This window comes from Diadema antillarum, unplaced genomic scaffold (assembly GCF_040938485.1).
Source record: "Diadema antillarum isolate AM-2024a unplaced genomic scaffold, OU_Dant_1.0 scf00000151, whole genome shotgun sequence".
Lineage (NCBI taxonomy): Eukaryota > Metazoa > Echinodermata > Echinoidea > Diadematoida > Diadematidae > Diadema > Diadema antillarum.
In genome coordinates, this window is record NW_027271040.1 from 2,908,720 (window position 1) to 2,980,808 (window position 72,089).

A 72,089-nucleotide genomic window follows, 5' to 3' on the forward strand; every position below is an offset into this window, starting at 1 on the left:
ATATCATGTCATTAGACAATGTCTACATTAGCCCGACCAGACGCTGTTAATACGCTGTGCAAATAACTGGGCTGTGTATAGTTATGTCTACATATAAACTCTTATCAGTTCTAGTATGATATTAGTATGACTATCAATTAAACAGGGCTATGCCTAACAGTTAGTGTAGAGTCTGTGCACTGTGTTATTAATCAAGATAGGGGCGCAGTGCCACATCTTCATGATTTTGAAGAAAACAAAGTGCATGATTGCCCTAGACTGCACGTATAAGGTTAGTTAGAACCATGATAAATCATGGCTAATGGCTATCAATTGGTCGAATTTTAAAGTCCAATTGCTGGGCCCTGAGTTGAATTGGGAAGTAATTGATGAATTTATGCGTTTTCAGATTTTGGAATGTGTTCGAGAACTGCATCAATCAAGATTAGGCATAGAAACTACTAGACCTCTAACGTTTTCTGTGTATACGTTACTGTAGCCTTTGATGCGAGGCAGAGGTGACTGTCTATTGGCTAACCGTTCCTCTAACTGACACAAAATGCTGGGGGGGGGGGGGGGTTGTTATGTCTTATTTTGTTTTGTTTTTTGCTTCCAGGAAAAAAAAAAGCATTCATTAAATTGTAACTGGTACGGGTACCGTAGAAATGGAAACTTGGCTAATTTCATTGGCAGTCATGTGTAGAGGTAGACCAATAAATCTGCCTCTTGTCGGGTAGCCTCTTGTTAACTGTATTTATGCAGTCGCTAATGCAGTCGACCGTATTACAGACTGTACAGATACAATTAGGCTACCGAACAAGAGACAAATTTATCGGTCTAACAAGTTAGTGTAAATACACACAGCCCCGTCCTGTACACAAGAGGTATAATATTTCTAACAAGTATAGGTCTAACTAATTTGTTAGGTTTTTCTAATTTGTTGTGAATGCATGATATTTATAATGGATAGGCATGCATTAATATTCATGGGTAAGCAGCTAAGAAGATAACAAAGGCAAGAAAGGATTGGTAGAAATATAATTAATTTCCGAAGTCCAGATACATGTAGATTATATACATAGCTCTTTATGAGCTAAAATTTTGGTTTAACTTAATAATTCAAACTATATCAGTACATTTGTAGGTAGGGATCTATTTTTATGACTATTTTTAATTTGGACCATTGTTCAGTGAATAGTGTAGGAGTAGACCCTCTACGAAACTAGTGATTCTCTAGTTTGTTAAAAATACTGCCGTCTCACTCAGGATAAGATAAAGTGGAAGAAATTAATGAATATTAGGAGTTGATTATGCTTTTGAAATTCCCATTTTGGAATTTAAGTCTGACTCTACGCATGGCTTCAGGCCATGCGTAGAGTTACGCAGGACTTGGTGGGACTTACGCATGACTTAAGCTTTGTGAAACAGGATTCAAAGTCCTGCGTAAATTTACGCAGGACTTAGGGATTTACGCAGGGTTTGGGGATTTACGCATGAGTTAAGTCAAACTTAAATCTTTGTGAAACACCCCCCAGCACACAGATCAATGCCAATGGCACAAAACGAGTGGCTGGCTGGATACAGCAGCTAGCTTGCCGGCTACACGCGAGTACACACGAGATACGCCTACTACTACGTACTAGATCTATAGTAGGCCCTACTTGTAGCAAATTGTACACTTAGAGGAGACTCGAGATCTAAATGGTAGCAATACTACTACCTAGTACTACCTGTACTAATACGTTAGTCTAGATAAGCTTTACGATGAAAATAACCTGAAGACTAGACCAAGAACTCAATGTAGGACTAATAGAGGGTAGAGCCCGAGGTCGATTTGGCATAGATAGACTAACTGTTAGATCGAGAACCTAGATCGATCGTAGGACTAACGTTAGGACTAGTTAGTAGGAGTAGGGTCCTACTAACGTTAGAACCTATTCGAATATCGAGTAGCTAGAATACATTATTGTAACGTTAGGACTAACGTTAGATCTATTAAAAGTTAGGTTAGTGTGGTACGGTAGGTAAAATCTAACGTTACTTCTAATATAGAGACAGGGTTGATGGTAGATCTAGATCTATTTCTAAATTTTAGAATGGTTTCCATTTTTATTAACTGACAATAAAAGAAAGTGGTTTAAGTGTACAGCCCCTTAAGAGAAAAACTTTTATGCAATTTCCTACCTCAAAGTCCTGGTTTGATCAATTGCCAGTCCATTCCGAATTCACGATTCAATCGACATAAAAAGCCATGTCCCATCCAGCGCACACAGCAACCGTGCCGCCGGCCGGCGCGGCGCGATGGATCTGCTGGTACTGAGCATTCAAAGCTAGCTAGCCAAGAATATAATAGCGCTACGCTATACGCTTACCATGTATCCTGTGATGTGCGTCGCACACGTACACAAACTGTACAGTATATATATGCACAGTGCTTCACGAGTCGTCGCAAGCAAAAATACAGCATGCCCTTATTCGACATAAATACCCGTAAAAACTATTCAAAATCCAAGAAAGTCACGCTCATGTGGCAGATACACTGCCAATAATAAATTTAAGTGGATTTGTGGAGAGAAAAGTACTCAGAGAGGGAGAATTTCTTCTTCCATAGAGGGCACCATGGTGGCTTGACCCAAGACTATTTCGGGTTTAATTTAAACCCGAAATAGACTTGGGTTTAACTAAACCTCGCTAGCAGAATACAAAATTAAACCTCGGGTTTAGCTAAACCATAGGTGAGTCTAAAATGGGTTTTAACCTTGGTCTACAGTAGAATACGGGCCCAAGAGTCTACTTTTTTTTTTTGCTAGCTAATTTAAAAAAAAAAATTAAATCAAACAACTTATACCGACTATGAGCGAATGGGTAGATGACATACGGCTTTAGCCAAAGCTTGAATTTCAAGGTAAATATCGGTACGATCCGTGAATGTGTGTGGACTATTTCCTTGGCCAGCGATGACTTGGGTACTCGCGTGTATAAGCCCCGTAGATTCACATTTGTGGAAGAGAATAAAAACCGCTGGGGAGAATTATTGCTAGGCGCAGGCAGACGTCTTGCTAATAAGCCTAGGCTGTTGACAAGTTAACTGATATAATTAAATACAAATAATGAATAAGAATCTTGAGCTAGATATGGCGCAATAAATTGCAAGCTATCAGTTGACTTAACCTAATATTAGGGCAGGCTAGGCTTTAGATTTACTCGGGGGTGTCGGGCCAGCAGGGTACAATCTGTCGAACATTAGATCTTGTCTAGAAATCTAGGCAAGAGTCCAGACTAGATCTAGACCTATTGACTTCTAGAACCCGCTTACACGACGGTTGTCGATAACTTCAGCCAAGCCTAACTAAGCAAACCAAACGGAATATAAATCTAGGCGTTTCTGATAGGCCGTATATGCCTAAACTTACGAAACAACTACGTCGCCTGATGTCTACAACCAAAACTTCTACTGTTTTAGGTCTAAGTAACCTTGCATAACATCACGCTAACGCCTAGTATCATTATCTACAAAAGTGATTTTTAATTTAAATCATACTTTCTTAGTATGATTATGAAACGGATGTTTGCCACCATCCATGGTTTAATATTTATAACTTTAAATCACTTTATCAAAAGTCAAATTCAGAGTTCCAGGCCAAAATTGAATACTAGGCCTATGGTTAATTTAGTGCTGAACATTGAAGAAGTGCAAACAATATAAGAATTTAACGCATCTTGAAACATTTATTTAGCTGTAGTGTAGGCTGTAAAATGTTTGTCATAATGTAATAAAGTCTAGCCACGAAGTGTTTTCTAACTTTAGCAAGGAGGACACCAAGGATTTGTAAAAATAAATAAATCAGTGAATTATCAAATTCTTTGATCTTTGGTCTAAACTTGTCTTCTAAGATGAACAACATATCTTACGAATATGCAGTGATGACCTAATTAAATAGAGAATCTAGTAGACATAGTTTGTTTCGAAATCTGTGCATTTTTATACCGTTGTATTTCACTTAATTGTCTTTAATTTTGCCTTAATTTATCATGCGTCAGCGGTGTCTGAATTTCTCACACACTGCCTTGCAGCTTCCATTTCCATTTTTTCTGTTTTGTGCACCCAACAACTGCACAATGTGTTTTCCTGATCCTTCCTTTGAAGCTTTCATGAGATCAATATGTCTGAATCACTCAATTTGTCGAAAAGAAAAGCATTAAAAGCCGCTGAATGACTTTTCCCACAGTGAGTAAACAATCACAATATTAGCGCGGCGGTCGCCGGCCGCTGCGCAGCGGCCAGGCCCGGCTAACTATGCGCGATGGGTACGCTAGGCTGCTGAGCTGCAAGTGTGCAACTCGCTGGGTAGCTAGGTCGCTGGAAGCCCCCGTTGGCCCCCAGTTATGGCGACCGTTATAGCGCCGCAAGCGGCGGTAGGTGAATAGGTCATCGAAATTGAATCGGTCTATACGTACTGTAATTTGCTGTGGCCAGCTATATCTAGGACGCACAACGAGCAACCCATGAGAAGCTAGCGGGTTGATGTAGTAATACAGCAAATTTCTATACATTTATTTCGTAATTTCAATGGCAATGATATTAATGAAAACGTGTTTTCTAGTACTGAATATTTGATGACTTTATAGGAGAGTCAGTAAAAACAACAAAAACAATTTAGAACGCACAAGACAGGCCGTATCATTGCCCAAAGGACGACGGTTGTGACATTGTGCCATTGCTACGTCGGTGGTTGACCACGTTTAATAGCGAGGACAGCGGCTGGATATACTGTTTGGAGGCCGATATGTAGCAGTAATATTGATTATGACATTATGTTGTTAAAGATTTGCATACATGTGTAAATGAAGGTGCATAAACTAATGACAGTGGTATATCACACATGTGTGAACGTGCAGCACAAAACCAACAAAATAGTCGCACGACCTGATTTTCCGTGAGGACTCAAAACAGGTGTTAAGCGAACACCTTGTCAGTTTTTACTTGTTTTCTTCTTCTTCTTCTTTCTAAAAGAGCATCTTTGTATTATTTTTTACAAAGTTTTGAATCAAAAAATGGATAGGAAATTATCTTTTCTGCTTTTCTTTCTTTTTAGAACACTTTGCTTCGGTCTGGCGTAGGCTTTATCAGATTTACAGATTCCGGTCATTAGAAACCTTTCAAACACTTTTTCACTTCCAACTCTATTAAATCTTGAAAGGATGATGCTGTTGCGTAGGAAGTTAGTATCGGTCATGAATAGAATGACCTGTACTTTATGATATGCAAATTTTCAGTTTAGTTTAATAATCCTTTCACATTGTGGCCGCCATGGAGTTCTATATTCCATTGTTGTTGCTTTTTTTTTTCATTAATTGCGGAAACCACATCAGGGTGAAATTAAAATACACTTGACTAGAATCTAAACTTCAACGCCTCTTTTTTAAGTAAACATTTTGCCAGAGTGTGAGCTTCTTTCCATTATTTTGGTGGATTTCAAAAGCTAATTTGTATAGAAGTACATGTCATTTTAAATCTTAGAATCCGCCCTTTTAAACTAAAAATCCATGATTGGTGGTTTTGTGATGCATGGTCACAAATTGTCATAGGCTTATCTTTACTTTGTGTACATAATTGTCCGCAGTCAATAATCATAAAGATATATCAAAGTATTGTACAAATGACAATGGTAGTGAGAAAATATAAATAAATGTATGACAACTTGACAGCAACACATTATACAGTATATACACATTCGTAAAAATAGATGCTTCTATGCATGATCACAGTATGATCATAAATATATTATACGTTTATTATACCTACATGCACTTGTACACATAATACTTGTATCATACCGGCGCGCAGTGGTATACATGTATGATATCACGCATTGCAAACAAGAAACGATAACGCAACACTCATCCAGAAATAAAGGATTGCACATCTCATGCAACAAGCTACATTAAATGAGAAAAGTTTCATGTTATAAGTGTCACTTACAATGTATATACTTTCCCATGTGTGTGCAAGTGTGTGTGTGTTTGCGTGCATGTGTGTGTATGTGTGTGTGTGTGTGCGCGCGTGTGTGGTTTGTGTTTATTCATAGGTCTGCGTGTGGAAGAAAAGTGTGCATGTGAATATATATTTTTTTCTTATGATACTAGAGGTAATTCCCACCACCCCGACACACAGAGAGAGACATTTAGCTATACAGAACAGTCAGTATGTGCATAGCAGTCGTTGGTCGGTTTTCAAATTTCAAATGTGTATGAAATGACCTTTTCTAAGCACTTCGACGTCCACACTCAATTACGATAGCAACATTTATATCAACTGTTAAAGGTCTTGTTTACATTTGGGAACAGTGATTTAAAAAATGTTCAAGATATGAGATTTAATGCATACTATGTGTAGGTCTGTTGTACCACAAAACATCCTATCATATGAAATTTCCCGATAATGCCTAGAATATAAAGAGATATCTGTATTTTTCTAAATAAACCGTAACTGAAGACGGTTTAGTCTGGAAACATTGTTATTATAACTATTGTTCACATTTTGTGTATTTAACAAAACTCAACATTGATTATATCAACTTTATTTTTTTTAATTCTTAAAGATCCTGTTCACCTTTGGGAGTAGTGATTATTTTTTTGAAATGTTCAAGATATCACATTTGATGCAAATGTGTAGCTCTGTGGTATCACAAAACATCCCACCATGTAAGTATGTGTATTTTTTTTTATTTGCAATAAAGCCTGAAATAAAAGGAGATATCAGTATTTATTCCCAATAAACCATAACTGCAGACAGTTTAGTCTGGAAACATTTTTATCATAACTATTGTTCATATTTTGTTTTCTTTAACTATACTTAACATTGTTTATACGGATTCAAATTTTGCAGTGGTTGTTTCTATCCCTATCAAACTCATATTCTTGAACTATTTTAAAGCACTAATGCTGGGTTTTGTTTCATCTGCAAATGGTAAATTATGCCTATAACAGAAATTTAAAGAACATTCTAAATGTGGATTTAATAAACATACTCAATTACAGGAACTGTATTTCCATTAAGGATCAATTCATTTTCGAAAAAAAAAAACAAGAAATGCTAAGGAAGCTATACTTTCCAAAGGAACACACGATACTTATGTTTTGATAGTACTTGCTTAGATTTCCAGTTCATGATTATCGTTTTCTTTTTACTCTGTTACCAAGGTCTACATTGTTTTGCACAGTTATTCATAAATTGTGAAATGACCCTAAGTTGATACGCTGGGATCCCAGTGCTTCACAAGTACCACCAAATCTTACTCTTCAGCTTTTCATAATATGCGTTTCTGAGCTTAAATCTCCATTGCTATGTAGCATTGCAGTGAAAATATACCGTATGCAATTACGTTGTTTAATAACGGTAAACAAGTCTCTGTTTGATTTAAATCAGTGCATGTACAACAGGATGCGAATTGATTTTATTTTAGTTAGTGCCTGAACGTGTTTCCTTCCAGAATCGAACTGCGTATAATTATGAAGGAATGACAATTAGCTCAGAGGTGATCGATGTGGAAGACTAAGTGTTGAATGAACTGTATGGTACGTGTGGATTATTGATGATAATAATGTAATTCTCTCGTTGCAATATATTCACATGAAATGATTCATGATTGAAAACTTTAATTTTATGTACATGATAGAACAGTACAAAATGAAATATCTCAACACAGGAAGAACAATTATCATTCCTAATCCAAACTGGTTCTCAAACTTGATGCTACAAATCCACACTAACAGCTCATAGAGTAAATTGTGTAATTATAACTATGTGGGTACTCAGCGTCAGGTTTTAATTTGTTTCAACAATGATCTACTATAATTTCTCCTCTTTTCTCATACGACCAATGCAACACCCAACTTCATTCTCATTGGGGGAAAATGGTATTTCTAGTATCTTCAATAACAGATATATATGATATACTTAGATTTTTTATGTGTTTGTGTGTGCCCAACACTTAGAAAAAAATGAAATGTATAAAAAGGAATGCCTTCTTCGTGTCATTTGTGAACAAAATATTGGCTGAAGTCTTGGTGTTTACCTTTATCTATAAGGTCAAGCTTAAACTTTTTGACATATTAAGAACAGAAAGTATCACTTGTATACACAAACGTTTTAATCTGGAAAACCACAATAGATAAATCATGTTCGATTTATTTTAAACCTATTTATTGATCCTCTTCTCACTTTATAAGACACATATTATTCATTCGTATAAAACAGACAAAACAAAAACCACTTTCAATTCTATGGATTATGTAAGATCTTACTATTATTTTCGGCAAAGAAAATAGTATCACTTGAAGGAAACGGGACGAATGCCTTGAAACATATCCTTTAAGACCGCACTGGATGGATGCAGTACACACACAGACACTCACGCATAGGTTCCAGTACATAAATCAAACATGTGATGCACGGCACTTAGAATTGTATTCATTTTTTTTTTGCTAAAGAAAAAAAAAGTTATTTGAACATTCCCTCCTTAGTATCCAAATCACAGTTTCCCTCATATATGTATATATATATATATATATATATATATATATACATGTATATATATATATATACATATATGTATATGAAATGAAATGAAATGAAATTCTTATTTATCAAATAAACATCGTCAACATAGTCACAACAGTCAATAGTTGATGTACAGCTTATGTATGTATGCATACACTATGACATCTGTGTCATACTGTGAAGTAGTCCTTAGGTCTCAAGATCACTGATAAGGCATTGAAAAAACATTGTCAAAACCTTAAGGGGAATACAAAAAAAAAAATGTGTGGTACGTTTTCACCTATCACGCCGAAAAGTATGCTCCTAAAATCCTCTTTATAGATTTTTTCAAAACAAAGAATAAAGGGGGTATCTCAATGAGTGCCGAATTTTTGCGAGCGTAGCGAATTCAAGGAAATTTCAGGGTCCGTTAACAGTTGTAACTAATATTCGTAAACAATTGCAATCAAATTCGCAAACAGTTTTCATTGCCGCAAGCAATTTTTCTTGTCGCAAATTTCGTAAACAATTGCTATCAAATTCGCAGTTTTCATTGACAGTGTCTCAATGAGCGGCGAATATTTTCGAGCGTAGGGATTTCTGGGGATCTTTATGTTTTGTTAGCGTTCGTTAACAGTTGCAATCAAATTCGTCAACACCTGCAATGAAATTCGCAAACAGTTTTTATTGTCGTGCACAGTTGTTTTTCTTTCGCAAAGAAATTCGGAACATGTTCAAAGTTTTGTAGACGAGCCAGTAGCAGCAGGATTATGTAGTGTTATCATTCGACTTGGTCAACAGAGGACTGTTGGCGCAGTTATAACGGCGCTCACCACCTTGAGATTAAAAACTTCAGCCCCGTCATCTTTTATATGCAAATCAAGTTTTTTCTTTTCAAACAAAAAAATGTTTATTCCTGTATCTTAGAAAATTGGCGCTCTATCGTCTTCATATCTGGCAAATGTTTAGAGCATATCAAATAAGACATTGCCGTGAAACATAATCATTTTTCATATCACTAGACGCCCTTACGACTTTGCAAATTTGAGTGAAAGGACAAATTTTTGTGTTGACGCCTCTTTAGATACCTTACGTGACTTCTCGCTCTCATAATTTACACTTTGGTATTCTATGTTATTCTCAATGGCATTCAACTTGGTTTTTTTTATGTCATATCACATGACCGTGTCCAACTAGAAGCAGGTCATTTATCCTTGGTCAATTTTCTTTCAACTGTTGATACGCCCTCGGTCACGTCTAACGTAATCCCTAACGTAACCCCTAACCATGGACCTACTAACGAATGGACTTTCAACGAAACCTACCACTTTGAAGTACGAGATCCGCCGCCACCTGACTATGCACATCTCTATAGGCGTTTTCACATCAGCCCGATAAAAATCCAAGCTCAAGATATTTTTCGTGATTGCGAATTAACGCGCTATTTCATTTCTTATTCACATCAGCCCGAAGAGAATTAGCCCGAAATTTTTTCGAGCTAATTCGACAGCTGAGCATGTGCGAACAGCATCAGTAATGTGTGCACTTTCAAAAATTTCTCATGCTTTGTGTGCAGTTTGCATCGATCGATCGGGTCACACACGCTAGGCATGATGGAATGCATCGCGCTAATTTCTTGAGGCGTTTTCACATTATCAAATAGCGCGCTAGTTCGCCAATTATCCCGCTATTTCAGAAATTTCCCGAGTGTGACTCGAGAAATTTTCTCGACCAGAGCGATACAATTAGCGCGCTAATTTGTGTTCACATTATCAAATAGCGCGCTATTTCGAAACATCGGGCTGATGTGAAAACGCCTACTGTGGTGTTTTCAAGGAAGATGTTCACAGCGGCTTCATGAGAAGGGAAAAAACTGGACAGAGTTTGCGTGAAGAGTCTGGCCAAGTACTCTCCGCATGTCGGACGGGATATGATGAAATCGAGGAAACTTAAATAACCACTTGAAAATTCAAATTCATGAATCAGTTGCAATGAAAACATCTCGACGGAAGAAATTCATGAATTTGAATAACAAAGCAGTACCCGCTGCATGCTATAAGAATTAGAACCAACACTTGCTTTCGGGTGAAAGCTTGGTGGTCTAGTGGAGATGAAACCTGTCCGGTGATCAGGAGGTCGTAGGTTCGAATCCTGCTCGAATATGTACGCCCATGATCTTTTATCATGGCTACTACTAAAACACTGATCAATTCAGTGCTTATTTACGTCGATGTAGGGCAATTTGTCAATCAGTTGCACTTGAAAATTGTCCTTTATTCAATATTGCTTAGCGACATGTGTCTTGCAACTGAAGGGTAAATCTTGCATTAATGACATGATGAATGCACGCTGGTAGAATTAACACTTAATAGAATTGGGAGGGGGAAAAGGCAACAAAAAAGCAACACTGTGCGCAATATCAACAGGGCAAAATGCCACATGACAGTCCCAACGTGATGCCAAATTGAGTTCACAGAAACGAACCAATTCCACTGAAGAGATAAAAAACATGGTAATTCCTGTAATTGTTGTACTTTGAATATAATGTCTAGTGTTTTACAGATATGCTGTCGGCAAGGACACGCAGAGTAACAGCCATTGGCTGAGCAAGTTCCTTTTACTACCGTGTTGAAGAAAAATGAAAAGGCATAATAAATGCACCTTGCACAATTACGGGAATAGTATTTTCCATCCTTTTTTTTCTTTATTTTTCCTCTTTCTGCTATTAGGATGTGCGGTCTGCTGTATTTTTCTCTTCAAGTATATTTTTTATATGATTTTGATGAGCCGTCGTTGATAACAAATTGTTAATTTCAAGTAATATGTTTCTGTTTCAGTAATGCTGAAAAATAATGATCAATTATTTTTTTTTTTTTGTGGGAGGGGGTATTAAAATGTTTAAAAATTCAGAAATAAAGCAACACTAATCCAAACCAAAAGTAACATGACACGTATGCATTACCCAGTCTTATACGTCCAATCGTAAAGACGTACAAAAGGAAAGAAATTTCGCATTTACACGTCTATAAGCAGACAGCTGAGGGAGCACATAAAAGTAAAGCTTGTTTTTAAGAAGGGTTTTAAGCTAAACAGCAATTGAGATGCATCATTTATTGCGGGCACAACAAAAGGAATACCGTTGAAGTCACTATACAGGGTTTGCCAGATGTCTTTGGCCATGTCACGTTCAGTGCAGCGTAAAAACTCTTCTTGATTACTTCAAAGGATCAATGCCATTTTTGCCTGTTTACCTTTTTTCCTTTTTTTTTTCTTGAGGATTTGCATGTAGGCCTTCCGCTCCGACCGTCCTAGGGCAGTAACGAACACAACTTAACACATATAAACAATGATTAGGCTGCTGAAAACAAACGAATGAAAATACAATGCAAATAGATATGTGGTATCATGGCGTGTGGAAGGAGTCATTAATATGGCACGTTTGAGTTCCGTTCATCTTTAATCATGAAACCCAACGTTTTGTGTTCTTAACAAGGAAGTGTTTTCAATCTAACTAGTGTTGAAAAACCGAAAGCATGTGAAAATAATAATGATAAAGTAATATAAGGAGATAGTTAGTCATAACACGTCTGAAAAGAAAGCATTACTGTTCTCAAATATCAAAAAAGAAAAACCCCGCGGATATGAAACTAACATTATAGAGAAACTGCAATGGCTTTGATAAGGACTGGATAAATGAGTAAAACCGTTAAGTTGGTGCTAGGAAACGTTATTCAACAACTTGTCAGATTTCGCAGGGAGTGATTCCCTCAATGCGATCTGGTGATTGTTCCTTTTTCTACAGCGCAAGAACTAGCCTGTTTTGCAGAGCTACGATTACTTACTATCCAAAAGCCTCCACGCATGCCTTCACCGAGCGTGATTCAAACTGACATTGTCTTGCGTCGAAGAGAGATATCCTGAATTTAAAGTCAGAAGCGTTTTTGAAAAAAAAATAGAAATGGTACAGCTTTGAGCGCAGACGAAAGAATGGCTGCACTGGCGTGGATGTTTGCTGGTTTCATATGTTCTTATCTCTCCCCTGCTTTCTCGACAGATACGCGTGGGTACAATTTCCATCGTTGATAGTATTATTACTTTTTATCTCTATCATTCGTACTTTGATGTTCGTTGCTATAATCGTTATTGCTATTGCTATCATGCTCTATAATTTATAGTCGGAAGTATAAGAAGGGGTAAGGACACTTTTTTTTTTCAAAATAGATGTTTTCCATATTTCCTCTTAGGATTAACATTGTTCTACCATTGTTTTACCTAAATCTTATGAGTATTTTGATTATGTTATTCGGCGCCTTGAAATGATATATAATTCATTGCAATTGGATGTTCCTATGTCGCATAGGAATAGATAATGTACAATAAACATATGTAGAAAACTTCTTGTGAGAAAGGAAACGATCTAAGTAATGGGCATTCTATAAGTGCCCTGAGTCATTCCTTTATTTCAATCGTGCGGAACACAAAAGGGATTTAGCTGTCAATGGTAACCATTATGGAGAGCTCATTTATTTTTACGTGGATTTTCCTTGCTTCTGAACAATAGTATGTTCATCATTCTGTCAGAATATTGAAGCCACTGCAGATTCCCTTTTGTGCTGCTTTCTTTTGCATTCTTTCATCAACCTATAAGATTTGAAGAACGGAAAAATAAAACAGTAAAAGATCTGTCAAACGTCTGACAACAGATCTATACCTTGTATGATATTGTATTCAATCATAGGATTTAGATTAAGAAAAATGTATGTCACGAGGCAAGTACAGGTCTTAATGAGATGATTTGACCTTTTTAGGGCTACTAGAAGATCCAACCGTTACGGTTGTTTATGGACTTTCTGATGCAGTGAAACATATAACTGAAGAGCGCCTTATCTCGTTATCTATTTGTTTATTTATTCGTTACATTCTGCAGTTATATCTCTGAACTGCTCGGACAAGGCTAGAGAGCGTGAGCTGTCGTGTGATGAAAACTGCGTCACCACGGGTGTTGGCTGGGTTGTACAGGGACCCGCTGGACGGCGAATCCTCACAGGAATTGGCTCTATCTCTAGCAGATTGATAGGAATTCAGGTATCAGATGAAATAGCGAATAAAACGTCTGACATCCTCATTGTAAGTCACCTGCAGCCTTCACCCGTTCTATCACTGGCTCATCTGACAAAGCTAAATCTACGGGATATATACATACCCGGTGCACTTCAAACTGACCGCGAAGTGTTATGAGGGTGAGTATTAATTGTCTTTGTTTATATGACCTGGCTTATAAGTGAATCCTTGTTATCATTAAATCGTGAATCACAAAGTCAACGAAAAGTTCACTCCTTGATTTTGCGCGAGGACTCAAAATATAGGTAAAACGGGTGAACATAGTCAATCCTGACTTTTGTTGTCAAAGTTTCTGAAAGAGCAATATTCTTCTTCTACATTGCTTCAAACTTTGGTATACTAAAACGAATGGGAAACTGTGCTTTAAGACTTTTTTTTCTAGAGCACTTTTTCTTTGTCCGATAGTGTGATTGGATATGTCTTAGAGGCCCCTTTTCATATCGTAAAAATCCTTCTCACACTCTTCACTTTAAACTCTAGAATCTTTTGAAAGGATAATGCTATACTGCTTTGAAAGTTAGTGTTGGTAATGAATGGAATGCAAGAGGGTCCTCAATTTCAGCTTAATCTGATTTTCCCGATTCATTGCACAGCTTACGCACCTTGGTAAGATTAAGCCTTAGAATCAAATTAAGAACTTGGTTCAAAGCTGTGAAGTATTTTGCATGATGATTTCCATTCTTGAGTAATTAAGTAAACAAGGATTAGAGTAAAAACGTAATTTATATCTGCCTGGCTCTGCGTTTTATTTCACGTGTTAAAAAGTGTTGCTCAGTCGTCATTACGGTATGTTGCCTGTTGTGCGCGTGTTAATTTTCCCATTTTAATAATGGTCTCGACAAAGGTGATAATCAGTAACAGTAGAAAAGGATTTTAGGAAGTTGGTCTTTATGTTTGAAGCACATCGTTCAGAGAAAACAAATGAATTCGTAATGTAAGATCCTCAGGCCACCTTTTGTGAATGTTTGATTTTGTTTTATTTGCAAACTTCGATCGAACTGAATAGTACAATATGAACGCAGCCAAGGTTATATAGATGAGCCTTGAAACATAAAACTGATTATTACAGTATATGTGACCCTGCAACACAAAACCAACAAAAAGTCGCCAGACTTGGATTTTTAGTTAACCCGATCCATACTGAATTCTGAAATCTTCATAGACTTAATATACAAGCCACCAGGTTCCCGTATGAAACGGGTTAAGGGCAGATTCTAAAAGAGCAGATTCTAAGCTTTAAAATGGTGCATAACTCAATTCAAATGGATTCTCCTAACCCATATAAATATTGGCAAGAAAGCCCACTCTCTGGAAAAGTTTAAAACTGAGAAAAGAGGCTCTGAAGTACAGGGTCTATTCAAGCGCTTAATCTTTATTGAGCCGTGCTACCTGTGCCATGAATGAGTGTTGATGACGTTTGCTCCCGTCAGCAAAATATAATAGTAGGACCTAAGCGAAGTAGGCCTATAGTTTTATGTACTATTATGTTGGAATGTGTAATTTCAACACTGAAGGTGTTGAAATTTCATACACCTTTGAATTGTCATGATTGTATGTCCAAGTACCGAGCTTGCCTTTTCCTCTTTGAATAATTTCATAATCGTTAGTACATCCGTGTAATGTGAGAATTATAGTAACATCAGTTGGAAAACAGCGGCGCATCCCTTCTGCTCTCCATCTTCGAATAACTATTGTTATCTGTACGATCTTGATATCTATTGGGTTCACTTGAGCAAGTCTATGAATTGCACATGGTCAGATTTCATCGTCTATTGCCCCAACGTCAAAGTCTAATGTCAAAAGGCGGCGATCAAATGTCGGCATAGTAAAGTTTAATTGGCTGAAGAGGATCTTCTCTTTCCCTTTTTCGGGGTAGGGATGGGGAAACCATTAAGATTCCTGCAAGGATTGAAATTTATAGCGCATGGCATTGTTATCTCCTTAAAGTAACCAGTCCTTTCAACCATACTTTGAAATTCCGAGTACATTATGCTCAAGGAAAAGACTCTGATGGTAGGATGCCCGCTCAGTTATATATACTAGATGTACAGATGAATGCTATACACAATCTGCAAATTGTTATGAATTCCAAGATATCTGAGTTGACAAGAGAATTGAGCAGACTTCTAGTTTTGAAATGACATATAACTCAATACAAAAGGTTTTTTTCTAACTTATCTTGATAATGGAAAGTAGGCATACCTTCTGTAAAAGTGTTTTACTGAAAAAAAAGACTATTTGAAATTCAAGGTCTATTAGGTGCTTAATCGCACCCATAAGAAGTGCTAGCTCTGTGCAATGAATGTGACAAAGAACAGGATACGAATCTCTATATCAAACCATATGAAGGGATTATCAAATTAGGCAAAAATGTGCATACTTATTCAGTATAACCTATCCATTTATACTTGTAAGTGCAATAGCGGCATACTTTTAAAAGTAATTATACAGCTGTAGTTAAAAGTGAAGAATGCACAGAGAAATTCTACTGCTCATAATCGGTAAATCAGAGAAAGCCTACGTCAGTGTTCTTGAAAAAGAGCAAAAAAAAGAGAGAGATTATATATATTATCCTAAACTCGGTGTAGCTATATAAAAGAGGCTTTATTCTTTCAGAAAAAAAAAAAGAATTCACTAGGTTGACCTATTTCGCCTGTTTTGAGTCATCACGTAAACGTCGGTTGTGCTACATTTTGTTAGCTTTGTGATGCACGGTCACAACGAAGTCTTGAGAATCTCTGTTCCTGGTTTTCTAGATATGTTAATGATAATCTATTCTGAAATCTTGAGGACTCAAGAAGTAACGAACTGTAGTGAACATTAACAAACCTTCAGAGTAATGAGCTTTATTTACTTCTGGGATGAACGAACGTTCGGAGTAATGAATTGTAACCATTTTAATCTTGGATGCATTGGTAACTCTTGTTGATCCCGTTTCCCTACTAAATTCACACTTTTCTTTACTTCACTCTTTTACATAGAACAAAATATAACTTTAAAAAGTCAGTATATTTTAATTCCATGATTGTCAAGGGCATAAAGAGAAACCAATTACACTTGCATTGTTGATAATTTGACAAATGTGCACCTGGTAATCTTTTTTTTGTTGCTACAGCTTTGATATCGTTTTTATTTCATCAATCATTAGAAGATGTATACTTACCTTAAAACATACTGCCATTTGACAGTCTGTGCCAGCAAAACATAATTGAAAAATGGTGTCACTTTCGTCACAAGAATTCATTACATATTTATTTCGAGGTGAGGATCAACGGAAGTTATTTGAGCGGAATTGAACATAAAGCCTTCTCATCAATCTCACATTACATAGCCAGAAATAAAGGCTAAGGCAAATTTAGAATGAGGAAAAAGGTTGTTTGAGACAACATCAAAAAAGTAACAGCAAATTTGGCAAGTGGAACATTGTTCCATCATTGGACAGCAATGTTCACCGGAATGTCTCGTTGGTCATATTTATGATTCATTCGACATTGTCGTCAAGCATTTATCATAATATTGCAATAGATAAGTTGACAAGATGCTGCATGCGTAATCCACGGGACTTATCACTTTTAAGGGTAACAGTTATCAAGTGTCTCAATCTAAATGTGGATTGTGGTAATAGTAACGATTCTATTATCTCCGAGTTTTCTAAAATTATTAGAGTTTTGCGTCACTGTATTCTCTGGTGAGTATCTCCACTTAATCATCTCAAAAGGAACCTTGTAAACATCAAAGCTTTAGATACTAAGTACTCTTACGGTATTTTGCAATAATGTTACTTACCGGATATACAATCGCGTCATCATAACCTTATATAAAGTGAAAAAAAAATACATGTTTGTTTGCTTTTTTTTTTCAACGTAATGCAAGACGGAGTTGTATACAAATATGCCACAATGCCTGTGCCTGTGCCTGTGCCTTTTGAAGTGTTGCAGCGGGATACATCCGCTCACCCGCCGGGCTGCATGGACGATATCAGTTGTTTGTTTCATTATTTTCTAAAGTTTTTTGGGTCGTTTCGATATTGACGATGTATTGCTTGAGTTTGCGATCGAACCATATCTTTCACTTGTGTTAGGACAATGACCCCAAATCCCAAATCTCGTAAGATTGATCATTCTCAGTGATGACTCCTAGTAACGTGACGAGTCACATCAATAAAGACAAACCAAGCGCTTCATGGTAAATATAAATTTCCCCTGCTACCTTCGCAGCAGAATTTATATTGTTACGAATTTAGTACGTCCTTATCTTTTCCTCGGGCCGGCCATCTTTTTAAGCAATGCTTATAATGGCGGCCCTCTGCATAATCGTTTCTTAACTATAAATGTTATTCTTATCACTGCTGCATAGACATGCATACTGTATATTAAATTTCTTTCATATCGTTGTTTATGCAAGTCAAAAGACTGTGTTAAATTTACTTTACATATGTCCTACATGTTCATGATTATGTACTTTTATATGTATCGTGGTTTATGCAAGTCAAACGACTTTGCGTTGAATTTACTTTGTATATTTCCTGCATTTTCATGATTATGTAACTCATGCATATTGATTTGCAGAAAATAAAGTATCTATCAAACAAAACAAATGTGTGTTATATTCCTCATAATTCACTTTCCAGGAATACCCTCTGTGAGGCTGGTTGACGGGCCCTCTCCGCTGGAAGGTTTAGTTGTCCTCGATTCAGACGGATATGTCTGCTACAATGGGTTTAATACTATAGCTGCTAATTTAGTCTGCCGAGAGCTCGGATTCCCAGCGGCAGAGAAGTATTCGGCTCAGATTTTGCCCAGTACAGCAATACAGAACAGAGCACAACTGTCATGTCCACCTCAAGGTACATTTTGTTTTTAATGCGAGTTAATATCAATGAAAAGGAACCAATATGAGTGCATACAAAATGTATAAGATAACGACAAAGACGCAAAAGAAGCAATAATAACAATTTCAAAGTATTGTTTGTGGTCTTGTAACACAAAACAAGACAACATCAGGTCTGTCGCATTTTGTTATCAAAACAAAACTGACTTTGCTGTTATCTTTCTATAGGTGACTATCATTTTGCTTGTAAAATACACACACAAAAAAGAGTTAATTAACCATTATAGTGATAAACATAACACATTTGAAAAAAAACCAACATGAAATTGGAGGAAAGTGGGCAGATAATGCAGAAGGTGCATTTGCATATCAAGATAGGTTTCAAATTTGAGAACAATTGTCAGACATATCGATATATATTTTTTTTTCAATTTCAATAGTTTATTTATTTGTAATATTTGTCATATTTGAAGTATTTTTTGTTTCGAAAATTGTTCCAAGTGCATTACCAAGTTTATAACTTTATTCCATGGCATCAATGTGTAGTTTCCTATAGGGTTCAACGTTTGAGGGATTGTCCAACATCTACCACTGGTTGTTCCACGAACATGACTGTTCGACTTAAATGTCGAGGTGAGGCTAATACTGTCACTTAAAGATAAAAGGTAATAATAATAATCGTATACAATGTATATAGTGTTAATTAGATTGTTTAGTAGACAACCCAGGTTTTTTCACATTACTCCAGTTCCTAACATATTAATCGGTTACCAATATGTGAGTTAAACTTAAGATTCTCTTATTGAACTGGAAAGCTGGTAATGGATGTGCTCCCCAGTACTTAGTTAACTTAATTTCTGAATAGGTCCTCATTAGAAATATCCTATCTCGTGGGAGTGGCAGTGAAAATATATGGCATCTGCTCCTGTCTTGTAGAATTTGATGGTTTCGATACGGTGCATATTCCAAACAGCTTTTAAAACATTTTTTTTCTTGTGATTAATGGTGATTAATTTTTGAAACATATAACATCAATTTGTTAATTTGTTGTGTTGATTTATTATGATATGTGATAACCTTTTACGCCTCGGGATAGTAAAACTAGAGTGATGAGGCTTTATCAAGTGTTTGGTATAATATATATATAGTATATATATATATATATATATGTATATATACATATATATATATATATATATATATATCAGATATCAGTCTGTAGTTGCCGCGGTCAATCGATATTGTCGAGCCCTGTATTTGTATATATATATATATATATATATATATATATATATATACAAATACAGGGCTCGACAATATCGATTGACCGCGGCAACTAAAGACTGATATCAGGCCACCAACTCTATTTTTGGTGGTTTGATCGGGCAACTAAGTTTCAAAACCGATTGTTACTTTTGCTTTTATTTCTGGCAACTAAAATCTCAGATTTAAAGATGTTATTGGCTCGAACGGGTCATCAAAAAGCTGTGTCGAGGCCGTTGATACATGCACACTTTCTTCAAATGAATTTTTGTTCGTCTTTATGATTATTTCGTTCGAAATTTCATCGCATAGATACAAATAAAAATTGGCCTTTAGCTGTGTAAGAGCAAGTTTATGAATATATGTTTATACACGTACTTGTATTTGTATGTACTTATAGATATGATTATGAATCAATATACAATTCTATGTTAATATATATATATATATATATATATATATATCATAGTATATGATATATGCAATAATTCATACATACTGGTATAAACATGATAATTTCACATAATATATTTATGCATAATAGTGTTTGACCAAAAAAAAAAAATCATTTGTGGTTACATTGGTAACCATCATTATATCCTTCTTCAACATAGAGCCTGGATTTCTTGGATGCTACGAAGGCAATCAGCAATCATTCTCGCTTCTGTCTGCAAAGGGATTTGACGTTCATTCTGTTGAGGAGTGTACATCTACCTGCAGAGGGGAACCAAGACACAAGGATGTTGCTCTGCTGTACAAGGGAAGTGAGACAAAATGGAAGTGTGTATGTTTACAATCAACAGGGCTTGCCGGCTTGATTACTGGTGCAAATTCTTCCCACGAGTGGACATGTCCCAGCCAGGAAGAACTTGGATCTGGTCATCTTGTCTATAATTTATATAATAGTGAGTGCGAGAAGCAAAAATTCAGAGAATTCAGAAAATTCAGACAATAATTCTGACATTCTGAAATTCTACCTCAATTAAAAATCATATATCACGGATGAGGATGTAATGACCCCGACCCACAAAAGTGACTGATCAAGTAACAAAGATCAAAGAATATAAGTTTATACAAAATGAGATTAGAATGGATATCGTCATGGGTTTGTTTGAATGCATTAATTGTGTTGAACAAAGATAGGTTTAAAAACTCATTTAAAGCTTCTATGAACAACGTAATAATATCAAAGTCATGGTTGCCTTTCAATTTTCTGCTAGGTTTTCACTTTCCACTTTTTTTTTAAATTTTACATACGTCACCGGAGGCCGATGAAGATAATTTGAGAAGCTTTGTTAAGGACACGTTTTATATTTCAAATATGTATTTACAATTTGAATTTGATAGGTAGAGAAATAGTAATGCAACAGAGAGACACAAAATTCGATTTTAAAATACAAAACTGATTTTGTTGGTTTTGTGAGAGAAGATCACATTCCATGTTGATTCTCATGACATAGATAGTAATGAGATAAATTCGGTAATTTTTCACATCTTCGTTTATAACACTTACTCAGAGATACCTTTCTTCCACTACGATGGCAAGAAGGAAAAATCTGTTCAGCAATGTGAACAAAGCTTAAGATGAAATGGTACGACATGCACGTCTTGTGTTGTGGTGAAACGGTTTGAATGTCTGTGAAATCTTGTGCGTTACATATGGTTGGATACCAAAAAGTAGGCAACATCGCGGGGTTTTTTTTTCGGCATTAATTCTTAATTTCGATTGATCATTGTTAGATACGAGCAGGATACATTCCTACTGCCTTTCTTTTTTCACATAGTTTCTGTCGGGGTTTGTAATCAACCCGGCCATGTGATGAATGGTCACTGGAACTCAAATGTTACGAGCTATGGATCCGAGATAACTCTCACCTGTGGAGAAGGTTACGTCATCAATGGCAGCGCTACGCTGCAGTGTGTGGAACAACTTGGCTGGTCGACTTACTTCCCGGAATGGAATGCGTCGATGCCGTCATGCCAAGCAGTCGAAATCGGAACAACAGGTCCGTAGTAGAAATAAGAGTAACCTCTCTGTATCTGACAGATATAATGGCGGGATCACCAAAACATGGTGTATTTGAATAGTTTTCTCACCGTGCAGTAAGGGTGTATTGGAATATTAATTAACTTTTCGTTTGTGCTGCAAGAAAGTATACATTAGGGTTGAAAAATAGCAATACAGTCAGTACAATATAGCTAGCAGCAGACTTTACAATTTTTAGGAATTCAATGTGTTCAATCAGTAAGCAACATTTTCAGGATACATTGATGGCCCCCTCTAAATCAAGTTCTGGCATTTTTCTTACTTCTGGCTGGTTAATATGTATGTTTATGGACCTGACACACCCTACTCCACAGACTGTAACTTGGCTACAACAACTGAGGGACATTATTTAGCTGCTGCTGCCTCATAAGCAAGAAGAAGAGTTTATGCCCAGACATATGGATGAGTCATTTTTCAAAACTTTTCAGGATTGTGCATTTCGGTTTTGGGTAGAAAGTGTTCCTGATATTATCTTTGAACGAGTTTTCAAAACCAAGATGAGTATCTCTTCTTTCAGTAATGCACAATATCTCCCCCCCCCCCCCAAAAAAAAAAAACAAACAAACAAACAGACAAACAAACATATATATATATATATATATATATATATATATGTTGATAAGGTAGTCCACGTGTTGGCAAGATAAAAAGATAAGTAACAAAGCTGCAACAAAGTTCATGCTGTATTCACCAACGGTTTATTTCTTCACACAAATTTTCGAGCGTCTCGCCGCCCTTTCTCAACACTTGAGAAAGGGCGGCGAGACGCTCGAAAATTTGTGTGAAGAAATAAACCGTTGGTGAATACAGCATGAACTTTGTTGCAGCTTTGTTACTTATATATATATATATATATATATACAGTGTACAATATAAATTGTAATAAAAAAACAGGAACCAAAAGAAAACCAATACAGTAGTATTTTTCGGATTTTGTTACGTCGGTCAAGTATGTCTATACCTATGGTGTCACAAGTACCAATAAGGTAATGGCAGTTGAACACCGTAAAACCTGAATTCTACATTACCACTATGTCTTTTGCGTATCAAATATTCTAACTACTTGAAAAATTTGCTATTCAGTCATTGTTATACCTCATGGTTCATTTCAGTCGAGCTCCAGGGAACACTCTCCTAAACCATTCTACCAGACGTAGATACATAGTATACAATCTTCTCAATCTTCCAAATCTTTGAATCATTTCTACCTATCAGTTCTTGATTACATTGAGTATTGATAACATTACTGCACATCGAAGGAGATGTCATATTCATTTACGTATACACATGTATATGGATTTGACTGCAAAATTGGTTAAGCGCCATATCTAAACATATTTAGTTCATCATTATATAGAGCAAATGATATTTATATATATTTTGCTTTGCTCAGCTGAATACATCACTTCTTTTATAGCAAGGAATATCTTGAAGTCATGATGATTAAAAATATCCTATATTTCCGCCTCATTTTCTTTGTTTTTTAACAGCTGTAATCGCAAATATCTTAAATTGACAAGAATGGAGTAAACTGATTATGCGATCAAACTCTTCAAATATATATGTATATATATATATATATATATATACATATATATCTATATACAGATATATAAACATATATGCATTATCCAAACATAAGTTGTATTTTGCCTGTGTGTATGTATATCTTTATATGTTAATAATCATTTATCATTTATCAGTTTTGTTGAATGTTTGCCTTCTATGTAATGCCTGATTTATTCTGTGTTATGTTTTGTTGGAAATAAATTGAAATGGATTGAAATCAATATATTATATATATATATATATATATATATATATATATATATATATAAATGTTACAAGATTTACCAGATTACATCGTTACATGAATTCCAGTTTTACCCTTTGTGGATACTTCTTTCTCTTTTTTTCATCTTTATATATATATATATATATATATATATATATATATATAATTTTTATACATATTATGTATATATATACATATATATAGCAATAATAAAGTCACAACAGAGGAATGCAGGGAATGCATTGATAGCCAATCTTGATTTAATGAATAATCCGAATTTTCGAGGAACCTTCCTCTTCTTCAGGGATGACAGTGCGAATATTCACAATGATTATTAAGAGTGAGGTGTTACTACCCTGCTAGCGCGCGCAATAAGTGTAACCAAAACAAAAAAATAATAGATAATAACAACAAACGCATGTTGTGCGCTTATGAGTGTCATACTACACGTCATAATAGATAAGACGTCACACTAGGATTGCGCGCGCTGCACAAAAAGATCATGAGACAATAATAGCAATAATAGAAACGTCATAAAGGCAATGAAGTTAACATGATACAATGAAGGTGCCAATGGATTTTCACAGTGATATGTCAATATCCCACCAGCGCGCGTAGTCTCAGTGTAACCAAAACAAAGGATAACAAATAATAACAATAAACGCATGCTGAGTTGCGTGAATATATGAGTGCCATACTGTGCGTTATAACAGAGAAGACGTCACACTGAGATGGCACGAGCTGCACAAAGGAGACAATAATTATGAGCGATAATAGAAACGTCATAATGGCAATGAAGTGATACAATCTGTCAAGTGCTTGTACGCATTATATACAGAGGAGAGACGAGAGAGCAAAAAGTAGGAAAGGAGGGAATAAGGAGAGAAGAAAGACACAAGAAAAAATGTCATAATATACATGAGGTACACTTACTCGTAACACATCAAGACTGCGCAAGTTGTCTAGTACCAGAAAAAATAAACTGAAGACCTCTACAAGGGTGAAATTATCAACAGCGGAGTAGCAACTGAAATTAGTTATCGGAAGAAAGTGTATGGGCTGAGCCAGGAAAGATCTTTGTTCATGCCTGTTTCAAAACTGCGGCTCCGAACAATGAAACGCAGTTCTGCCCACTTCCTGTCTTCAGCCGATTTGTAACCCCCGCCAAAGATGCAGACTTTCAAGTCTTTCATCGAATGGCGGGGGTCACTGAAGTGGTTCGCCACCGGAGTATCTTTATGCTTGAGGATTGAGCTTTTGTGGTTATTGAACCTCATGCGAAACTTCGTGCTTGTCTCACCTATGTATGACACCCCTGGGCATTTACTGCACATAATACAGTAAAGCACATTGCTAGAGTCGCATGTGTGGTCCGGTGGTTTGATTCTGAGTGACGGAGAGATTTGCACCACTGTTTCTGTCACCAGATGGTTACAAATTTGACATCGTGGTTTGTCGCACCTCTTGTTACCTTTTGGGGTTGCAGGTTTTGGTAACTCACTCTGCACCAGAAGTGATCTCAAGTTGGGCGGTTGTCTTTGGGAGTGTAGAGGTGGTTCCCCCAATATTGTAGAAAGTCTGGGATCAAGTTGAATATTCGTCCACTCTTTCTTGGTCGTGGAGACAAACTTTTTGACTTGTGGGTGGAATGTAGTAACGAGAGGAATGCGATCGTTCCTCTCATCTTTAGGTTTAGAGTCTAACAGGTCTTCTCTCCGTTTTTCATTGACTCTTTTGAGCGCATTGTTCACGAGGCGAACTGGATAACCCCTTCTGACAAAATGTTCTCCCAGACGTACAGCATCTTCTTCAAACACCTTGGGGTCAGAGGTGATCCGCTTATATCTGACTAGTTGGCTGTACACAATTGATTGCTTTGTGTGCAAGGGGTGGAACGAATTGTAATCTAAGTAGGTGAAGGAATCCGTGGGTTTAACATACACACTGGTGGAAAGCAAGTTACCATTCTTAGACACATTGACATCCAGGAAGTGGATTTCCTCTCTGGAGCTCTCCATTGTGAACTGGATGTGACGATTATGTTTGTTAAATGCCTCGTGAAAGGCTGCGAGGTCTTTTTCACTGTGGGGCCAGATTATGAAAATGTCGTCGATGTATCTCAGATACATTGAGGGTTGGAGAGTGCATTTAGAGAGGAAATCTTCTTCCAGGACTGCCATATATATGTTAGCGTACACGGGCGCCATCTTGGTCCCCATGGCGGTACCTTTTCGTTGAAGGTAGTGTTTGCCGTCAAACTCAAAGTAATTGTGCTTCAATATGAACTCGGTCATGGACGTTATATCATCGATGTCATTGTTGGGTACGTCCAGTTTTGTGAGGAACGTACGAAGAGCGTCTACACCGTGATCGTGTGGGATGTTGGTGTAAAGGCTCTTCACGTCCATGGTTACGAGTAGGCAGTCTGAGCTGAGGGTTGCAGACTTAATCTTATTAAGAAAATCCGTCGTGTCTTTCACGTAACTTTTGATTTTGGGTAGGTACGTCTGAAGTTTTTTGTCAACAGTTTTTGACATTGGTTCTGTCAGAGAATCAACGCTTGAGACGATAGGTCTGCCAGGAGGGATAACATGCTTATCCCTGGCTTCCTTAATCATTTTTTGAACGTCAGACACCCCTGCATCAGATGCGGTCTCCACCATATAATGTTCCATCATATATATGTCTCCATATAATGTCTCCATATGATGTCTCCATATATATGTCTCCATATATATGTCTCCATATAATGTCTCCACCATATATATGTCTCCACCATATAACTACAATGTTTTATACATATATATATATATATATATATATATATATGTATATACAGGGCTCGACACTAACGGTGGCCCGGTGGCCCGGGGCCACCAAAAATGAAAGTCGGGCCACCAAATTTCAAAAAAGGGCAAATTTGGTGGCCCGCCTCGGGCCATCAAAATATTTTGAAAAGTATGTCAATAAATTCGTAACTTTTTGCGCCGGAAATTAGCAGTTAAATTTGTTCAAAGGATGGATGAAAAGGACGGAATGAATGCCTGAGAGTGAGTGTTGCAAGTTTGTTGAAGTTTATTTATGAGTAGAAATGTCCAACTTCTAATTCTTACTATCGTACAGTTCTGGTTGACACCTAATTTCAGGTTTCTAACATTTTTAGGTGAGATAATGAGAAATCTCATATGAAATATGAAAGAGCATGCAATTTTATGAGGAATTCAATGTTTATTTGATAAAAATTGGTTTTGAAATGGCCAAGATCTCCAAAAAAGAACGATTCTAGTAAAGTGTGGGACCCACACTTTGTAACGATGGCTTTGTTTTACTTTGTTTTTGGATGTTTCAGTTATTCCAAACCTGATTTTCATCAAATAAACTTTGAATTCCTCTTAAAACGGTAGGCTCTGTACTATATCATAAGTGTTTTCTTGGTATCTTGCAAAAATTTAAAAGCCCAATTCTCATCTCAACCAAAACTGTACTATCCCTTTAAATATTTGACTCATGAAAAAAAGGACTTTTAATGTTTTTATTGTTTTTTTTCGGGACACCAAATTTTTCTCTCGGGCCACCAAAAATTTGAAATTTAGGATTTTGGTGGCCCCATCGGGCCACCAAACAAAAAAGTTAGTGTCGAGCCATGATATATATATATATATATATGTATATATATATATATATATATATATATATATATATATGTATATACATTTGCAGATACTGATTGGCGTCCTGATAACATTACCACTTGGACAACACAAAGTGCAGCAAACACTTTTAGTGAGTATTACAAGATTAAATATTTTTGTTTGAATGACAAATGCAAAATCGTTTGTGCATAAACAGCTGATAAATGTATTTCGTTTACGAATTTGACAGTATTCGAACTTTGCCTTTCCTTTGCGGTAAATGGGAAAGGACAACTGTGAGCCCCTGACCCTTACAAATGTTAAGTTAGAACACTCAGAAACTATAAAGACTTAGTACCTTGTTGTTCATGAGTGTCCATAAAGACGTATATGCCTCTTATGTCTCTGCATTAAATGATTTCACAGGGAGAATACGACTCAATTCAATTCATGTTTTATTTTCCACTCATTGGGTGGAACGCCGTCGTCAGGCAAAGGCTGGTTTTCATAGGGGTCCACACAGGTTAAAAATACAAGCATTATATTAGGGAGGCGTCTCACTTCCCTGCCTGATTATAGATACGGTATTACAAACGTTTAACATAATTGTAGAATAAAGAAAAGAAGAAATATAAACACCGTGGTCAGCTTGCTTTTAGACACAAAAGACGAAAATAAAGAAAATATATGACTAGGGTCATATGCTATGAATTATCACGAATATTCGAATATTTATCACTTTGCAAATAGGCAAGAGACGGACTACCCCAGATGTAATGACATTTTACGAGACCACCACTGTGTTTTCTCCAAGTGAGTTTCATATACTTATGAATTAAACACGCTCAGTGCAAATGATAATTTGCCTATTCTTTTCTCTTGCATATTCTATTGTTCAGTCAGTGGTTACTGTAAGCACAGTTACCAAATGTTTGAATATATTATCATTTGAAATTTCGCTATTAAAACTGTACACAAACCACATCTTCTTAACCCGTTCCATACGGGAACCTGATGGGAGGTTTCAAAATTCAATATGGAATTCGGAGGGAAATGCAGCATGTGTAGGGGTAAAATAAAAATCACAATGTATAAGTAATTAAGAGTAAATTGAGCAAAGGGGATTCAGACCACGGTAATGAAATAAATACGCTTTGGGAAAAATTATTCGCCAGTGCTTTAACTCTTTATGTGACACGTTCGCACGTCCGACTCAGTCGACGGCGTGCCAAATTCGCATATTCTGCTCAACAAACAAAGCCGCCAAAACCGATCGATAAATCGCTAATCACTGCTAATCCCGCGGCACAATGAAAGCGTTTCTCGTGCTTTTGTTCCTCTCATATACGGCTTGCATTCTATGTGGTGATTGACTATCAAGCGGTGTTCCCAACTAGATTTGCTCGTACATTCTAAGTTTCTGTCACGGTTTTATGTGCAAAAGTCATACCTTTTTCGGTAATGTAGCAACTGGTCATTCAAAAAAAAAATTGAAAATAGCTTCGTCATACAATTTATATCGAAACAAAGCTTGGCGTTCCTCTTTAACTTTGCCTGCTATTATGCCCATCTTAACGGAAATTTGTAGAAGTTATACAAATTGGAAAAACAGAATTCTTTCTCAAATAATGACTACCTTCCTGTCTCAGAATAACGTGGCACACAGGAGGTCTCCACCATGGCACATAAAGAGTTAAAGATGTAAACAAATTCAAAGAAAAACTCTTGAAAGTCTCTACCTTGATAATTGGCATCTCATGTTTGTATATTCGGTTACAGTTCGTTACTTTCGAGGGTTCGTTTATCCAAAGATGATATAAGGTTCGCTATTTCCGAAGAATCTTTAATCTGGAAAATTGATGAAATTAGGTTCGTAATTCCGGAAATGCAACAAACCTAATTTTAGTTTTGGACTAGTGAGTATATGTATAGATAGGAAATGTGTGTATTTTGGAATAACGAACCTTTGAAATAATGAACTTTATTATACGGTCGGATTAACAAACATAACTCTCTATAATCATCTCTCGATCAGCATGCAAATAAATTTGACACCAATCACACAGCTTTGAAAATGATCATTTAATTCCGTCAGTCCATCACACAAAGCGATTACCAGCTTTACTAATCATTTGGCTGCATATAGTGAGCTGCATATCCCTACAATTTGATGTTATTCAACGTACATGCATGCTTGTATTTTTATTCACATTCATATCACACACACACACACACACACACACACACACACACACATATATATGTATATATATAAATGTACATGTATATAACACATATATTCAAATATCTTGCGATTTCACGTATTGGCTCCACGAAGAAATGAAGAAACAAACTGGTAATGCATTTTTTGGCCAAAAAGCATGAGTTTATTTGACTCAAATTTTCGGCGTCCTACGCCTTCTCCAGAAGTCTCTACAAGACTCCTGAAGAAGTCACAGGACGATAATAGGACGAAAATGTAATATATTACAGAGCAATAGGTATGCTATGTATTTCTGTTTCCTTGGTTAATTTCAAGTCGGAAATGATACATATCCTTTTTTACGAAAAAAAAATCCACATTCATGCATGTTGTCCATTCGATGTCTAAATACCAAATGAGACTTTTGGACTATCCATATGTGACCCTGCTCCACAAAACAAACAAAAAGTCATCAGGCATTAATTTTTAGCTAAGACAATTTTCTGAAAGAGCAGACTTTAAGCTTTAAAATGATGTATAACTCAAATCAAATGGATTCTCCAAACCTATCTAAATATTCGAAAGAAAGCACAAACTCGGGAAAAATGTGAACTGAGAAAAGAGGCTCTGAAGTACAGTGTCTATTTAAGCGCTTAATCTTTACCAAGCTGTGCTGGCTGTGCGATGAATGGGACATAAAACAGGAAGTAAACCACTGGAGTAACAACAATGAAGGGATTATCAGTTTACAGTGAAATCAAATGTGCCTCATTAAAGGACAAGTTCACCTTCATAAACATAAGGATTGAGAAATGCAACAATATTAGTAGAACACATCAGTGAAAGTTTGAGGAAAATTGGACAATCGATGCAAAAGTTATGAATTTTTAAATTTTTTGTGTTGGAACCGCTGGATGAGGAGACTACTACAGCTTGTGAGTCATATGCGTACAACAGTATAAAGAAAATGTAAAAGAAAATTCAACATATTTTCACTTTTTTCGCATAATAAAAGAGCACTTGACTTGCCTCTTTCTAGAGGCAGGGGGAATAATATTACCCATAACATTTGTCGGTAACAAGTCAGGGGAATGTGTACTTTTTTCAAAAGATGGAATTTTGTGAAATTCTCTTTATATTTTCCTTATATTGTTGTACGCATGTGACATCTAAGTTATTCATACACTGCAGTAGTCTTCTCATCCAGCGGGTACTGCACAAAAACTTCAAAAATTCTTAACTTTTGAACGGATTGTCTGATTTTCCTCAAACTTTCACTGATGTGTTCTACTAATATTGCTACATTCTCTCAATCCTTATCTTTATGAAGGTGAACTTGTCCTTTAACACATTCCGTTCATAATTAATGCCAACTTTCAAAGCAGTAGCATTATCCTTCCAAAAGTTATTAGAGTTGAAAGAGAAGAATGTGTACAAGGTTTTTCAAAATTGAAAAGGGCACTCTAAAGACTAACCCAATCACACTATTCTACCAAAAATGTTCGAGATAAACTGCTGAAAAACACACTTTCCTGCTCATTTTATGATCCCAAATTTCAGTATGATGTAAAAGAAGACTTGCTCTTTCAGAAAATATGAAAAATCAAGATCGGCTAGGTTGACCCATTTCACTTATTTTCAGTCCTCAGGCAAAATCAGTGTGTGTGACATTTTGTTCGTTTTGTAATGCACGGTCACATATACGCTAAACCAGCTAAAACAAAAGAGCTTTGTGCTATTAGACGCACACCACAGTGATCTACATTTTGGTTGATTTCAAGTAAAGTGGGCACGTCAGTCTATCCTCTTTCCCCTTTTCCATTCCTATGTTGACTTGTTGTGGAAGAACTCACAAATGAAATACATTGTATCTCTCTCTTTTTTCTTTCTTTTTTTTTTGGGGGGGGGGGGGGGGACAAAATTGCATACCTGGTGCAGATGTCCCTTCGTATCAGGAGATGTGTAATTTATTTCTATTTATGCAATACATTGCAGCTGTGGGATGTCACTTTATTATTCCTTTCATGATAATACGAAAATGTGCAACCATGATCATGAAACAAAGACAAACAAAGCTTCCAAATCTTGCTTTTTTCAATTCAATTTACTTTTTCTCCACGGGTGACAAAGATTTGAATTTCTTGAATTTCATTTCAGATTCTGGAGTTCGTAAAATAGATGTCATATTTACACTGGTAGCTCTTCTGTGTGTTGTGCCAGTACTACTTGTCATTTTATCCGTGCCGCTGTGCAAGCAGTACAAGAATAGGTGAGTGTTTGCTTTAATCCATTATCGTGAGTTTATGTGTTTATGGGTGTGTTTGTTTTGGAAGTGGTTGTTTCGGGATCAAACTGCGCGAAGGTTAAATATATTGCAACACACAATTTGCTTCGTTCCCTATTTGTTAACTGGTATTGTTTGATATTTGCGCAATCATATGTCCTGAGATTTTGAGTAACAGCAGACAATACGTATGCATGTAGGTACCAATTTACATAAGCGTGTGTGTGTTTGGGTGTCAGTGTGTGTTTGTTGGAGGTGTGGATTGCAGAGGAAGGTACATGTATTATTGCTACCTGCACACACTTGTTTTCTTTCCCCAATGTGTTAATTGTGGTTGTTTGATATTTGCGCCTTTGGACTCTCATTGTTTATATCTTTGATTCATGTAATATAATTATCCTTGAAACTTTGAATAAAGACAACAAATTCATGTAGAAAATATGTATTTGGCCTTAGATATCCTATTGATAGATAGATATTGAATTTTGATATTCGAATATGATATTTCACTGCACATGCTATTCCTAATCAAAACTCGCTAAAACAAGATATGTTCCACAACTGTTTATAATGTCGTATCTCGTATGATATAATTATATTTTTACTCAAATCATCTTGAAAATGCTGTGTTGTTATTGGTTGTTTGTGCTCTATTTCGTATCCTACGTTTTGTTTAAAAACGTGTGTCTTCCTTATCATTCCAGTAAGAGACGGAGATCCTCACAAATTTCACGTCAATCAAATAGCAGACAACTGCAGATGCATCCTTTAGATAGGTCAAACGAAAATTTGAGCTCGACGGATCATGTCATATTGAGCAATACCATTACTGACGCTCGAACAGAGGGTCATCCCTTCTCGGACCACCATCAAAATGTTTTCAGTGATGTCACAACTCATCAAGAGAACCCGTATCACATCTTCCAGGACGCTGCGGAGGTAAACAAGGGACCGTCCCATACATCGAACTTACAACAAGTCTCCCGTTGCGCAGTTCCAATGGAGAACAAAGTCACTTCCTCTGAACACGCCTCAGTCAGTATCCCATGTGTTTATGAGAACCATGGAGTACGGGAAACATCTTTGGATCAAACGGCGAGCTGCTATGAGGACTGTGAATACCAGGATGTAGACCTCTGTAGAAAAGATTGGTTGACGAAAAGGAGCCCTAGATCCGTCGATGTACCCCACTTGTTTGATGAAAGGTGTTATAACTCCTTGAATTTCGGCAAACGGTCTGCCCAGAATATTGCTATGAGCAGAGACAGTGAGTATGATCACTACAATCCTTCATTCCTGGATAAGGGACCGCAGTGCTCCCTAACAGATGTCTCAGCTTCTGGTCCATCTTCTCAGAGTGAAGTTCACTCCAACAGAAACGATGATGTGGGTCCCATACCAACCGTGAAATGTGAAGATGTTTTCTATTATCAACTACATCCTGACGAAGCAAGTCGTATCGAAACGCTCAACAAACCACTGTTCACTGATGCTTTTGACTCCGGGGAATACTGCTTGCTGAATCCTGATAAAGCTTCCACCCATGATGGTCATCCTATAAATAGAGATGACATCCGGAACCACTGCTACAACCCCCAGAATCCATTTACTCATGATTCAACTACCAGACCTTGTGAAGAACTGTATGCAACGGTGAACAAAGCATTTGGGGAACATTCCGCAGCAAAGCCAACAACGTGCGAAGAACTAATTTATTCAACGGTGAACAAGACAGTTGGGTCATATTCGGCAACAAAACCAGTAACGTGTGAAGAACTGTATGCTAAGGTAGACAAAACAAAAGAAGGTCGCATTGACAAGAAAGCAACGTCACAAGAGGAACTTTATATGAATATTACGAATACCTAAGTGGATCTTTGAATAGTTTGCTAACCAGCTGTAATGTTAATAACAGAGATACAACACCAACAAACCTGTCTCCTAGTGGACGTTTTTTTTTTTTTTTTGGTTGACTATGATAATTTCTATATTTTTTGTTAATATCTAAAAATGACGTTTGAGAGAGAAACCCACAATGGATGTGGTGTTTTTGCCCTATTTTTAGAAGTACGATTCTTCTATCTGATCTTTTTCTTCTTCTTTTTTGTCTGGGGAGGGGGAGCAGATTCTGTTGTGTTCCAGTTAGGCATATGAATACGTAAATGCTTACAGGGTAAAGAAAAGTAAGTATGGTATTGCTAACTTGAAATTGTCATGGACAAAGAGCGTCTTTGGACAATAAGTTTTCGTGTTGTCTGAAGATTTCTTCGTTGTGGTCTTTACCAATTCCGTTTTGTGTTTGCTCAGTTCAGAGCAAAATTTAAATGCGTTCCAGTGGAGCCTTATCTCTTTTTTTAGTACAATTTTAAGAGACTGTGCTCTCACTGAGTCTTATTTCAGTTAAATTGGGATATCCAATTTTGTTGGGTTCACTCGTTTCAAAGCCGATAATCCTCTGTTTATGAATTTGACTTACCTATTAAAATCTTATTCGGCAACTCTCGCGGATTTTCTGTCTCAGGTAACATAAGGAAGACGATCACGTTTTTATTACCGTATCCAAATACTTTCACCCAATAAAGAGAATTAACAGCATTCTGTCAACACCATTAGGCAATTTCTATTGAGAACTGTAGCGTAGTCTTTGTAGGGGAGGTTTTAGAAAGTGGTGGTGATGTTCAATCAATCAGTGTGGCAGTGCAACAGAGGAGCATAGTCGTTACTGATCATCTTATCGAGCGCCACAGCGTTCAGAACGCTTTTTGTGTTATCACTATCATGCATGTAGAAATGTAAATTGTGAAACGTTTAAATGATATAAATTTTAAGAGGCTATTAATTAATGTGATTATTGTATATACTCCACTGTTCAATGGAACATATACAACTACAACATAATATTGTCCGTCTGTTTTTACCTTATTCTTAAATTTCAACTGGAAGATGTGCACTCATTATACACTTTACTATACTTTGCGTTGGCCAGCTATGAGGAGACACACAATGAGCAATCGCGAGCAGCTTGCGATTAACTTTTGATACGAAGGAATTGATATAGTAACACAACAACTTTCTGAGCAAGCATGTGAATATTTCGATCGCAGTAATACTAGTAAACGTGAGAGGTTAAAAGAAACAAAAAGCAATTTTGAATGCACATGGCAGACTGTATCATTGCCTAAAGGAAGGAGGTTGTGACGTTGTGTGATTGCTAAGTCTGTGATTGATCACGTTAGAGCGGACAGCGGCTGGATATACTGTTTGGAGACCGATATAGCAGTAATAAAAACTATGACATTATGCTCTTTAAGCTTTACACAGACGCGTGAATAATGGTGCGCTCCCTTATGACATATTTATATCGCACACGTGCGAAGAGTATTAAGTAGCCATAGCCTTATTGTTATACATAATAATAGTGTAACGAGGTATTTATGATTGTCCAGAGGCAGTAATCATAAAGATACATGACATCAATCCACATTCATATAAGCAGATGCTTGAACACATTATGCACAACCCGCACGTGATGATATACACGCATGATAATTATAAAACATTGTAAGCAAGAAGTACATATAATAGTGCAAGACTCTTCAGAAATAAAGGATTACACGTCTTATGAGGCTAATCAAATGAGTCGAGTTTGCGTCACTTATAGTCATTCCCATGTGTGTTTATGTGTGTGTGTGTGTGTGTGTGTGTGTGTGATGGTGTAAGTGTGGAAGTGCAAATGTGCATGTGAATGAAATAGAGGCAACCCCACCCCCCAACTTCCCCACCTACTGGTATAAAGAACAGTCAGTATTTTGTATGGCATTGGTCGTACTGGTTGGTAGGCATTTCGCCGTTTTAAATGGATCTAAATGCATCTAGAAACCTTTCGACGTCCATCCTGCAATTATGATCCCTACATAGAATTAAAGGTAGGGGATACCTTTTACAGACCTCCCAAAATGCAGCAAAACATTAAATATGAACCTCAGGGGACTTGCTTAGGCCACTGCTTAGAAATTTGGAAGTCAACAGTTATCTAAAATTTGAATAATGCACAAAACTCAACTACTCAGTAGTTCTGTGTGTCAGCCACACTTAAGCCTTTTTGTTGCTTGCGTTCTTCTGTATTTGTGATCTATAAACACAAATCTAAAAGTACAAGAGCTGATGTAATAACATATAGAGTGTGTGGTAAGAATGTATGTAGAAATGTTTGTAAGTGTTGATGAACTTTCTTCACAAAATATACATGATGGACACACATGCAACACATGGGTCTGCAAAGGTAGCCTAGTAATGTACTGGAATTTACGGTGAGCCCCGAAAACAATTCAATTCAAAATCTAACCGTCAAAAAAATGTACTAAATGTTACCTTCCACTTTCAATACTTTATGGGAGTTTCTAAAATGATATTCTCTTCAACATACCACTGTATTTATACAACTCTTCATTTAAGGCGTGCAAATGGGATTCCCTACCTTTAAGGTATTTGGGTTGAATGGACTACCGTGTTTCCTACATGTATACATACAATCTGTTTGATATATATATATATATATAATATATATATATATATAATATATATATAATATATATGAGTGTGTGTGAGAGTGTGTGTGTACGTGTACATATAATGAAGATATATAAAAATGTTGCTTGTGTACATGTATGTATGTAATATATATATATATATATATATATATATATATATATATATATATATTATATATAATATACTAGTATACATATACATGTGTACATGAATATAAAAAAAAAACATAATGTGTAAATATCAGAACATAATCAAAGGGACACTCATACAGACTTCTTAAGCATGCCCTCCACAGCACCTGTGTTTCCATTTGTGACCCTGCACCTCAAAACAAACAAAAAGTCGCCAGACATGAATTTTTAGTTAAGACCATATTCTGAAAGAGCAGACTTTAAGCTTTAAAATGATGTATAACCCAAATCAAATGGACTCTCCTAACCTATCTAAATACTGGAAAGAAAGCACAAACTCCGGAAAAGTGTGAACTGAGAAAAGAGTCTTTGAAGTACAGTGCCTATTTAAGCGCTTAATCTTTTACCAAACCGTGCTGGCTGTGCGATGAATTGGACAAAAAACAAGAAGTAAACCACCAGAGTAACAACAATGAAGGGATTATCAGATTAAACTGAAAGTAAGCATGCCCCATTAACATATTCTGTTCATAATTAATGGCAACTTTCAAAGCAGTAGCAATATCCTTTCAAGAGTTATTAGAGTTGAAACTGGAGAGAGTGGACAAGGTTTTTTCAGAAATGAAAAAGGGATTCTAAAGACACACCTAATCACACTATTCTACCAAAAATGTTGGAGATAAACTGCTAAAAAAACACTTTCCTGCCCGTTTTATGATACCAAATTTTAGCATAATGTAAAAGAAGACCCGCTCTTTCAGAAAATATGAAAAAGTCAAGTTCGGCTAGGTTGACCCATTTCACTTATTTTCAGTCCTCACGCAAAATCAGTGTGTGCGACTTTATGTTCCTTTTGAGGTGCACGGTCACATTTGATTAAGCTCTCTGTTTATCTATTCTTTATTTTAATCTATTATCCATTTCTGTCTTTTAACAGAGTAGCTCTCTCAGTTTACTCAGAAACATGTTATACAATTTGAGTCAAAAACACAAATTTACAGACATGGTAGCAAGATAACAAGAGAGAAACACAAAACGAAATTATACAAAATACAAAAACCGTACACAAGCTATTGAAAAAAAAAAAGTCTAGCTTCTCCCATGGCCCCGCATTACTTACCCATTAAAACATTAGTTGTGAAAAGACCCATAAGTTTTTACCCTCTGGTTTTTCAGTTTTTAGCAAAAAGAAAAGGTCAACATATATCTTTACGCACGGAGTAAATTCACACGTTATAGTTATGTCTGCACTGCTTTGTAACATTGCAATGAAAATGTACCAAGTGCAATCACGTTGATTCGAGTAAATAGGTAAATCTAATTCATTTGAGCAATGTATAAGTATAGCACAACGTTTGAACATGTTTCCTATTCTACTGACATGAGGTTGGTACCTAAATTTCTACTCTCTTAGCTTCAATAGTCCAATTGTGTATTGGAGAAGGATATGCTCAGAAGCAATGTGGAAGACAAAGTGCAGAAAAAGCTGTATGGCACCTTCGCATCTGATGATACTTATATTCACGTTGTTTTAAGATATCAGAGATCTTAAACGAACGCAGGGATCAGACAAAAGCAGATATGAGAAAAAACACTACGTGCATAATACATTCAGAGCATAATGCGCAGAAATTAATTCGGCATAGTCTTGTTTATTTAACCGTACAAAATACAAATATTACACACGTTTTAATCCCGAAGATTTTAAGGCTGGTTGCCATCATGTTTGTGAATATTACTGTTGCTTTATCAAAAAACTTTTAATGAGTTGAATTTGGCATGTATGAATATTACGCTGGTTTGCTTAGTATGCTGTGTCTGCGATACTGCATGAGACGCTCAGAGGAACGATTCTAAGCGTCTGTACAGAAAGATGGTATTGTCACTGTTTAAAAAAAAAAAGACAATCCTGAACCTGATGACAAGGTTTCCGACAGCGCGTGATGAGCCTGCGCAACTACTCAGTATTCTCCCTGAGTATATATAAAAAAAAGCTAGCTGTAGGCCCTACGAAACTAAAAGTTAGGGTGTTTAATTCATTGTATTGTCCTGTCTCTTCCCAGGCTTTCAAGGAAGCGAAACGATGGCATGTAACAGATCCACCTCTTAAAAGCATCATTAATTCATTTGATTGATATATGAAACTCTGTTTGTCATTGCGTTATGATATCCTACTACTCAAATTCCCCAGGCTATTGAGGAAGTGATAAGTTAATATGATATTCAAATACCACTCACGTATGCTATTGATTCGGTGAAGGCCAATGAAAGAAAATTAGATAGAACAAAAGATCATTATGACTCATAATTTGTCGAACAATCGACCACGAATCTATTCAATTAAGTTTCCGAAACATTTTCATGTTGATATTACTGGCAATTAAGGAATACAGTATATGGCACAAACATAAGTAAACATTGTAAAGGTTGTTACAAAACCTAAAGTAATTTACTTCTATGAAGTGTGTATGCACGTAGAGACTGAACATTTTTCATTATACTGTAACAAGATATAGTTTCGTATACTGCTTATAGAATTTTGCAGCAGTCTGGGCTGCGCGGCGCCATTCACGGAATGATCATATCACTGATAATAACAAGCAGTGTCAATTACTTTCGAGTCCCCTAAAATTCTTGGACAGGGACATTAACTTAGAGTGAAAAAGCATGAAGGCGGGAAACGGTTCAAAAATGGCATACCATTTTAGTCAGTGTCGATTATTATAATCAAATGTTCTACAAAGAATTTCCAAATGACTTTTCTGAAATATCTTGAAGAATTTCCTCACCAACAGTACAGTTCAGTACATTACAGACCAGTATACACTTCATGAAAAGCTTTACACTACTATTATATATTTGTTTAGATTTTAAAGAGACTCGTATGATTGATAAAAGGGTAAATGATTCGCTGCAGCTTGTTTTGTCGACATTATAAGGTTTGCCAATATTCATACAGACATTTTTTCCTGACAACAAGGATTATTGTTGCCACATTCTATACGATGTTGATCTCAAGAAGTTTTATACCAAAAAGAGTCTGTGCATCAATCAATGGCAAACATTTTTGTAAAAAAAAAATCGATGTACCAGATCTGATGAGGGCATTAATTTGTCTGCTCGTGTTTGATTTTGGACAGATTTTTTTTTTTTTTTTTTTTTGCTTTTTGGATTGCACCTTGAGGAAATAATAATATGTGAAGGATATAATCTTATGCAACATAATAGTCGTTCTTAACATCAAGATAATAATAAATGCACAGCATTCAAGTGAAATGAAGGGTAGAGGCATCTCAAATATTGTACAATAAGTTTTATGTTAAAAAATTGCTAATATCCATTTCGTGTGCATTAAAGAAAAATTAGAATAACATACCACATTCACTTTATGAATAGACCTAACAAGTGCAGAAACACACCAACCTGAAAACATGCAGATTTCAGGTCAGGCCAAAGCACTGTGGAACAGATTTTCAGTAGTTGAGTCCTTATTGACAAAATACACATACACCATCAAAGGAGCTTGCTCCACAATTTCATAGATTAAAAAGAAGAGCATTAGATAAGGTGTGGCATTGAGGGACTATATATGGCATGGACTTGAACAACTTTGCACAGAACAAAAGGTCATCCAAGTCATCCAGCAGTAAAATCTTCCCAACAACATCGGGGAATATTTCCAAGACTTCAGTCGGTGTTCGTCAAGGCTGTCTGCTGTTCCCTATTCTGTTCAACCTCTTCTTCCAAAACGTCATGGAGGAAACTTTTTTTTTTCTCAGGACTTCTACCCAACCATATCATTGGGAATACGGTCAAAAAACAACCTGCGCTTTGCTGATAATGCAGACCCCCTGGGAATTTTGTTTATTCATCCTATTTATTTATTTTTTTTACGTGCGAAATTATATGCAGTGCACTATACGTGAAGACTTTATGCTTTCGATTGTGACATGTATGACTGGTTGATGAAAGCATGTGAAGTATTTCTATACAATGTATTAGTGAAAAACTCCTGGTAGAATAAAATGTGTCCATTATTGGCAGTCAGGTATACGGATTCCGGGTTATACGATTAAGACGTAGTGTATCACATAATTAACAATGATATTGAGATCTCTCACTCTATGAGAATAATTTAGATAAATTGCTAAATAACATTTCATTTTAATGCTTGCAATTAAAGGTTACACCAGCATCTGTTTCAGGCATCAAATAGCTACTTCCATCCTCATCAATTTCTTCACGTTGCTTGCTTGCATAGATGGAAAGAGAATAAGATGGATCACTCAGGTCGTTCGCTAATGTGCTTCGACTTTCATTTCTTTTAATAATTGCAGAATCTTTACGAGTGGATGAATGGCTGCAACTAACGGTTTTACCAGCATCTGCTTCTGAAATAACATAAACACATGTGTCCTTATCAATTTTTTCACCTTGCTTGCTTGCATAGATGGAAACTGAATAAGATGGATCATTCAGGTCTTTCGCTACCGCGTTGCGGCTTTCATTTCTGTTGCTAATTGAAGAAATTTGACATGTGGATGGATGGCTGCAGCTAACGGTTTCATCCGCATCAGCTTCGGGAATAATGTAGCTACATGTATCCTCCTCATATTCTTCAAGTTGCTTGCGTGCATAGATGGAAACTGAATAAGATGGATCATTCAGGTCTTTCGCTACCGCGTTGCTCCGTTCGTTTCTGTTAATAATTGCAGAAACTTGACGTGTAGAGGAAATGCTGCAACCAACGGTGTCACCAGCATCTGCTTCGGGAATGATATAGCCACATGTATCCTCCTCATATTCTTCACGTTGCTTGCTTGCATAGATAGAAACTGAATAACTTGGATCTTTCACGCCTTTCGCTACTGTGTTGCGGATTTTGGTCGTATTTGTAACTGCGAACTCGGAACGATCCTGCTGTTTTGGGATGGCCACCGACTGAGGACAGTCCGAGTCAATTTCTTCGTAGCTTGTTGATTCAAGATTAGTGTCAATGTGACAAATCTCTGGCATTGGACGACTCGCATGGGCTTGGTATCTGACTCTGTGCGAACCAACAGTGGGAAGTAGGTAACCGTCTACATCAAAGCTCTTTTCTTCGGCATCGACATGTGTAGACTGGGAGAAGTCTTTCTCTTCCTTCTTTTTCATAAGAGCTGAATTATCTCTATTTGGTTCTTTCTTGACACTCATGTCCGCATCAACTGTGTGGTTCTGTGAAATAAAAAAAAAAGGATAGGAACCAACTAAAGTAGTAGAAACGTCGTGTTTGTAGCTAACATGACGAAATCAAATACTGGTAATGATATACACAACAGAAACGGAAAGGAAATCAATCTCCAAAACATTCAATTTATGGAGGTTTAGAAGACTTGCTTCCTGAAATTTAAAAGAATACTTATAAACCAATATACTGCTCTGCTTCATAAAAACCCGAAACATGACTGATTCTGTATCAGTTTAGAATTGATTTGATGTGATGAATCAAAATATTTGTTTATCACACAGAAACAAAACACATACTAACCGTTGTTATTGCAGTATACGACCTTTCTTTGGTACAATAGTAATACGAGGTAATCTGAAGCACTACGAACATAAGGGATACGACTTTAGCAGAGATCAAAGCATTTGCGCATCTCATAGAAATTGAATGAAGGTCGTAGATTTCATAGCTTTTGTCATTATTTTTGTTAAGATTGTTGTTTCACTGTTATCAAATTATTTGACATTACCATAAACAGACCAAATCTCTTTTGTGACAGCTTATTTCCCTCGGGGTTTGATGAAAAGCATATGCAACTTTTTTCGGCGTGATTTTCGTTATTCCGAAGGTACCGAAAATGATTATAACTTTAATTCCGGAGGTTCGTTATCGCGAAGCACACCAATTCCCTGCCTAGATGTCCTTAACTTTGAGAATGAAAAGGGGTTTGTTATTCCGAGCATTTGTGTCGTTATTCTGAAGAATCGTAGTTCCAAAAATGATGAGGTTCGCTTTTCCAAAGGTTATTTACGCCGAAAATGAAATAAGATTCACTATTACAAAGGTTCATTAAACCGAACATGAAACGAATGTGCATTCTAGCAAGCGTTTGGAATTACGACACCCCCCCTGTTTTTTTTCTATTATCTGTTTACTAAACGAACATAACAAACCATATTTCATTATCGGAATTACGAACCCATGGAATAGTGAAACTTCGGAATAACGGGCTGTCGTCAATTTTCATACACTTTCGGTCCATTAACCTTGTTTTTTTTTTTTCAATCTCAATGTCGTCATGAATGGCAAAGTAATATACAATTGATATAGATAAACGATAAAGGGGATCACATTATCCTTGTGCGCTGCCAGTAAGCTTCAGTTCTTCGTCTGAGTCTTTTGGCGTGAAGTGGGATGATAGATGAATTGTGTATTTGCATGGTTAAAAAGTACAAACCTCACAAACAAACTTTTTGATGTCATCGTATCAATCACTATGAAAATAAAATGAGATTGAATTAATAACTGTTTCATTTACAGAGAAATAAGAAATATATTTCATACTGTGCATACAGTATCCGACTAATGTAATACATGTCAAATAGTGTCAAACCCTCATTAATGCAAATTCAATGTATATGACATTCCATTTTAGGCTATAAGGAAACTTAATTGACATTGACATGGTCTAACCCATACTTACTCTAATGTTGTTGGCACAATCTCTGACTTTCTTTCCAAGAAAACATGCCCCCACCAGCGCAAGAGAAGCAAATCCTCCAATCATTCCGTAGGTAAGGACTGTTAGTTACACATGAATGATAAAGAAAGAAATAACATGTTTTGTATCACCTCTATGTGTTATACTGGATAAAAAGAATATGCCTCCACGTCTGTTAGAGTTACATGCTTTGAAAGATATTGAAGAAATTCATGAATGATTATAACGCATGAAACTGAATAGGTGTCATACAGAGGACTGTAAAAGGTGATAGCATGCATAACTTGAAACATTGAATATGATTGTGTCATGCCAAGCAGTGATCAAATTATTTTCATTTGGACAAGATCGCAGATGTCAACGGGACAAGGGATCACAATTATTAAGAGTAATTTTTTTGTAACATATCAAATAGTTTATTGGAATCAGTTACCTCAAGATACGACTTGGATGTGATTATCCATACAGGCTTAGATACAGAATTTGACCTGAGCACAACCTCACTACCAATCGAATGGAATAGACAATGTGACGTTACCGTCATACATAACGATACTCATATACATATCATTTCATATAATATCATATATTGCTCGGGCGCTGCAATAATCATTGTTCCCGTCGTATGGTATGACAGTTGCTATGAAAGATGCTGAAGTTTATTTTTTTTTTCTATTAACACACTGGTCTATGGACAAAGATGTGAGACAATAAAGAGACTGTTCAAGGCTTGACGCAGATGGTGCCACATCTGATATGCATGATACGATTGGTCCATAACTCGATTAATTAATGTCAATGTCATTTTTTTTCTTAAACATGTGTCTATTATTTCTCAATGAAAAAGTACTGTACATCAAATTTAGCAAAGTGCAAACATAAATGACATCCTAATAGGCATGCTAGGATGTACATCAAATCGTTGCAAATATATGAAGAACATGGTGGTCAAACTATGGGATCTAAGTATAAATGCTGCAGAATATAATTCAACCCTACTAAAAAAAACAACAACAACAACGGAAAAGAAAAACAGTGACTTGTTGCTTTAAATAATAACAAAAACATGACTTTAAAAGCGCAAAATGAAGTTAGGCTTGAAAAAAAATGAAATTATATCTAAAAAGTCAAAAATACACTGTGATAATTCAAGAAGTGATAAAAACCCCATATGAATACATTGAATAAAGCAGCATATATATATTTCTCTTTTATGTCTCTTATGTCTTTTTTTGAGAAACTTGTTGCAGTTTTGTAATATATTCTTAAAGTATTTTTGTTTAATTCACATTCTAATAACTCAATACTTTTGTGGATTAACGAATCTCACCTCAGTATTACTGTTGCTATTTTATGATCGAGAAAATGATTTCAAATGATAACGAGCATTAGGTAAAACGAAGCTTTGATATCAAAATGTTAATCACACCTCTGAAAGAGTGGCTAATGCATTCTGCACAATGCACGTACAATGTCAATATTCAAAGTGTGAACTCGGTATTAATGAAAAGATTAATGTCAATTGTTGTTTGTAAAGTAAATCCACTGCAAAACGAAACATAACTTAGCTCTATTTTTAGAGCAACGCACATGACAAACCGTTTAGTTGATTTTCGACTGGTTCGCAAGATGGGACCGACGCATTCCAAACGGGGAAGAAGGCCGAACGTCCTGGAAGCCCAATACATTGCAGCGTTGCAGTGCCATTGACAACAAATCCTCTTTTACACGTCATAGTTGCCGTGGAACCGAAGTGACTTGTTTTTGAATCCCAATAACCGTCTTCAACACTGCTGAGATGATCACAAAACATGTGTGAAACTGCGAAAGAAAAGAGATTAAAAAGGGACATAGATAAGATATGCAGAGTTTTACATTATAAAGGTCCGGTGGTGGACGCCTAAAAATTAATGTCAGGCCACCAAATTTTCAGTTTTCAAGATTGATCAAGTGATACGTGGTATTCGGAATGAGTCGCTGTTACAGTAATGGCATCTAATTTTATTACAATAATATGTGACCGTGCACCTCAAAACGAACATAAAGTCGCACACACTGATTTTGCGTGAGGACTGTAAAATAGAGAAATGGGTCAACCTAGTCGAAATTGACTTTTTCATATTTTCTGAAAGAGCGGGTCTCCTTTTACATTATGCTAAAATTTGGTATCATAAAACGGGCAGGAAAGTGTGGTTTTTTTTAGCAGTTTATCTCGAACATTTTTGGTAGAATAGTGTGATTAGGTGTGTCTTTAGAATCCCTTTTTCATTTCTGAAAACCCTTGTCCATACTCTTCACTTTCAACTCTAATAACTCTTGAAAGGATAGTGCTACTGCTTTGAAAGTTGGCATTAATTATGGACAGAATGTGTTGATGAGGCATGCTTAATTTCACTTAAATCTAATAATCTCTTCATTGTTGTTACTCTGGTGGTTTACTTCCTGTTTTTTTTTTTGTCCCATTCATCGCACAGCCAGCACGGTTTGGTAAAGATTAAGCGCTTGAATAGACACTGTACTTCAGAGCCTCTTTTCTCAGTTCACGCTTTTCCTGAGTTTGTGCTTTCTTTCCAATATTTAGATAGGTTAGGAGAGTCCATTTGATTTGAGTTATACATCATATTAAAGCTTAAAGTCTGCTCTTTCAGAATATGGTCTTAACTAAAAATTCATGTCTGGCGACTTTTGTTTGTTTTGAGGTGCAGGGTCACATATGATATTGGCGATAACTCCAAGTTCTTCTAGATTATTGTGCAGAGAAATTACGTTTTAAACCAATGCATTATGGTCTTTTGTGCAAAAATGAAACATAATACCTGTACTTTACTATTGTCCTTTCTTCAGGAATGTCTTTCTTTTTTTAAATGAGGCCTTGATCGTAATGTTAAATTAATAAAGGACAAGTTCAGCTTTTATATACATGTGAACTGAGAAAAATTAACAGTATTGATAGAACACATCAGTGAAAGTTGCAATCCGTTCAATAGTTATGAATTCTGGAAGTTTCAGTGCCGCCATCGCTGGATGAGAAAACTACTACAGCTTGTGATGGCACATGCCTAGAAAGATATAAAGAAAATAAGAAAGAAATGTAACATATTTTCTCTGTTCTCGCACAATAAAAGAGCTTTTAACTAGCCTCTTTCATAAGGCAGGGAAAATAATATTACCCTTAACATACGTCAGTGACAATTAAGTAGAGGGAATGTGGACTTAAAAAAAAGAAAATAAATACATGTTGTTACATTCTATTTATATTTTTCTTGTATGTGACATCATATCACTGTAGTAGCCTTCTTATCCAGCAGTGACTGTGCAGAAACTTCAAAAATTCAAATCTTTTGAAAAGATTGCCTGATTTTCCTCAAATTTCGCTGATTTGTTTTACTAATAATCCTGCATTCACTCAGTCCACATGCATATGAAGGTGAACTTGTCCGTTAAATCTAACAATAATTAGAATTTGCTTGACATCTATTGGCTTTGAATCTTGCATGAAATGCCTCTCTTTGGGATCTACCACGCTAAAGCTAATTATTGGGGTTCCAAGTTGATGGCGATAACCTCTCATAAATTTCCATTATTTACCTATGATGTTGAGATATTCCCAGACGTACTGTATTCTCCAACTCTCTTTTTACAGCAATGGTACTGCATCGAGTTTTGGGGATCTTAACGATAATCATAGGCAGTAGTGAGCGAAATGTTGCAGTGGACTCAACAGACCACTGCTTATCGGCTTTTTGAAATTCTGCTTTTGAAATACTGTCGGGTTTTTTTTTTTCTTTTTTTTTTGGGGGGGAGGGGGGTTCTAACCATTTACTTTACTGTACTCTTTCCATTTATCCAAGCCCCTATCGAACGGTGTTTAGATATGAAAAGTGAAAGAGATACTGATCAATCCTATTAATTTCACACTCGGTTAATCATTTACCTTGGTTTTCTTCACCCATGAAGAGAATCTACTCATACTCACGGTTAAAGGAGTAATGGACAAGCTGACTAGATTCAAATTCTCCCTCGCTAGAACATGCCCAATCGTGAGAATGACTTCCAGTCGATATTACATTTGAATACGCTTCTGATTGGAAACACATGCACTTCCTGAGATGTACGACAGCAACATCACGGTTCTGAGGTTGTCTTCTACAGGTGAACACACACTCATCATCGGAGTGAACAGTAAATCCAAAGTTAGATAAAGACTGAAATAAGTCTTGGTCACCAAGGTAGCATCCGAGAAATCCCGGTTCTATGTAGAAATAAAAACATAAGTAAAATGGCTAATAACTGCTATTGGTTACCTTTGTAACCATTGCAAGATATTTTTATGTTATTTCATGTTTTATCACATGATTTCAATTAGTATTCACCTTGGTTTAAAAATAGCATTCAATTTATCGCTCTTTACCACCCCTTGTCCAAAATTCCTAGAATTCTGTAAGGCTTACTTGTATGAAAATTAATGAATGATTTTTGCCTTTCCCAGTATAATGCGATAGGTCCATATTATCATCACTCTAAATAGTAATATCAAGTAGTGAAACTCTTAGGTTAAACATTTGTAAATAGCAAAAATAAAAACAAGAAAGCGTAAAAAAATGATGATGGTATCGGTGCATTGGATAGATGAAAATCTCCCAAGTGTTTGATATGTTTGATCAAGATATAGTAATACATACAACTGTAAGACTACACACTAAGAGTATCAATGGATTTGAATTATCCTGGTTAAGTGGATATCGAAACCTATGAATTTATAAATCAACAGAAAATCCCCTCTTATAAAGTGCTAAGGCAGATGATAATTGCCACAAATCTTCAAGAGCACAGACAAAGTCTCTCTCTCTCTCTCTCTCTCTCTCTCTCTCTTTATATATATATATATATATATATATATATGTGTGTGTGTGTGTGTGTGTGTGAGGGTGTTTCTGTGTGTGTATTATATAATGTCGAATATCAGTGATGTCGCAAGTATTATACTCACTGCGGCATTTGAGTCTGACAGCTCTGTTTGTGACACATTCAGTGGGGGTCAATGTACATCCCATTAAACGTGGAGACTGATAACCTGCAGTAATACGAGGGAGAAGGAAAACATGGGGCAAGTAAAAGGTTTAATCATATTATTCTCACCAAATGATTCTCATGTGAACAACAAATCTGTTATATCAATATCTAGTAAAAGGAAAACACTTACATGTGTTTACATGTTCTTAATAAAGTCAGTAGACAGGTGGTAAAGGAATAGACAACTTGTGGAGAAAACGAATGATAACCGCCAAATTGCATCAATTCGTCTTCACCTGATTATGAGTGTTAATTTTCCACACCTGCCAATAGATTGGAGAATAGATTGAAGAATAACCCTGACACAACAATCGTTTCAACTAAATCTTCCATCATTTCTAAAAATCGGTAGATTTTAGACCTGTACTATTGGTAATGTAGCTTTTCGTTCTTTTTTTTTAAATGTACGTAGTTACCGTCAGGACATAACAGGCCTTGGATCCTGTTTCGAGTTGAAGCGCTTGGCAAAGTCTGACCCGAAAACTCTTCTGCCGCCGGGAAGCCGAGCTCGCCGCAAACTAATTCAGCAGCTTTGGCTGTAAATCCATCAAAACAGACGTATTGGTCTGATTTAAGGACCACTAAACCTTCAAGTGGAGATGGTCCGTCAACCAGCTCGACTGATGATACTCCTTTAAAAAGAATAAGAGTGAACTCAATTGTGTGAATTCCTTGGTGTTATCTATCTGTGACCTTTATTGACATTGTCATTCATGACATGACATTGAATTAACGAAGTAAGATGTTACACGCGCCCCTGTTCTCAGTATCTAAATGACTTTTAAGTCATTATAGGTTGTAATTCTAACCCATCATACTTACCCAAAAAAATCCAACATTTTTTTTTATATAGTTGATACTTTTGAGAAATGGACATATTAGTGGTTAAGGAAGGGAAAAACCGAATGTGTAGAAACATACATGAATAGCACATGAGCGAATTAGGCCGATCACGGACCATCATACAATCTCTGGTTCCACTTGTTGGAATAATTCTATATGTTTTAAAGTTGTTGGTTTTTTTTTTGCTTCGATCTTTTTACGAGATACTTAGCAACCACTTCATGAATAATGTTACAGAGAATACGATCCCTGGAGGAATTCAAAGTTTATTTGATGAATATCGGTTTTGGAATAACTGAGATTTCCAAAGAAAAAAAAACAACCCTAAAACAAAGTGATCCAAATAAAAGTTTGGTCCTTCTTTTCATAAGGTCATTTTTTTTAGATTTTTTTTTGATATCTCGGCCATTTCAAAACAATTTTTCAACCAATAAACTTTAAGTTTGTCTTAGAATTATATGCTCTTTCACTATTCCATATAAAGAGTTATCTGATTACATCATATCATCATCAAAACACGTTGGAAACCTGAAGCCCCATCACAGCCGGAACTGCACCATCCTTTTTACCTCTGGATCTACTTCATCTTGAGTATACCTTTATCGGCCAATTTTTTGGGCAAAAAACAACAACAACAACAACAACAACAGAAAAAAGTTTAAAAATTTAATGCATGCTTAAAGACTTTGCATGGCCTACACGTTTTCCGACTGTGAGGGGCTTTACAAATTTGTACATCCTATTTTGTTCATGTATACCTCGTGCTTTGGTTAGAGTTTCTGTGATGTCTAGGGTAATGGCCCCCATGGGTAATTACCCCAGACTGTTTCCCTGACCTTAAACCCTAACCTCAGTCCTGAAACTAATTTGAATCCTAACCCAAACTCTAACCCTAAATCTAATGATTGGGAGTATACCTAAACCATGGTGTGAGATAACCCTAACCCTAAACCTATTCTTAATCTTCATTCTAACCTTATCACTATTAAACCATTATTTAGCGGGAGGGGGGAGTAGTGGTCCTCGGGGGTGATTGCCCTGATACGGATTCTGTGACATGTCAGCTGCTGAGTTTTTTTTTCATTACTTATATTTTGCATGTGCACTTTGATGTATACGCAGTTGTTACATAGATATCTGTTCTGTCCATAAAATTACTACAAAGAAAGTCAAACATTTCAAGCCTGTATTACTTTTTAGACAACCTACTCACGGTCTGTAGCTCCAAAAGCGTAGGTAAAGCATACAGACAAGAAGTAAGGAGTTCCCAAATTTGATCAAGAAATGAAACATAAAAGGCAATTCCAATAACAATCGCTTTATCTACGTCCTTTTGTACAGCACGCTCAGTGCTTTATTTCGCCATCAGATTCAAAATGAAGAGCGAACCAAGTTTTTTTCTTGTGTGGATGCACGTCAAAAAAGAAACGATATCATAAGTCACTTCTGGATGAAGAGGGTTGTGTATGAATTGTCTTACTGCATCGTTTCAGTAAATATATCTCGACAAAATGTTGATTGGATCGAAACTATAGTTTGTTTGTTTGTTTGTTTGTTTTTTGCTGGATTGTAACACCTCATTGCACGAGAAGAGATCGGCCATATTTTCTTTCTGTGAGCAGTGCCTTTCATTCAATGCCTCCACCCATGTACACGTACGTATGGAAAAAAATAAAACAAAGATACACCGTAATTTGAAAAACACGTAAACAATGACGAACAGACAAGATTCATCCACTTTCAGACTAATAACTTTATCATAAAGGTAGCATCATTCAATGTTATTTGCACTTACCGTCGTAACACTTCACCTTCATCTTGAATTTCACAGGAAAGATATAAGATATATGCCATACCCGCAGTCTTGTCTGATGGGTCAGAGATAAAACGGGTGATGACAGTGTGTGATTAAGTATGAGAGTCCGAGACGTTTTGTTGGATATTTCGTCCACGATGTAAAACCCCATCACTTTGTTGTTGACGGACTCAACTTCGGAGAGAATTCGACGTCCACGAGGTGCCTGCACCACCCAACTATTACCGTTTGCGACGCAATTGCGGTCACACCATATCTCGTGCTCTAGAGACGCCTCCAAACAGGTGAGATAAAAGTCTGCAAAAGAAAAAGGAGGGAAACATGAAGGGGCTGGTTAATCATAAATCGATGAAGATGATCGTCATGAAATATCCATGATAATAAGGTTGTTACTTATACCACTATGCTATGCCGACAAAGTCTCATGTCAGCAATTCTATTTTGGGAGTCATGGTCTTTTATTTCTATTTTCACTTTTATCATCTGAGGTAATTTCTTTCTGGTCAGAAAAAAGGGTTCACGTCATCAAAATGCTCGCGCTATGCCAACAAAGTGTCATGTCAGAAGTTCCATTTTGGGAGTCATTTTCTTTGATTTTCATTTGCATTTTTATCATCTTAGGTAATTTCTTGTTGGTCAGAAAAAGATTCATGTCATCAAAATGCTCGTGGTGAGATATTATCAAAATATTGTTCAATACACCGAAACGGTAAAGAAAAGAAGACATCGAGCAGTGGCTTAAACGTCTGTCACTGAATTCAAGTTTTGAAAACTCTATGAGATACATTCTCATAACAATGAAGTAAATATTCAGGTCCAAAAAGTTATTTTGCTCGGCTATAATAAAATTTCGTTATACTAAAAGAAAACAGCCGAATACCGAGGACTTTGCTATAACAAACGTCGCTTGTGTGAGATTCCTTCGCGTGCAAATGCCGATATATCTCAGTTATTATGACATAAAGAGGATTGTGTAGGAACACATGAATTGACAAAAACAAAATCAACATACGTACACGCCGAGTTGCTTTCCGCAATTGAAGAAGTAAGTAACGGCGTGAAGAACAAGACACTTGTAATCAACGAAGCTAGGGAGGCCATTAGTTTTGACTGTTGTTGTTGTTTTCTTCTTAATCGCTCATAACCGTCACTGCACCCAATCGCTTCTTGGTAAATTTGATCGAAGACCGAGCTAAACCTTACTGGAGATTATCAATTTTAAACACGAAACATTTGGGGTTAATTTCCAGTGAAGCTGTCTTCCAGATTTGTAATTCGCTGCAACTCTAGTTAAATGTCAACTACTACTTGGTTCCTGATCTTCCTGCGCCTACTGATTTAGCGCAAGAAATTGGCCCGACTTTGCGTTTGCTTGGTTTTTGCTTGAGTCAAGCGGAAGGTTTGACATGAATAATGGCATCGCATACCTCATAATGATCCCGCAGGTTCTCAGAGAAACCACTCAGTACAGGCTTACACAGGGGCCTCTTGAGCATGGCAATTATTCATTTTGATAAGCGTGATTGAATGGTCCAGGTTTTCTTTTCTCCGCCTTGATGAGGAAAGTTTAGCCACTTTCATGTCTATGACATTAGTCTCTCCATGATCAGCATGAGTGATAGATATATGGACCTCCTCATCTTTACAAATCCAACTATGCATGCAAGATTTCGATTTTGAACTGCAATCGATTACTTTGATGTAACAACCTCTCAACTCTAACGTTTGACAAGTCTGCACTCTTAAAGCTGCAGCTGAAAATACAAGGCACTCACACCACTAACCTGACAGCAGCCTGTCTCGATGTCCATTTTGCTGTTAATACCTTATCAATATCAGTCATGTATGTTGCACAGTTTGTTTTCTGATATCATGCAAAATATGGAATGAAAAAAAAAGAACCACCAAGCATCTACTTGTGATTGTTCATGGATCGTATGCCTACCCAATTGGGTAACACACCTCTGTGTAACGTGGGAATTGTGCAGTTCTCCGTTTGTTTGTTTTTGTATTTTTACACAAGATTTCACTAATATTGATTTTTCTCAAATAATTTGACACAATCAGAACTTATCCTTCAAGGAGACATACAAGAAAGTATTACTGTTATTTTATACCCAAAATCGATCTGCAGAAATTACTTTCTCGCGTGAAGTAAGAAAAACAAAATTGTATGACTTTTTTTGTCCAAACGGAAGGGAAAGCTGCTCAACGTCTATGTCAAATGGAGTTGCCAATTCGTCTAAAAAAAAACACGCACCCGGGCAGTATTTCCATCCCGCAATTAGCAATAAAACAGACGCCCTCTGTAGCTCAATAACAGAAAAGGGTTCGTAGAGAGAGTTGATGGCGTAACAAAACGGTTCTACTAATATTGGAAATTGGCAAGCATTCTGCATACATACCTATGAATAGAAATCTCTGATTTCTGTGGAAGAACAAAATCAGTGGTGGAAATGAACTGCTTGGCGGAGGTCTGCACTCTCAGAGTGCTTTTCAAGTTACACAATGTCAAGAAAACCAAGGGTATCTTGGCTCAGAAATAAGATGATGATCTCTTACTGATCGATTCACAAGTACTGAAGGTCTAACAAGACTTGACACTAAACAGCCTGTACCATTGTTACAGCCCCTTCTCTTCTGCCAACTTCTCTCTCAGGCATATCTTCTCCTACGTTCACTCGTATTCCTCTCCTTCTAGTTATATCCCCTGTATCATAATCTTCCTTGGTTTAATGTTTTTTTGTACTTGGTCGAGGTTCAAGTCATTTATTGTTTTGGTTTGTTTTTCCTTAAAGGCATAATTCACTATTTGCAGATGAAACAAAAACCCAGCATGGTGCTTCAAAATCGTTCTACAATTTGAATTAGGGATAGAAACAACCAATACAAAATTTGAACCAGTATAATTGATGTTAAGTATTATTGAATATACAACATGTGAACAATAGTTATGATAAACAAAAGCTAATGCTTCCAGACTTAACAGTCTACAGTTATGGTTTGAATGAGAATAAGTGATATCTCCTTATATTTTAGGCTTTATTGCAAAAATTTTAGGATGTTTTGTGATACAACTGCATCAAAAGTGATATCTAGAATATTTTTTAAATCATTGCTCCCAAAGGTAAACAGGACCTTTAAAGGCATTATTTACCATTTGCAGACTAACCCCCCCCCCCCCCCCCAAAAAAAAAAAAAAGCTTTATTGCTTCAGAATGTTTTCATATGGGAGTTGGGGTAAAAACAATAAATGCAAAATATTAATGATAATCAGTATAATCAATGTTAATTATTGTTAAGTATACAAAGTGTGAGCAATCTTTATAATAGAATTGTTTCTAGAATAAACCGTATACAGCTATGCTTTATTTAGAAAAGCAGTTACATTTCCTTATATATCAGGCTTTATTGCGAAATTTTCATATGGTAGAATGTTTTGTTTATGCATGAAAAGGAGAGAAATGCAAGATCCCATTTAGCCCCACTACGCGTTTTAGCGTTCATACAAGCAAACAGCCTACTAGTATTCCCTTATTGGTGACGGTCTTCCCTGATATGTTCTTGAATACACACAATTGCATGTATTCCTTATTATAAGTTTTGCTATTCATGATTTTAAAACAGCATTAATGCTTAGTTATGATTCATTGGCAAAACTGGGGAAATGATGCAAACTACAACTAATCCATGCTTAGGAACTTAACAATACTAAACAAAACAAAACTAAACTGAACTAGATTAAACTTAACTTAGCTATTTGCAAGAGAGCACAAAGAGAGAGCTCTAAATATTCCATTTTTAAAAAGATGTATCAAAAAGCATTGATTCTGGGCATCCCTCTCTATGGAGAGGTCTAGTCCACTGCTTTTTCCACACAAAACGGTTAATGAGAGAGCGTAACATCATTCCGTCGTTGATGGTGTTGTAGGAATGCGAGCCTAGCATCTTCTTCTTTTTTTCTTCTTCTTCTTCTTTTTCTTCTTCTTCTTCTTCTTTTTTTTTTCGGGAGTAGCGGTTTGTCGATTCGCGATTGAAAGGCTTCACGCTACCGGCCAAGAGGGCGCAAATCAGGGGAAATGAGAAAAAAAAAGACAGAGAAAGATGCAATGTTTTAAATCTCGTTTTACTGTCAATGATTGCTTATGATGAAAGAAGTTTTTTTTAAAAAGACATTAAACATGTCACAATGAAGCCCATTTTTTTAAGCAAAGAAGAAGGATCTCAAAACGACAAAGTGCAACTTACTCAGTAGGGGCACAATATTAGTCAACAATCTTACATTTCCCCGAGATAGTCAACACCTGATATATTCCCTCTGACATTTTTACCTGTTACTTTTCTACCTCTGATATTTTTACCTCAAACGCATTTATCCCGAACCTTAAGTTCGTGACAACACAGAACGAAGTCAATGAAGTGCGGAGGAGGGGGGGGGGGGGGGGGATGGAATTGTTCACAGGAATTGGGCAAGTAGATTTGGTATTAGCCTGCCATTACACAGTTGACGATGCCCCTCAATTTCCACGGCGTCTAATAATGGAGACCTCCGGATGATTTTCAGATTTTAGTTACATAATGGACATCAATGAATTGGTTATATCTGGTAGGCCTACAGAGTTTTAGCATTTATAGTGACTGGGATCAGGAAAAATAATGTTTTCAAAAATTATAACAAATCACAATGAACATGGACGATGGCATAGGAAATTCACCATACGAATGCATATTATGCGGAGGCTCAAGGAAGCAGAACAATGGAAGAGAGCATGCATACATTCTACACAGGTGAAGTTGATTATAGCCAGAGTAATTGTAATGGAATTACCTTGATACATTTCTGAAATCATATAATACTCCTATGTCATCATCCTAGTTAGGCGGTCGTTTGTTTTGTATTGCTTTGTTTTTTGTTGTTTTTTTGTTGTTGTTTTTTTTTTTTGGTCGGGAGGGGGGAGGGGTACAAAGCATTGGTTTCTCTGCTCAAAGACCACAATACCCCAATCTATACCTGTCGATTTATGTACTATACGATGTGAAATTATGAAAATCGTCTGGACTTCCCCTTTAACCGTGGTCGGAGTCTTTATGGTGAGCTTCACGCCTTAGAGTTTCTTGCTGGTAGATTCTACGGATTCACAGAGGTACTGGTTCCAGCTCATCATTATCAACGACCAAGGTTGATATTGATTACTAGCACATTATGTAATGCCTGGTGTCTAACAATACTATTATACCTTTTCTTTGTTACGTCGCAAGAGCTTGAATCCTACAATAATTTCCGCTTCAGAAAGTTAATAGTCTAATCTAGTTTCACCCAAGTACAAAGTGGTGCAATATTTCAATTTCGCCTTGGAGCTTTCAAATATTTTATTCTATCTGTGTACACGTTCACCAGCATGTGATGCACTGCGCCGTACCAAGTGGAGCTGTCAAATCCAGGGTTACAGCTTATTGTAGCGCCATCTTGTGTTCGTAAAATGTACAGTCACACAGTGCATGATTGTGGCTAAATTTTATGCCGTCGGCGATAATGATAGCAATGTCAATTCAGCTATTCATTTTTTTCTATTTCCGTAATCATATGATGATAATATTTATTATCTTTCTGGAACATATTATCACAATGTTGAAGAGTAATGCATAATGAGATCAGTTTGATGATTCAAGAATTGTCCAATGATTACCTTGATGTTCTTTCGTGGGATAGCAATGCATAGTGCAGTACTTCTCTTTGTCTTTGAAAACTGGTGTAGTGTCTGTTGAGAGCGCTGATGCACCGCTGACCTTATCGTTGCAACATTTTTTTCTATATAAAGCACTGAAATTTTCACTTTGTGTGTGTGTGGGGGGGGGGGGTGTACAGCACTGAAAAAAAAAATGGTGGCTTTCTGTTTGGCACCCCAAAACCCGCGCCATGTCTAGCAGCGCAGTTGTTCATTCAGCTTACTCGAGCGAAATCCACAAAGTCCACAGGTTCTCCAAGCAGTCGAAATATAGGCTATACGGTTCATTTCGATTTGGGGTTTGCAAATGAATCAGACTGCTTTGAAAATACTTTCTTTGTTCATCCGTATGACGAAAGTGCACATCTTCCAACCTAATTTCTAAAACACAATCATCTAGGATTGTTTAAGCGTACTTCGACTGAACGGCCTGAAAATACAACTTAAACTAAACGACAACTGGAAGAACAAGATCATACAATATAATGAAAGAGGACAGAAAAAGACGGTGGGACAAACAGAATGAGGTACAGCTAAAGTTAGCATAAACGATGACAGGAATAAAGTAACCTCATGGTATAAAAAGTAATTCAACAAAATAGCCAATGGAATTTGCAATGAATTTTGGCGTCTGCTTGGCGCTTTTGCTGTCTGACAAAAACAAATGATACGAGTTACTTTATTTGTTTTACACGATCCTAGTGTGATATCTGCATGCTATCGACATGTTGATAGCGGACACTATGTCATGCGCCCTCTTTTGAGAAAATATTTCACCAGAGAGACCTAATGTTTACGGTGGCGATCTGTGTGTTCGACTGGACGACGAAATCGTTGTAGAGAAGGATAGCAGTTGTTCTACCGCTGACACAGGGCGTCGTTATGACGTTACTCCCAGCGTGACCGTCAGGCATTTGGATTTTATTGACGCGAGGGGGAAAAGGAGTACTCGTATAGATTTTTTTTCTTCAAAATGTGGAAATCTGGGCTGGAAAACACCATTCTTATCACGCTTGCTGCCATTGTTTTCATTCAAGACAAAGGTATGTAAAAAATCATGGGTGCTATGACTGAACAAATACGTATTATGCATTGAATGGAGAGTTTTCGAATGTTGACCTTTCATGGATGAGTGTGTAGTGTGGGTGGGAAGAATAATTCTCTTCGAATGCCATGCACTGATGTGTTCCATTGCCATTCTATATGATTCATTTTGCTCGTGTGATACATGTATCATCCACGTATACATACATGCACCCTAAGTCAAAATAAGTGACTGAAATCATATAGTTGACGACGAGAGCACATATGTATCTTGTCATGTATAACACAAACCCTAAAAGCCTGGCATATGACGGTTCAGTCCGTCTACCCACATTTTGTTTTAATTTCAATTTGTAGTTTGGGCCTATCTAGGAACATTCCTACATTGTGTATGCTTGTGTGCATATGTGAATTGTGGATGGACTTGAAATTATTTAGTTTAAAATTCATTCGAACAAAATAAACACAAACTAGAAGTTACCCGAGGCCACAAATTGCTATAGCTTACTGGTCAATAATTTATGAACATAGAGACATATTGCTTTTGCGAAGTGCTTTTTCCAAAATATTCAATTATTGCAATGCAATAATTGATTGATTTCCCACAGTTTGCTTCCACCATCCTGTATAATTCTACCAAAATCAGAAATATTCAATTTCATTAAAGAATTGTAGAAATAATCCACGCCTACAATAAAGAAATTGTATTATTTGTTATCAAAGAAGAGTCAACATCTGAAATGAATTATAATAGATCGATGCCAGAATGGGTAGGCTCAAATTTTCGTACAGAACTGAAATATCTATATCAAAGTTGTCTAATAACATTGGTTATTAAGGGAAAAAATCCTTTGTCTTGAAGTCTGTAACAATAATATATATATACATTTTCTCGTACAGGCCACTGCTTTGTGAAATATGAGAGTGCTTCAAAAAACTTGAGTGAGTACTTGTCCGCTCATTACGGCTCCACGTCCATAAGACCGGTCCGCGATCCTTCACAACCTGTCTTAGTCAACTTTCGAGTGCTCATTTCCCAGATTATAGAATTTGTGAGTATTGCCATGGCAACCGGGGCATGGAAACCAATACAAATGATCTGGATTAATACACGAACTTTTACCTGTGCATGTATAGAAGATGGAGTCACATACTCTCTCCAAAATAACATGCGCCGTAAGCAGCTTAGGAAGTCTCCCTTTTCCTAACGATGATCAAGACAGAAATTCTGCTTCGGTCTTTCTGAAATTGTATGAGTATGAAGTCATGTGAATTTGTTTGCATTGTGTGAATTTTCGTAAGTAATGGTTCAACGGAAGATGTTGTTAATGTACGCAATGTCTTCCGTCTCTTATGGCATGTATGGCGGACAATCTCGGAACAAAAAAAAAATAGCTGAGAGCAAACGTTAGGAGCAATTTGTCGCGTATTTTGTTGTCGCAAAGTCTCCACGTTCACCACGTTCTATTTGAAATATCCCTCCATGTAAAATGCGTCTTTTATTGGATTATAAATTAAATCAAAGCTTAGAGACTGAACTAACCGAATATCTCACGGAAAATTTGAAGACTCCGACTTGTGGCTGCTTTGACATGACGGGTAACATTTGAATGCTCCGAAAAAATATAGCCAGGTTGTTATATTTTCATTCAGTAGAGAATTTAAACTTAAACATAAAGAGAAACCTGAATTGAATTGATTGAACTGAAGAGAAATGCACGGTGGCGGTTTTAATTTCAGAGACGAGTTATTTTACTCTGCTTTTATTGAAAGCCTGTCAATCTATAAATAGAAAAGTAATCAGAGCCACGTTGCCACAACGGGACCTTTGAAATGCTCCTTTTGTTTTCGTATGAAAGGGTGTTCTTTTCGTTGATTTCAAGCAGCTTTAATTTGCTTTGAGAATTTATTTTGATTTTTCCTGTGAAATAATTTCAACAGGACGAACGGAAACAGCACATCAACATCGACGGATGGAGGAGGCAGGTTTGTATATTTCTAGTCATCCACTGACATACAATGAAGTAATTTCAAGCATAACTTGTGTAGTCTGTTCATTAATCAAAAAAAAATAAGGTCCGTTATTCCGAAAATGTAAAGACAATGTGTAATAACGAAGAAAAACTAAGTCGGCGAACAGTGTGACACTGTTCGCCGACTTAGTTTTTCTTCTTTTGGTTTCATGAATCTTTACTGCTCCCCCCTATCTCCATGATTCTACAACATTCAACTCCTTCCTCTTCCTCTTCCCTTCTATTTCATCTTTCCCCTTCTAACGATGTCCGAACATCCTACTTGATTCTCACACTATTCTTCCTTACCACTCTCTGTGTTCCTTTCTCTACCGTCTCCATGAGTGCAACTTCAACCTCTAGCCCATTACTGTCTCCCACTCTTCACTTTTTGCCCTCCTCACAACCCCTATATGTCGCTTCCCTCTTCGTTTCTCCTCTTTCTAGGCTCTTCTGCCAAACAACGATCCGGTTAAGGACTACATACACATGGTGTCACCGCAAATCTTTCTTTCTCATTTACTTCACCATGCAAACCTTCAAACAACACATGATGATATTGATTCTGAAGTTATAAAGAAATCTATCCATTATCTTGCAACTCCTCTGTGTAGTATTTTTAATCTTTCATTCGAACAAGATGTCTTCCCACGTTCGTTAAAGATTGCCAAAGTTGTTCCTGTTTATAAAAGAGGTGACACTTCTATTCCATCAAACTATAGGCCTATTTCTATCTTATCTGTATTTTCTAAGTTTAATATTTGAAAAACTTGTTCACAAGCGATTGATGTCATACCTATGTTATAAAAATATATGCAAAACAATTTGGATTCAGACCAGGGTATTCAACATATATGGCATTACTTGACTTTTGTGACAAAGTTGCTCATGCATTTGAGAGAAAGGAATATGTAATAGGTATGTTTTTAGACTTCTCACAGGCTTTTGATTGTATCAGTCACAACATTCTTTTAGACAAATTACAGTACTATGGCATCAGAGGGATAACCTTAGACTGGTTCAAGAGCTATCTTCAGAATCGTATGCAGTATGTTAATGTTAATGGACATTGATCTCCTATACAGTCTATCAGTGTTGGTGTACCTCAGGGATCTGTTTTAGGCCCTTTGCTTTTTATAAATTGTACATCAATGATTTGCAATATGCTAGTAACATTATAGAAGCCATTTTATATGCTAATGATAGCAATTTATTTATTTCTGGTAAAGATTTCAGGGACACGTGCAGTATTAAACACTGAATTGAATAAAGTAAACCAATGATTTTTAGCTAACAAGCTGAAATTGAATGTTGATAAGACTGTATGTATGATTTTTAGAACCAAAAATAGAATAATTGACACGGAACATGTAAATATATGTATTGCAGGCACAAGAATTCCCATTGTACTTTCAGTTAGATTCTTAGGAGTAATACTAGGTGATATATTTGACTTGGAAGAATCACGTAGATGAAGTCTGCTGTAAGATATCTAGAGCTGTTGGTGCAATCGACAGAATAAGTGGAATAGTACCTTCAAATGTTCTTTTAACTCTTAATGTGCCATGGTGGAAACCGCCTGTGTGCCACGTTATTCTGAGACACGAAGGTAGTCATGCTTTGAGAAAGAATTCTGTTATTCCAATTTGTATAACTTCTACAAATTTCTGTTAAGATGGGCATAATAGTAGGCAAAGTCAAAGAGGAATGCCAAGCTTTGTTACGATATAATTTGTATGACGAATCTATTTACAAATTTTCTTTTGAATGACCAGTTGCTACATTACTGTAAAGGCATGACTTTTGCACATAAAACCATGACAGAAACTTAGAATGTACGAGCAAATCTAGTTGGGAACATCGCTTGATAGTCGACCACCACATAGAGTGCAAGTCGTATACGAGAGGAACAAAAGCACAAGAAACGCTTTCATTGTGCTGCGGGATTAGCAGTGATTAGCGGTTTATCGATCGGTCTTGGCGGCTTTGTTTGTTGAGCAGAATATGCGAAGTTGGCAAGCCGTCGACTGAGTCGGACGTGCGAACGTGGCACATAAAGAGTTAAATTTGTATTATATTATGATTTTACCTCGTGTTTTGTATTGTAACATTATTTGGGAAAATTGTGCCAATTATCTACTTATACGTATTTACGTTGTTCAAAAACGTGCAATCAGAATTATTATAAAATCTCAACCCTTATCTCATACACAGCCCATTTTTAAAAAGTTTAGGTTATTAACAGTGTATAATATTAACAAATTCGCTGTCTGCATTTGAATGTATTCTTATCTTAATAATATTTTGCCCACATTTCTCGGTAATCATTTTACTTTTACTCAGGTTAGAAATACATATAACACTCGGCAATTTCATAATTTGTATATTCCAAATTATAGATATAATCACTCCAGACGAACAATATGTTATGCTGGTCTTTTTTTATGGAAATTTTGCTAAATGACTTAAAATGTACCAACAGTTTGAATTTATTCAAGAAAAGATATAAAATACATTTATTAAGGCAATAATTTTTCTGCTTTGTATGATTTTTTATTAAATTATTATGTATAATGATTAACATAATTATGCTAACTTGCCTTGTTGTTTTGCCTCTTGTCGGTTTTGTACTTTGTAATGTCTTCTGTTTAAGTTTTTATGTGTTTGTTGTCTTGTCAATGTATAGTTGAATATATTTCTTGGGGATTGACCTTGAAAGGCTGGTTTAAGCCTATGTTGATTCCTCCACTTCTCTTGATATAACGCCTATGTTTTGCATATTTTTTACTTTGCCTTAATGATATCCCTTGTATGATGTGATGTACAATGTAATTGCCTCTTTTATCAGATTTGTGGAAATAAATTGAATTGAATTGAAAAACAATATATGTAATGTATCTTAGCCACGTTTCTAGCGGCTAGACGCTGCACACACAATGTATGCCCATACACCGTAAAGGCCCTAAGTGTATGCGAAATTTGTTGTTGCCTATTCAGTCAGTCCGCAGCGTGTGCGATAATGAGGCACGAACGACAATTTTATTCAGAATCACGTTAACGCAGTTTGTGCCCTTGAGACTGACGAGATTTCGCGATACTTTGCGAGAGTTTTTGCAGAGGTCGCAACAACAGCTTTCATAGCTTTCGCAGTGCATTGTTTGACCCAGGATGGTTAGTTAAGTTATAGAGCTGATTATGCTCATTAATTTGATATCTAATTTCCCTATTTTTGATGTCAATATAGTAGTCCATTTTAGCATCAAAGTAAACGATTATTTTGCCAATGTTCAAGAAGCTTTTAGATCATAGTTTGATGTTTTGCTAGTTCCTGACTGGTGTTGAAAATAGATCTCCGTTATTTCTTCGATTTCACACTCGTGAAACGAGCGAGTATGATCAATTAAAAAACGAAGAGGGGCACCATTTTTAAGGTTGTGAATTTTCCTGTTGAAAACAAGGCAAATTATGTTTTCTTACTGGAAGTGGGGTAGTGAATGAACACGCGTGGAATGTGTTGTTGATACCCAGACAATGGTCGTGGACAATGGCCAGGATTGGAATGTTTCATGAGGAATTCCACTATCGTAGCTAGTCTTTGTTCATTCTGAAATGTGGTGTGTGCAAGCACATGGAAACATGTGCTTACTTCTTTCATGTGCATGCATTTCACCCTGTGTCAAGAATTCAGACTAGCAGTGCTCGGGGCAATCCACATGAATAATTGATTAAGCATTCATGTGCCTTGCAGCAGAGCTCGGGACAGGTGGCAGCCAGGTCCATTGTTCAGGGTCATTGTAAGTGCACACTCACATACACATCAGTGGTTCCTGTGTAAAGTTCGAGTTTTGTATAGAGAGTGAAAATTCGATCAAAATCTGGAACCTAACATTTAAAACTCACAGCATTGAGTCAGCAGCCAATGGATACTACGCAATGCGACACGCCGCGTCTTGCGACAGATTTCGACCAATCACAGACCCGGAATTCCGGTGCGAATGCGAGGATAATCTTTTTAAACTCGACGCTAGACATGTCTCTGAATTTTGCTAGTTCCTGACCCGTATTGAAATGAAGATGGGAAAACGTGTCCTTATTGTGATACTATATACTTTAGCGGACATAGTCTTCACCATATTTTAGAGGGGCATGAAAGATTTCAGGTTAGTTTTTTGGCGTCAAACGTGAAGGAATATTTTTGAATACAATACCGAACTTCGAGAGGGATTTTGATATTCTATATTCTTCTTTTCTGTTTGTTTTGATCATGAGCATATTGGCTTATGTTTTCTCTTTCAGTCTAAACTAAAAGTGTCGAAAACTGACGAGAAATACTCGTTCTACACGGATTTATTCATGACCATGTATCTGCTCATTACGTATGCAAGCACCGCTCAGCCGTGAATACGACTTGAATAAATACTTGCGTTTTCGCTCGCGCTGCGGACTGACTGTATTTGAGTATCGTTGACTGCTTGCGGATAGATGATGACGTCACTCTATGCAAAAGACGCACAAGAAGCACTGCTGTCTTCCATGAGGGGATAGGTGTACACTTGATCACGCGTCCGAGTCAGACGTGATTGACTGTTTTCAGTAATGGCATGGTCCCCAAAATACCGACTATGGCAGTATTTGACCATTCAGGGATGACGTGAATCCTACTGTAGGATACTGTGAGATTAAGGCTCGACGCTCTTTCACCGTTAACAAAGAAATTGGAGTGAAATATCATTAATTTGTATTTTCATTTTTATTGTGGAGCTCGAAGGCTCCAGTGGAAATAAAACGAAACCTTTCTCACAAAACCTCAAGGCAACATTTTAAAAATTTGATCCATCTAGTTTGATGTCTATTTCAATGCACACATTTGATGTCTATTTCAATGCACAGTATTTGACCATTCATGGGTGACGTGAAACCTACTGTAGGATATACTGTGAAATTAAGGATAAATGACGTTTCACCATTAGCAAAGATATTGGAGTCATATAATTTTGATTTCCATTGTGGAACTCGAAGGCTTCAGTGAAAATAAAACGAAACCTTCCTCACTAAACCTCAAGGCAACATTTTAAAAAATGTGATCCATCTATTTTGATGTGTATTTCAATGCACGCATACATCTTTCTGAACCTATTTGATTCATTTTCCATACGAATTTTCAAAGTGTTTGAAAGGATGAGAAATTGAAGAAAAAAAAAAGACAATCACATTTGGTGGTTTCTTGTCTAATCGTACCCTGACCGTCAGGACTGGAGAGACGAGTTCTTGCAGTGGGATCCTGCCGACTATGGAGGACTGGAGAGCATCACCTACAACCCAGAAAACGCATGGACCCCTAACATCCAGTTCATTGAGAGGTAAAGGGCTCTTCTTCGTCTTTTTTTTTCTTACGTCTTCCTTTTATACACACAACGAAGCGGTTAATCAATGCAAAGCATTCGAGCGAATTAAACAATGCACGCATTGTACATCGATTCCTTCATGATAGACACCTCGTAGTTTCCATTCTCAGAATTTATATAATGCTGTTTTATTTCCAAGTCTGACAGGGAAAAATTCTTTAAGGCCATTTGTATTGTGAAAACCTTTTTTACCTAACAGGGTATAGCAAAACTAGGAATTTGATTAAAGCGTATTATTCTTGACCTTCATGGCTAATGCCATTGCGAATGACATCCCTTCATGAGTTCTACAAGACGATGGTATGAAAGTCGAACTCTCTTGCTGACATCGCGGAGAAACAAGCTAAAACAAACTTATGTCTACACATGCTATAGGATTATTTGACTGACGTCAAAATCCTTACACGGTGAGCTTTTGTGGCAGTTTGTACCGTTATACTAAAACTAATATTAAAGGAGACCTCCAAATGATTTTCATTCTTTTTTTTTTACATTTGAACAACTATAAATTAGTTATTCTAAGGACAGAGTTTCAGAATTTATGATAATTGGGACGAAGAATAAGAATGTTTTCGAAATTTATAATAACTTGCAATGAACAAGAAGGATGACAAGGCAATGCCACCTTAAGAATACATGAGTTGGGACTCAAGGAAGCAAAACAAAAGAAGAAGGCATGTATAGATTATACACATGGTGAACTCACAAGCAATTGTATTGTAATGGAATTGCACTGCTACATCTCTGAAATATGTGAGCCTCCTATGTCATCATCCTTGTTCAATGTAATTTGTTTAAGGTTTTTCAAAGTATTGTTTTTCAAGAACCGCAATAAATTCCCCTAAATACATACATGGAGCTGTTGATTTATGTACTACGTGATATGAAATTATGAAAATTGTCTGGAATGCCCCTTTAAGGTCGACTTGGGTATTTGTGACAGCTTTGTTTTTGTTTTTTTTCCTGAGGGTGACATTTCTTCAGATACTCAATTTCGTTTGCTAGTGTGTCAGTTTGCCAAGAAATATTTACATAAAAAAGAAGGGAAAGAAAGCAAGTCAAAGAAGAAGAAGAAGAAAGAAAGAAAGAAAGGAGAAAAAACTAATGTTGAAGTATTGTCGATGAAGATAATTTAAGTCCGATTCATGATTTTAATTCCGACTGCTCTCATCTTGTAACAGCGAAGCCGGTTCTGAAGAATGGAAAATCCGCGAAATCTGATATTTCCATTGTACTGGTGCCTTTGGGAGTGTTTAAGTGAATCACGCAACGGAATATGTCCTGTTGAGTGGGACCCTTTTTTTCTTTTCTTTTTTTTTTATAATTGAGGTCATTTTACGGTTCAACATGTACCTGTAAAACGCCTCGAAGTGTGATGCGGCTACTGGCAAAATTTGTCATCCAAGAAAGTTAACAGGATATTCCTGCCTGCACTATCCAGAAAACAAGCTGTTATCTCTAGACATCATAATACCTTGTACAATTGTGACCCTGCACCTCAAAACAAACAAAAAGTCGCCAGACATGAATTTTTAGTTGATACCATATTCTGAAAGAGGAGACTTTAAGCTTTAAAATGATGTATAACTCAAATCAAATGGACTCTCCTAACCTATCTAAATATTGGAAAGAAATCACAAACTCAGGAAAAGTGTGAACTGAGAAAAGAGGCTCTGAAGTACAGTGTCTATTCAAGCGCTTAATCTTTACCAAACTGTGCTGGCTGTGTGATGAATGGGACAAAAAACAGGAAGTAAACCACCAGAGTAACAACAATGAAGGGATTATCAAATTAAAGTGAACTTAAGCATGCCTCATTAACACATTCTGTCCATAATTAATACCCACTTTCAAAGCAGTAGCACTATCCTTTCAAAAGTTATTAGAGTTGAAAGTGAAGAGTGTGGACAAGGTTTTTCAGAAATGAAAAAGGGATTCTAAAGACACACCTAATCACACTATTCTACCAAAAATTTTCGAGATAAACTACTAAAAAACACACTTTTCTGCCCGTTTTATGATACCAAATTTTAGCATATTGTAAAAGAAGACCCGCTCTTTCAGAAAATATGAAAAAGTCAAGTTCGGGTAGGTTGACCCATTTCACTTATTTTCAGTCCTCACGCAAAATCAGTGTGTGCGACTTTATGTTCGTTTTGAGGTGCACGGTCACAATTATTGAATAAATCTTTGAATCCGATTCACTTCACAAAATTAACTTTTTTATATACATCCCCTTTATCCCTGGAATCTGTGAAATATTCTCTCTATGTGCTAAGGTTTCTTTCTGAATTATTATGAACATGTGACATTCAGCATATGCTATGATCATGATGGTGTCTATCAAAAAAATCATCAAACCCACGTGATCATTTTCCTGCATAACAAGGTTGTCTATGAGCACTTGATTAAATACATTACGGTAGTGACGATGCATGTCAGTTTTTAAGCCAATGTACTTTTACAAGGCAGATATAATTATGGGCATGAATGATATTATGAAGCAGAAATTTATGAAAGCAGAAGAGAGACATAAAGAGCGATGCGCTACCATGATTACGTAAGTGCGTAAGTGATCCCTGAATTTCTGTTTGAAATATGATTCGTTGCAAGGTGTACCTGATCTCCTCAGATAGATGAAGTTTATATGCCAAAAGTGCTGGTAGGTTGCGGGTATTCTGTAACCTAGTTACAGAAAGTGCAATCTTTCTTGAAAACAAGTGAATAAAAATTACACCTGGTTTATTATAACTGTGATTATGAAAAAAAAAACTGAAAAAAAAAACTGCACTGTGTAAGATACGAATAAAAGATAATATTTTACCGTAAAGAAATAATTATGATTTCTGCCTTGAAACATAAACTGACTCAAACTAGATATCAATATAGATCAATAACATTGTATTCTTACATGCATTTTTCACTAGAGGTCAAAAGAGTCCAGTAATACAACACAGTGTATGAGTGTGACATGCGCCCATAATGTTCACTCTTCTGTGAATGTCATCCATAGTCATCCTGATTATGTGAAGACGTGATACGAGATTTCGAAAGTCTGAGCAATCGAGAAGAGGGATCCCGAAAGTAGGGCATTCATTTTTAGCGAAGAAGAGATTGATAAAGCTCAAACATGAGCGCGGCGAATAAGAAATGCCTCAGCTTGCGTTTGATATTTTGAAAATGTTACTGGTTAATTCTGCTGAGATCAGCAATATCTAAAGCGATTCTTTTGCAGTGGATTGTATTCGCAACAACAAAATTCAAATTACAAGAAGAGCATTATTGTCTTGTTCACTTGTTCATTATCGTTCCTATGTTTGCGGGTAAACAGTATACAGGTATATCATGCAAGAGCAATCTGCCGTTTCAAAGTTGTTTTCTTGTTTTCTTCATCCAACCTAACGCTGTGATATACACACTGACATGCACACACACACTATGTGTGTGGTGTTCTGTGCGTGTGTGTGTGTGTAGAGCAGAAGATTTTAAAAATAAAGCATGTAGGCGAGTATAAGAAATCCTTCCATTCAGCTACGTGCCTGCCCACGAACTGCTTCTGTGTTAAAAAAAGAAATCTTTTGCCGCCACACGGAGCTGTCATTCAAATTCCACTGCTCCTTGAACATTGAATTAGTGCATTTTATTAATCATCCCCTGCATCTAAATGACGGCTCGGTCCTACCTATTAAAGCGAAAGTCTCGATTGCTCTCATATGCTTTCTTACAATCCAGTGATATTCTTTAAAACAATTTGTCATACACGTGTATATAATTATATGACATGTAGTATATCTCAAAGTGACTTTTTATATTCTGATTAATGGATGATTTTACATGAGATAAAAAAGAGCTACTCATCAATACCTCAAATTTGGTTGAAATCGTACAGATTTCTTCATATGCTTGATGTTTGAGAGTGTAAAGACGTTGCGGTATCACGGTGTGATTATACAGAAGAATGGTATATATTTTTTTGTTCCAAGAAACATAATTACTGTTTCTCATGCTTTATGATTTTTTTGTCTTCCAATATTGTCTGATATCTGCTTTCTTAAATCTTACTTGTCTAATGTTCCTAACTTAATTGTGTCTCCTTTGAATAACGTTGGTGTATTCAGTATGACTTTTTTTCTTTTTTTTGGGGGGGGGGGTGAGGGTTATCAGGTTGGAATTCGATTCTGCAAATTAGAATGTTTCAATTCTATATATTTGTACTATATAAAATAAAAAACGAAAGCGCCAAAATCGCGTATACTGATGTATTCTTTCATATGTATTGATATGGAAATAGACACTCAACGTGATGTATCTGTTGTCATTTGTTTACATATATACCAAAATCTAAAGCGAAGTGTAAGAATTCTACATTGTTTCAGTACACCTCATTGATGTTTGCACTAAGCTACAGGGAACTCAGGCGACATGTATTTTCTTTTACTTAACGGCTACCTGCAAAGCTACCTGAAGTGGTAAATTTTTGTCAATGAGGAATGCTCAAAGAGTAATGTGTTGTTGTTGTTTTTTCTGCCCCTAGCGTCGACAAGGATTTCATCAGCATCTCCGACACCCATGCCACCCTTTATTACGACGGCCGCATCACATGGTTCACTCCCCTGGTGATGACAGGCGCATGTCAGGTGGAGATCCGTTACTTTCCTTTTGACCTCCAGACCTGTAAGATGACCTTTATGTCTTGGCTTTACGACTCATCTGGACTCGTCCTCCACCTGCCTACTGACGAAGACGCCAGTCAGGTTGGTATCACAAAGGACACTTGCTTTAATCATTGCAAGAATTCTGTTATCACATCCAACCATCATCGTCTTGTAATTCTCTCCCTACTGGAACATGCAATACACTTTTTGATATGTGGGCGAATATTTGCTGGTAAGGACATTGGTTGTGACACGTGTTGTGCGATAAATCATTCACACTATGTATGATTATAGCACGTGATGATTTCAATATCATTGAAGGGAAAAGGATGAGGTTGGAGGAGGAGAAGTGGAAAAAGAAATAGATAAAGGCTATGGAAGGCAAACGAGAGGAGAGGAAGAAGAATGTGGGAAAGAAGTTTTGAGTAGTGTCATAATATATCAAAGTAACAATGATTATCTATAGTAATGAGAAAAGTGGGGTAGAAATCGTAATTTAATGCTTGTTTGTGATTTGCTGTAAACATCAATTTTATGTGTAGTATTCAAGATAGTCATCTTTCTTTCTACTTTTTTTACATATTTCAGTGTATTCCTGTTGATTCATGTAAAATGTCCGCAATTCAACCTGCGGGCTGCCGAGGATATAACTCATTGAAATACCTTCTCAATTTCAATATCAATATGCATGTCAGTAATATCTTTCCTCCCGGTGAAACTGTAGATTATATAAATTTCATATAAACGTGATGTAAAATGACAGCAGTGTCGTATCCATAGTTGTTTTGTCGTGAATTTCGCTTAACCTTATGTCATGTATGTACCAATGAGTGAAATCAGCACAAATTTCCTTTACATAGGCCCTATCTATGCAAAAGAAATTGATGTGGCGTGCACAGGGATAAGCTCCCGAGCAATCAGACATTAATTTCAGTGATTGAATGACACACTGTACCTCTAACACTTGTATGGCTTTTAAACTACATTGACTATAAACAGAAGAACAGCCACTGGCTGAAGCGAGTGACCCGTAGTGAAATAAAATAAACTCAAACTCAAACTCAAACTCAAACACTACTCTTTGCATGCTACCCTGATCTATCCACGTGTAACTAAAAGCATCAAGCACTGTCAGGTAGGCCTATCCATTTTTAAACGGTGTACAATAATAAATGTAGGCACATGACGTGAAACGCTATTATCGATATCATTACGCAATGTGCATTACAAAAACAAACAAACATGGCCTCCCGGCTGAATCAGTCAATAACCAGGCTCTCAGAGTGATAGAGGAAGGTGGGGTTGCTGAGATGCAAGGTAGCCGTGTGTGCCGCAAATTGAACTGAGAGCCACCTTCACGTGAAAAAAAAAACAGAGACAAGGAAACAAAAGCTAGTGATCATGCTATTCCACTCGGCCGTGATACACTCGTAATTCATTTAGGAAGGAGGTGCCATGAGGTGATATCACGTATACCTGCGCATCATCATTGAACATTAATTGTCATCTCCTTGAAATTTCCATTTGCTTTCGTACAACTTGTTTTTATGGCTAATTATGGGATATGAATTTGAAAAGAAGAAATGTCAACGTTCGTAAACCTCAGTTCGAAGTTACGATGATCCATTGAGATGTCCATCAAATAATCGAAAAAATGGTCACATTACAAGCCATAAAGTGGTTTGAGGTTTATGTCATCATCACGTCACTCACTTTATTCATGTTATGGCAGATTTTACTTAAGTAGGAACAAATATGAAGATAAATTCCATTGAAAACTATGGTACGAAAACATTGCAGGTGGCGATATTTATGTGTGAATGCTGTAATAACCAACTCCCAACGTCTTTCACAATGCCACTGATATTAGCACATACACATTAGACTCCATGACCCTGACCCAGCCAATTCTAGATCATGCACCACAATTCATTCCATTAAAGCTGTTATGAAAAAGAACCTAATTCTTTGGTGTGTATATATATATATATATATATATATATATGTATATACATATGTACATATATATATATATATAGAGAGAGAGAGAGAGAGAGAGAGAGAGAGAGAGAGAGCATTCAAATTAAACATTCAACACTCAAGTCGTTTTGAATATGCTGCAATAATGTTTTTTTATAGTATCAACCTGTAATTAACCACTCTCGCTAGCGCTCTATATGTTTTCTGTTTAATTCTCACTTTTCAATTATCATTTCTAATAGATGAATGACATGATTACATTGCAATTTCATACATATTGATTCAATATTTCTCTGAATCATATCGTGTATTGCAATGCATACCCAAGGTTCTCACGATATCTAAGTATCAAACTATATATGTATAATTTGGTTTGTGTTTGAAAAATATAGACATAAAACATTAAGCTTTCTTAATTGTGAGTAGAGAGTCATTTTCCCTTTAAAT

The 72,089-nt window shown here is 36.5% G+C and overlaps 3 protein-coding genes and 1 long non-coding RNA gene across 4 annotated transcripts in view; 3 read left to right on the top strand and 1 right to left on the bottom strand.

Annotated features, from left to right (window-relative positions):
* Positions 1-18,310: 18,310 nt before the first annotated feature.
* Positions 18,311-20,509, top strand: LOC139721890 (uncharacterized). Its single transcript, XR_011710247.1, has 3 exons — positions 18,311-18,488; positions 19,019-19,105; positions 20,350-20,509. It is a non-coding gene; the product is annotated as an uncharacterized lncRNA (long non-coding RNA).
* Positions 20,510-24,614: 4,105 nt separating this feature from the next.
* Positions 24,615-26,195, bottom strand: LOC139721847 (uncharacterized). Its single transcript, XM_071633165.1, has one exon. The coding sequence runs from the start codon at positions 26,193-26,195 to the stop codon at positions 24,615-24,617; it is 1,581 nt and encodes a 526-aa protein (XP_071489266.1).
* A 1,782-nt stretch (positions 26,196-27,977) lies between these two features.
* LOC139721891 (uncharacterized) lies at positions 27,978-35,316 on the top strand. The gene is made up of 3 exons (XM_071633212.1): positions 27,978-28,022; positions 31,570-31,681; positions 32,401-35,316. The coding sequence occupies exons 1-3, from the start codon at positions 27,986-27,988 to the stop codon at positions 33,563-33,565; spliced, it is 1,314 nt and encodes a 437-aa protein (XP_071489313.1). The 5' UTR covers positions 27,978-27,985; the 3' UTR covers positions 33,566-35,316.
* Positions 35,317-57,519: 22,203 nt separating this feature from the next.
* LOC139721848 (neuronal acetylcholine receptor subunit alpha-4-like) overlaps positions 57,520-72,089 on the top strand; it is a 32,799-nt gene continuing 18,229 nt past the window's right edge. Inside the window, exons 1-5 of the mRNA XM_071633166.1 lie at positions 57,520-57,589; positions 58,491-58,642; positions 59,532-59,576; positions 64,853-64,962; positions 69,542-69,761. Coding sequence (XP_071489267.1) covers positions 57,520-57,589; positions 58,491-58,642; positions 59,532-59,576; positions 64,853-64,962; positions 69,542-69,761 — 597 coding nt within the window. The remainder of the gene's footprint in view (positions 57,590-58,490; positions 58,643-59,531; positions 59,577-64,852; positions 64,963-69,541; positions 69,762-72,089) is intronic.

Bases quoted from the DNA above. Each gene is read 5' to 3' on its own strand.
- LOC139721847 (XM_071633165.1), bottom strand. From the start codon at position 26,195: ATGATTAAGGAAGCCAGGGATAAGCATGTTATCCCTCCTGGCAGACCT.
- LOC139721891 (XM_071633212.1), top strand. From the start codon at position 27,986: ATGACATTTTACGAGACCACCACTGTGTTTTCTCCAA. The intron at 28,023-31,569 runs GTGAGTTTCATA...ATTTCATTTCAG, and splicing joins CACCACTGTGTTTTCTCCAA to ATTCTGGAGTTCGTAAAATA. The intron at 31,682-32,400 runs GTGAGTGTTTGC...TTATCATTCCAG, and splicing joins TGCAAGCAGTACAAGAATAG to TAAGAGACGGAGATCCTCAC.